This window comes from Cinclus cinclus, chromosome 3 (assembly GCF_963662255.1).
Source record: "Cinclus cinclus chromosome 3, bCinCin1.1, whole genome shotgun sequence".
NCBI lineage: Eukaryota > Metazoa > Chordata > Aves > Passeriformes > Cinclidae > Cinclus > Cinclus cinclus.
The window spans coordinates 5,964,898-6,035,848 of record NC_085048.1 but is presented as its reverse complement, the minus strand read 5'-3'; the positions used below and the strand labels follow the sequence as shown (position 1 = coordinate 6,035,848).

General features: G+C 48.1%; 1 protein-coding gene across 1 annotated transcript; it reads left to right on the top strand.

Moving 5' to 3' along the window:
• The first annotated feature begins 35,682 nt into the window (after positions 1-35,682).
• TNFRSF21 (TNF receptor superfamily member 21) lies at positions 35,683-69,518 on the top strand. The gene is made up of 7 exons (XM_062488427.1): positions 35,683-35,736; positions 41,382-42,036; positions 43,690-44,187; positions 58,662-58,927; positions 65,079-65,132; positions 67,695-67,914; positions 68,798-69,518. The coding sequence occupies exons 1-7, from the start codon at positions 35,683-35,685 to the stop codon at positions 69,025-69,027; spliced, it is 1,977 nt and encodes a 658-aa protein (XP_062344411.1). The 3' UTR covers positions 69,028-69,518.
• Positions 69,519-70,951: the final 1,433 nt, after the last annotated feature.

Genomic DNA, 70,951 nt, shown 5'->3' with positions numbered 1-70,951 from the left:
ACATTTCTCCAACTGTGATTCAAAGAACAAAGTGAGCCTGTTCCAAAGTGAACAAAAGTGTAAAAGTCCAGATGCTTGACTGCCTTTGTGAGGTGAGGGCAAAGCTTGAGCCACCTGGTATTTACCAGTTTTATTGCTGCACATTTCCCATCTTTAAAATCCTCTTTGATCATTAACTGATCTCTCACAGCTTAGCAATGCAGGTAAAGTTCTTTCTTCCTGCCTGGCAGGAAGAGACAGAGTGATACAGAGAGTTGAAGAGGCACAGAGGGAGTCCCCATCATGCCCCCATTCAGAACATGATTTAATTAATCTTTACATGATGGAAAAAAATGGCTGTATCTTCCCTTTTAGTCAATGAGTCATCCATCTCTTTCACATCTATATTGCACATCTTTGTCCTCTTGCTTTTTTTTCATCTGCTTGGTCTCTACTTTCCCAGTGAAAGTTGTGGTGCAGGGAAAAGGATCCTGTGTCTTGCTCGGGGATAATCTACGCATTTGTTGGCAGACAATCAGGTAAAAAGCAAAGCAGTGATTTGGCACAAGATGAAGTTTGAGTGTTTGTTTGGAAATTTTTTTTTTATTGTTTCTAGGGGATATTTTTTCACATCTCTTCTTAGGAGTGTTTCACTTAGGTTTCCCTTCAGTGCAGGGAGAGAATAGGAACCCATTATATGAAAGCCTGAGGTTTGATGCTACAGCTATTCACAGGAAAGTGGGACTTTCCTTTTATTGTTCACAACAAACATTTTCCTTCATGAGAAGAATAATAGAAACGCAGATCTGAAGTTAGGGGGGAAAAGTCTTTCACCCAGCTTTAATCAGATATGAATTGCTCATGAAGTTTTACAAGAAATATATTGTTTGAGCTAGAGAACATCAGCTGATACTTCCTTTTATTTTTGAATGCATCATTACTAAATAAATATGGTAAAAGTTAAAGTGCAAGTATTGTAATGTTTCACAAAAAAAGAAACAACAAACAAACAAAAATACCCAAAAAACAACACATAAACCTGTTTAAAAATAACTAATAACTTGTGGTGCTGGGTCTCTGCATATGGTCTGTCTGTCTGTCTGTTTCTGCTTGGGGGTGAACTGCTCTGTTCCTGGGTCTGTAGCACCTCTCCATGGGCTGAGCCAAGAAAAGTGATTCCTCACCTCTTCTTGCAGGATCACTGCTACCCCGGGGTCATTTCCCACCTGCTTGGCAGCTCTGCCATGAAACATCTTAGAGGTGTCCATGCTAACCCTTTAACGACCAAATTTTCATCACCTGGCAGAAATAAATCCCCGTGTTTTCAGCATAAAACATGACCCAGAACATACGTATTTTAGCATTTTCCAAGCCTGGAGTTCTGTTAATCACAGGGAAAGCTTGATGCATTCCCACCATGCAGCTTCTCCTCGAATTCACCCCAGAGAGGAAGGAGTGTTTCCTCACGATGAACCTGGGAACCTCCTGAGCCAGAAGGATCTGGAGAACCTTGGGCTCCCCATGCCCAAACTCCATTCTCCAGCTTCTTCTCCGCTCATGCTCCAAGGGGTCTCAGGAGAGTAGCTGAGCTGTGTTTTCCAGCTGCAGCCACTCTGTGTGGATCAGGATCACAAAGCTGTGTCTCTGGGATTGTCCCTCCTTTCTGGCAGAAGCGAAATCCCTACATGAAGCTCATCCAGGGTGTGCAACACTCAGAGTTTACACTATTGCTGAGCTTCAGCTTTAGGAAGAACTCTGATCTGAGCAGTCTTTGAATTCTGAACTATTCAATCACCATTTCTGTAAAACAGGTGTTTTCTAAATTACAAAAGTTGTCTGTGTTCTGTTTCTCTGCATTCCCCATGTCTTCATAAGATGTTCCTAAAGCACAGGGCATTCTTTTCAGCAGATCTTGGGCTTTATCTTCATACAAGCTGACGCTGAAAAACACTAAAGTTATGTATTATTATATTTATATATTAGATATATTATAATATATCTATATGTTATTATATCTATATTATTATTATATTCTGTCAATATGTTCTGTATTAATTCAGAGAGGGGCCATAAATGGACATGTCTCTTTCAGAATAAACTGAGTTGTCGGCATACAAAGGAAATAGCCTCCATGGGAAAGTTGCTAGAGGGGAAGAATAAAGCTGATCTAATTTAGGCAGATACAGAAGGGTAAAATCTGGAGGTGTGAAGAGCCATGCCAGACCTATGTTCCTGGAAATCCACTCTGTGTACTGGAGAAAAGTTAATGAAGAATTATACAACTAATGCATGATATGGCAAGGAAAGCACAACTAATAAAAGATAAATTGACTCTGAGACCACCGGAAAAAAACCCTAGTCATTGTTGAGATTAAAGCAGCACTTCAGCCTCCTGTGTTACAGCAGGAGCTGTTGGCAGGTGTGTGTTTGGGTTCATATCAGCAGCATGTTTAAAATCATGAGTTTATTGTACAATGCAAAAGGGGAGAAAACTATTTCAAGAAAATAATTTTTAAAAAATATTATAAACCCTTGTCCTAGTTTTTCCTCAGTGACCAAAGTGAAACTTCACAAGACTCATTCTTCATTTGGAATTTTTTACCAAATATAGGTGTCATATTTTGCAAAAAGTCTGCATAGGTTGTTCTTCAGCCATATATTGGATAGTCCTGTCATACAGAAAACACACTGGTAAAATGCTTGGTTTAGTGATCAGATGATATTAAAAAAAGCATCTATTATGCATACTGTGTACATATGCCAGTGGATCAGAAGGACTTGGGCTACACTGACAGCTGATGGTAAAGTTTGTGTCATACGTAGAAATTCACTTTTACAAGTTTGTTTTGAAATCTTCTTTCTAATATGTAAGTTCTGATATAACAGAGTCAAGTAAAACTGGAAGCCAATGAACCTCAAAAGAGCATTAAAATATTATTCTTTTTAAATTTTAAACTACTTTTCCTATTAATAATGATTTAATGAGGTCATGCCAAAGATTAAATTGCGCTAATTACATAATTTTTGAAATTAAACCTTTTTAAACTATATTCTAACAAAGTATAATTAATGCTGGCATGAGCAACTCTTAATTAACCATGGAGTTTTTACAGAACCTGATTTTTTAATGGGAAATTTCTTGTAGGAATATCAAAATTACTGTGATGTAGGAAATATGCTGTGTTAAGTAAATGCATGAATAATTTGCCTTCCAACATTGCTCTCTAGAGGGACATGTTTCTCTCTGTGCATCCTTTCCTAGGTGTAAATATTGGGAAAGCTCTCCAAACAAAACTAGAGGCAAAGAGTTAGCCTTATGCCAAAAATTCTTTCCATGTGATCACAACCCCACCTAAAAGGACATCCAGCAGAAGGGTTGGTCCACAAAGTTCAGTCTGCTCATTGTCTAAGGCAATGTCACATTACTTCAAAAAACACATCCAAAACCAGATCAAACTTAAGATCTCACAAGAAATCCTCTGAGGAAAGGAGCATTTTGCAAAAAAAACTCCATATTTTTCCTTGGTGTCTTGATACTCATTCAAAAGGGATTTTAGCTAGAGAAGCTACCAGAAAAAAAAAAAATTGAAAGATCAGAGGAGTTGTATTCACTACACTGTAGTTCCTGAGCATAGAGGAGAGGTAGTCACAAGAAGCCTTCACCCCTTCCATCCCCCCTCAGCCTGTCAATGCCATGAACCAAGCAGGAGAGCAAGCCCACAGCTGATTTCTGCTTGAGCTCTGAACACTGCTGGTCCCACAGCCGAGTGCTGAGCCCTTTTGGTCAGGTGAGCATTGTGGTCTGCCCACAAACACTCTGGCCATGTAAGATACCCTCAGAGATAAGGAGAGAGCATCTTCACCACCCCATGGTGCTCCTGCTGAAGCCACAGACAGCAGGTTCATTCCTCAACCTCTGAATTAAAGCTTGGGCTTCATGGCCCTAAAGATCTTTTCCAACCCAACCTATCTGATGATTTTGCACATATGATGTACCTGTGTGTTAACAAAACCCACCTGCCTCAAGCTGGCACTGCAAACCTGAGCTCTCCCACAATACAGAGCTGTCCAGTTTGGTTAAAGCTCACGTGCACAGATCTATGTAGGCTGTTGCCAGCTGATTTGTGCGAGGCAGTGGGTCAGGACAAAAGGAATCTGATAATGTTGATCATTGTCTTGAAGTGCTGTGGTTTAATCAAGGCAAACTGAGTGAAATTCAGTAGGAAAACTGAGATCTTCCTGTCCAGATGGATCTAAGGTGAAAGCTGAGCAGGGCTGGCTGCAAACAAATGTGTAGGAGGTTGTTTGAAGAGATGTCCTGTACTTCCCACACTGGCCAATGCTGCCTTCATGTGATCTTGGTGCTCTCCACTGCATTCTGTCAGGCACAAAGGAGAGACAGGAGACTGCAAATATCACAGCAGCCTATGGTGACCCAGCCTCCAATGCTACCTGGGAATTTCTCAGAGATGTTTTCCTGGGAGTGCCGGGAGGTCTCAGCAGGGCTGGAGGGAAGCAGGTGGCCCTGCCCAGTGTTTGTCACCTGATGTCTTTGACATGCAGCAGTTCTGGGAAAGATGTCAAGTGGAAAAGAAAAGAAGTCTGTATTCACAATTCATACCAAGCTGGTGCAAGGTCAATGAAGATGGCTGGCCCAGCTCAGAGCAGGTGGTGGAACCACCATTCCTGGAGGTATTTACAGGATGTGTAGAACATGGCACTCAGGGACATGATCCAGTAGTGGGCTTGGTGTGTCAGGTTGGATGTTTGGATGAGATCTCACTGGTCCTTTCCAACCTAAATGATTCTACAATCTGCTGTCTGATTCACTCCAATACTTTTCTGATCCTAATTTGTTGCCAGCTCCATCATCTCCTAAGCCATACAGACCTTCCCAGAAGTGAGTGAAGGACTGTTCTCACCATCCAGCAAAGAAGGGCACCTGCCCACCTGCAGCACCGTGTCCCTTTGGGTGTCTTGCACTGGCAGCAGGCTGAGGACAGCACTGTCACACTGTTGTCACATGGCACTGAGGAACATCTTGGACTTGCAAATGTTCTTTAATGTAACACCAAATAAGACAATAAAACCTTACAGGGAATGTGGTGCAAAAGACAAATGTGTCATATCAGTCAGGCAAATAAAGCACTCCAACAACAGCTGCATTAATGAAAATACTCCAGAAATACCATCTTTCAGCCCAGGCTTGCTATGGGGTCATTAAAAATCCTTAAAATCAAGCAAATAAAATGCTATAGGTAAGTAACAAATACATAAAGGGCATTTTTCACACTTTGGTCTTGAAATGCACTGATGACACACACAATGAAGGTATGTTTCAATATATAGGCAAAGTTAAGGCTCCTTTTTGGAGTATATAATGTGTTATTTCACACATGGTTGGTTTTTTTTGGAGAGAATGAGCATGTTTATTATTTATGCAATGCATAGCACCTGCCCATTCCTATCAGTATTCTGTGCAGACACAGAACTGAAATATTTGTTCAATGCATATCAGCCCCTGTCCACAGAAGTGTAGATGTGCCAGCATGAAAGCCAGGCTCAGGGAAAAGAGGCCAGAAATGTGTGCCATGGAGAGAGTCTTTGTGTCAGGAGTATCATGATTCAGTTTTACCTTTTTTGCATATTTTAATAAGCCAGCAGCAGTCTCCCACCACTCTGGGCAAGCTAAAAATAGCACAAAGACTCAGCTCTCTCACCTTCCTTTTAAAAGCTTTCATCCCCTCACCTGTTTTTCCTAAGGGAATGGCTATCATGACCTTTTTGAGCCTGGTTAATATTTTTTTTTAATCTTTATTTCCGATTTCATGTCACCTCTGCCGAAATATCACAAACTGAATTGCCAGGGGTCCTCCAAACTGCCAAAGCAAGCCCAGCTCCTGCTGGGAAAGAGGCTTTTAGATGCAGAGAGATGTAGTGGATTAGTATGACAAACAGCTGGAACAAACAGTGTGAGCCAGGGTGGGAGCAGAGAGGAGATGAGCCACCCATAGGTGCTCATCTGGGACAAGATGAGCACCAACTACAGCAGTCATGAGAGCGACAGTCACCCTAAGGTCAGTTTGGATGGGACTTTGAGCAACCTGATCTAGTGAAAAAATTCATGGCAGGGAGGTTGGAATTAAGTGACTTTTAAAGATTCCTTCCAACCCACACCATTCTATGATTCTCTCAAACTCCATCCTAATGTCCACATTTTGCTACAGAAGCATCTCTTTCTAGCCTGCTGTAAGCTCTGCTTTCTGTGAAGCATCCACCCTGCAAACCCAAAAGTCACAGCATCTCTTTATAGCTTTAAAGGAAAGGTGCATTTCTATCCTAAAGGCACAGAGCACTTTGCAAAGGAGAATCATGCTCTTTCTGAAGCCTGCTGTTTGCACACAAATAAAGAAGTGGGTATTGCTGTGGAATAAACACACAATTTGTTTTGCAGACCCAGGTCAAGCAGAAGAGGCTTGTTTCTGCTGCTATTGGAGAGCAGGCAGCGATCCGTATGATCTGATGCAAGATAAAAGTGCTGGGGCTTATGTACATTTATAGCAGATAAAAAACTGCCCCAAGAAAAGCCACGGAAAGAAACTTTGTTAGAGCAGATGTGCCCCTGCCTCAGTGGTAACTCAGTCCTGTGTCCTCAGCACAGCTCTGTTCAGCCTGTCCTTCTTGCTCCAGATGCTGCTGTGTCCTCGAGCAACTTCCAGGCCTGTGTCCACAGTATATATCATTTCACAGTGCTGTGACTCCAAGCAGAGCTCCTGTTTGAGGAGGGAAGGATCTGTCTCCTGGCTTCCAAGGATACTTCAAAAAAATCTTTCATTTCTTCCTTTCTTGTCTTGCATGACAGGTCCGTAGCTAAAGATGGGGCAATGTTGGAACATTTCTTACAGAGAAGAAAGTAGGTATCAGGCTGGCAGAGTAAAACAATTCCTGTGATAAGTTGTGTGCAGGAGCCAGACCACGCCGTCTGTACTGCCCAGGGGCTGTATTGCAAAGAAACCCTCAGCTGCATGGACAAAGTTGAAAAAACCTACAGGAGAGAAAAAAATATATATATCCCTCCTTGTGCTGCATCCCTGTGTCAGTAGATGGCTCTGCAAGCCGTGGTGCTGCTGGTTAACCACTGAGCTCAGGATGGGCAGGAGGCAGCCGGGCTGTGCTGCAGTTCCTGCTTTCTGCCTGCGGAAATTTTGAGGCGCCCCAAAATCTGCAAAAACCCACGGGGTTTGTCTAACCACTGTCCTCCCTGGCATCTTTCCCAGCCTGACCTTATTCTTTTTCAACTGGTGCCCATCCTATCCTGCTGTCTCTGGAGGTCCAGCCCAGGATGAGCACAGCCATTCCACCACTGCCCATTGCAGCTTTGCTCCCAGGTCCTTAGCTGAGCGCTGATGGCACTGGCTGGGTGGGTACCTGATGTGGCTACTGGGTGGGCATTTATGTGCCCTCCTGCAGCATCCCAGGCACCTCAGCTGTGGTCCCACATGTGACATCACATCCCTGAGAGCGCCCGAGTCCCCGCAGCTGGCCCTGGCACCCTCAGGCACTGAGCAGGTTAAACCAGCAGCTGCCATCCAGCACACTGCAGAAAATACAGCTCAGAACAAAGCCTTGTATCATCCCTTCCCATGCTTAATGCTGGAAGCTTCCAGAGGTCCAATCTGCTTGACTATTTTCCTATCTGGCAACTCAGTTTACTGGCGTAAACGGTCTCTTGTGACCGTGCAGAGTCAAAAATTGCATTTCATAGTGAACACATTTAGGTTGGGGATGCAAGCCAAAAGCACTCCTATGGAATAGCACAGGCTTAGAACAACCAGGGAGAAGTGAATCCTTCCCAGCTAGAGCAGATTGCTATGGAGATACCAGGAAGATTTGTCAAGGGTGGCAAACGCCTGGGTAGTTTAAATCACATAAACAGATTTTTACCTACACAGCAGCATCCAGGCTGGCAAAAGGGGCAGTTATCTAAAAACAGTGAGCTTGCTCTCTAAAATTAGAATCATAGAATCATTTAGGTTGGAAAACACCCTTAAGCCCAACCTTTAACCCAGCACTAAACCATGTCTCCAAGCGCCACATCTATACATCTTTTAAATTCCTCCAGGGGTAGTAATCCCATCCAGCCCCATAGACTCCTGTTTGTCTAAGTGCTGTAGCAGGTCACTGACCATTTCCCCTCACATTTGGGAAGCTTCATTCTGCTCCTCACCTCTGTTTTCCAGCTCAGGGGTCTGGCTGTCTGGAGATCGACTGGTCTTAATAGACTTAAGATTGAGGTAAAGAAGGCATAAAGTACCTCAGCCTTTGTCACTATGAGTCCTCTGCATCCAATAAGGGACAGAGATTCTCCTTAGCCCTCTTTTTGTTGTGAATATATTTATAGAAATTTTTTGTATTGTCTATTACAATAGAAGCCAGATTAATTTCTAGTTGGGCTTTGGCCAATTTTGTAACTTTCTCCCTGCATAACTTCACAACATCCTTGCAGTCCTCCTGAGTTGCCTGCCAAAGCAACTCTTTTTTTTCCCTGAGTTCCTGCCAAAGCTATCTTTTCAGCTATGCCAGTCTCCTCATCTTCTGTCACATAGGGACAGCGTGGTCCTGCACTTTTAGGATTTCCTCCCTGAAGAATGACTAACCTTCCTGAACCCCTTTGCCCTTCAGGATTCTGGTACTACACTGTAACAGTGTTTTTTGTTCTCTACTTCACCACACAGGGTATGATTAAAAAAGGTCTCTGAAGTTGCTTGGGCAGTGGATGGCACCATTTCTACACTGAAGAGGCACAGAAAAATTTTCCTCAGGGGTTTGAAGCTGACTTGAAGGAGGTTGCCTGTGAATGAGGGGCTTGGTCTTGTCATTGGATCTGGGCTGAAAAGATCCCCTTTTATCCACGATGATCCCCTTTAAAGCCCTTCCGTCCCCAAGGGAAACACATTGTTCTGCCTGTGGAGAGCTTTTCTCAGCTGGAACCTCACCGTAAACTGGTACTACAACACTGGTATCGATGTTTTATTGTTTCTTTTCAAACTCTTATGCCTTTCCTCCCACCACCTCCACTTTTCTATTTATTTCCTCTATGTCTGAGTATTTTCGTTTATGAAGATAAAAGCCATGGAGAAGTGAAAGTGAGAAACTTTCCCGCTTGAATTTCCACAAAGGCAAATCCTTGACCCTGAGCTGCCAGAGAAGATCCTTGCATGGTGGCAGCGTGCCTGGTCCCAAAGAGGGACACAAAGGCCCCATCTGTGTGAATGCAATGTACAGGCACTGGTGCCCAGCTGTCTGCACGCTCATCCTGGTGGGACAGCCCTAGACACAAATTTGGCCACAGCTCTGCCCAAGCAATTCCTGGGTTGGATTCAGAGCTTAACCCAACACAGGAGCCATCCCCAGCAGCAAACTGGATGCACATATTTCTTTATAAGGTGTAAGTGTAACAGTATGGATGCAGCCTTATCACACCATGCAACCTCAAGGTCAGGGAAAAGGCAAAGAGGAGTTTTATAAGACAAAACTGAAAGTGATGATGTTTCAAAATGGAAATAAAAATGTTCTCTCTCAGCAACGCTGAGCTTTGGCTCCCTTGAAAAATTCCCAACAAATCAAGACAAGAGCATGCTCATTTGGACAGACAGTGGCTGAAAGCCATTCCTTCAGGGAAGCTGGTACAGCCTGCCCAGCACACAGAACAAACCATGCTCAGCCTATTCCCACCTGCCCACCAGAGCCCTGTGTTCAGCAGGGTCAGCTCCTCTGGGGAATGTCCCATGGGCACTGCAAGGCACGATTTGGAAGGGAAATGTAAAGAGCTCCAGCTCACATGCACTATAAAAATAGCAACATCCATCTACAGAGTCACTGCCCTGCTTTTCAACTCAGTCCCACGTCCTCCCTGAAGCTACAGCTCCAAAACAGATCTGACTGTGCAGAGCCTGTGTCCACACTGTGGCTGGGCAGGACTGTGGCTCATCGTAGTGCAGACCAACTCATGGACCAGTTTGGAAATGTGGAGTTCTGAATTACAGCAGGAAAGGCACCAGGCGCCTTCCCTCCTGTCCCACCTGCTCTGCTTTGGCAGATATCCACAACAGGGTGGCACAAGAACAGTGCCAGGCACCAGGGCTGGATTGGGCAGCTGGTGTGTCACAGGAGCCCAGATTCCAGGATGCATCCCAGGAATTCCATCCCCTGAATGCAGCTGTCATTTGGGCAAACTACCCAAGGCAGCCATCACCAGGGGACTTCAGTGACTGCTCACATTTCTGTTCTTCCCACAAAATTTGCAAAAGCCCCCAGGATCTCTGGAATTCCAAAAGGGCTCCCCAAGCCATGAGCAATCTGTACCGCTGGGGTTGCCTGGGTGTTGCTCCCTGAGATCCTCAGCCTTTCCATGCCATTCCTTCACTACTGGGAACAGGGAAGGAGACATCCTCCTGCCATTTGATCAGGCTGTGTAGGAGGAATAAGGGCTCAGCAGCCCCATAACTCAAACCTAGTGTGAGGGCAGTGCTTCAGTGGCCTGTAGCCTTAGGAGTGAGCAGAACTGCCTCTCTTCCATCTCCATGTGCCCTCCAGCCACTCCTTTCCCCTTTTTCTGGTGCCCATCTCCTTCCCACTGAGCTAAGCTGCAAACCACTGCCCTGCCTTTGCCTTGGCAGGCTCCGAGTTGACACCATGGTCAGAACCTGTGCTGGGCCCTTCTCCCCAGGCTCAGTCTTGTCAAAAACCCAAGCAAACAGGAGCTGGCCTCCGTGCTGGGTTTTACCAGTACTCATCCAGCTTGGGCAGGATAGGGCAGGGTAAAGGTTGCACAAGGAAGATGCTTGATACCTTGTAAAGAGCCAGCCTGAAGAGCACTAAAATCCTTGGATGATCTATTGCCTAAGGATGCCTTCATGACTCACAGCAATGAAAAGGAGACTTGCTTTCTGTACTGGGCCCTGGGCTTGCATACAAAGGCATCTCAAAAGCATCCTGGGCTGGGCTGACTGGTAAATGGAGAAGTTCTTGGGTGTTTATGAGTGAAAAGTGTGCTTGATGACTAGGCTTTAACATGTTAATGCCTGCTGTGTCCCGCTGTGCAATGTATTCACTATTTTAGAATTAGCCTCCAAGATTTGTTTCAAATCAGCCCTGAAGGATAATAGCCTGTGTCTGAAAACCTTCATGTGTCAGTTTGACTCAGGACCCTCACTGTGTTATCACTCGAGGGCTGAAATCTGTAATCAAAAGCTCTGCTGAGCCTCCACTTTCCTTAAAACATTTCCCTCCTTGAATACAATCTTCACATCAGCAGCGGGGAATGCATCAGCTCCTTCACTGCTGAGCAGCACCAGCACAGCTGTGCATGGCTGGGATTTGAAGTTCGGATATGGAGAAGCTGATATGAAGCTGCTTTCTCAGCAGTACAACTCCTGTCCCTGCTTCATCAGTCACATTTAAGCCTGGCAGTAGCCCCCAGCCTCAAACCAGCATTGGGATACCCTGGGCTTGTGGAGGAGCAGAGACAGGGGCAGCCGATTTTGAGGTTGTGCTCACAGCAGCTGCTGTTGTGTTGGATGATTGGGACCTGATATGTCTCAAGACCCTCAGCAGCAAGGAGAGAGATGTGGGAGTATTTTTGTGGTGCAGGCTGGCTGTCCATGAGTGCAGGAATGAAAGGGAAAAACCACAAAATGTTTGTTCATCCATACCAGTCTCATTCCCAGCCTTGTCTGCACCTATGTATTCTGCTGGCATCGTGATGACTTCAGGTGGGCCTGGCTAATGCACTGAAGGGTATAAAAATAGTTATTCCCTTTCCTACTAGTTTTCCTTCCCCTCCCAAAACCTCCCCCACTGGCCTCTTCAAAATCTCATGCCAGATTCTGAGGATCTCTATAATAAAATAACAAACCCAGCAATCAGTAAAAACTCTCCATGTACCTGTTGTACTGAGCTTCTGCCATGGTCTCTCCTGGCAACTGCCCATCTCCTGAGCAGCCCTGAGACCCCTGGGAATTCTGTTATTTTGATCCAAAAACTGCCAGGTATCTTGGAAGACAGATTTTCTTTCCAGAAAATTCAGTGTTTCCAAAACAAAACTGCAGTATTTTGGTTTCTTTAATGTTGTTTGAGGTTCCCTTCTAATCCCAAAATAACTCTGCAAAACACAGCATAATTTCAAGGAAATGGGACTTCCCAGTCAGCTCTGGCATTGTCAGCCCTCTCTTATCTCCTCTCTGTTGTGCCTCCAGTTGCTGAGTCTTGAAGGTACCACTGTGCTGGTTTTAGGGAACACTGTGCCATTTTTCCAGAGGAGCAAGAAACAAGAGGACAAGGTCTTAAACTGAGCCAAAGTCCAGGGCTTTCCATATGTCATCACTTCCAGCAGCTTCCTCTCTTTCTTCTGTTAAGGATGGGTTCCTCTAGAGGTCTTCCTGTGGAGGGGCTGCTGTAGGACAGTTGTCCATGTGTCAGAGACTTGCAGGGTGTAGGATGATCCAGACATGCTGAAAGGAATAACCAGTTCCACACCCAGTTAGCCTGAAATGATGCAGATAACTCCAGGCAAAATTAAATTCTCTGTTTCCTTAACTGGAAACTGAAGAGACAGCTGTTAATTCCAGTACTGATCAACTCTGCCATTAGTCTGAGGGAAAAATTAAAATAATTGCTGTTAAGAGCTGGGGATTGCAGAAAGACTGGTGGGATAATCAGTAATCACTGACAGAGCAGTTTTACCATGGCCTGTCTCTCTTCCAAAAACGTAGGATGAATATTGCCCCATGCAGTGGGATGTACAGGAGAACAAGAAACCCAGGCAGTGCCTAGAGAATGGGGACTCACTGCGTCTAGAGAGGATTTGAGGGATTTAGGGGGATCATCTGTACCAGCTTTCAGTGTGATGTTGCAGCAAAATGGACTGAGACTGAAGAACAGATGGGAAATCTGTGCCTTAGTCAAACACAAGCTGTTGGACTCAACAGGAGGAACTGGTTACAACTTATAATTCTGTGTGAAACTAAAAAACAAACGAGATATTCCAATGGAGTGTAATTTTTTGATTTGCCAAGGGTCACATGTGATATTTATCATAAAAAAAGAAATTTGAAGAGTCTGTGGAGCCCTGTGGCCAACATCCATCTTCTGAATATTTCTCTCTCTTGAATGAGAAATATCAGACAATTTTCATTGCTTTTTCTTTCTCTTCCCCCTTAGATTGGAATGGGCTGGCTGGGAAAGCTGTGGTTGTGAAAGGCTGCACCCAGAACTGGTATTGGGAAAGCTGCTTTTGAGCAGAAATTCTGATTACAGCACAACCTTGTCCTGCTGCACTTTGCACTGAATCCTGCCTGGATCCTACAGCACAAACCTTCTGCAGATCCACTGCTGTGGGCACCCACTGCAATGTGGAACACCAGTCTCACTCCAAAGGTTCTCCTGGTCCCTGCTAGAATTGTTCTGGTTCTCATAGAATTTGCTCTGCCTCACTGCCCTGCAGCAGCAGTGGGTGACCAGTGAAATGGGCTCAGAGCTAGGATTTGGTTTGGAAAAACCTCCAGAAGGGGGAATGCTCCTGGCGCGCCTGCAGCGCTGGTTAACTCAATGTCAGAGCTGCTACGCCAGGGACGTGGGAAGTGACATGTGGCTCATCTGGGAAGCTTGGCAGCACTTTCCCTGCAGGCAGTTCAGCTGTGCTCCTCAGGGAGGGAGGAGGAAGTGTCCTCATTTCCCCGCCAGCACGAGGCACAGTGTACTTCCAGCATGTGTGCATGAGAGCTGTACCTTCACCTGGGGATGGGACCAAGGGACATTTCCTTCCCTCTTACAGAACCACATCACAAGGGAGATATTGTAGTAATGCACAAGAGATCAAAGATGTTTTTCTGCTAGAGGGCTGGGAAGAGAAGGGTTATAAGGTCCTTTCCCATCCGAGCCTTTGGGAACTCTGCTGGAGCTGCAGAGAGCCTCTGTGCTCGTGCTGGCCAAGAACTGAGCTGGGAAGGATGAGAGCTGTTTCAGGGACCAAAGCCATGAGCAGGGATGCTAGCAGGTTCCTTGCAGTGTGAGATGGACCCTGAAGAGCAGCAGGGAAACCACGTGAGTCAGCAAATTCACCTTGCTGTGTTCATGCTCTTGGCTCCTCCTTTCCATGCCTTCCCACCCCCAGCTCTTCAGCACAAAGCCTGAGACAATGTCAGCACAAAAGTAAGGAAAGTCCAGAGAGCTGTGGCTCATCTCCCTGTGGTGAGATCTCCATGCTGACCTGCTCCCGTAATCAAGGAAATTGCAGCCTCCTGATTTGGACCAAGGATGATATTCAGTCTAGGAGAAGAGGGAGGAGGAGTGAGTCTCATTTCCCAGAGCTGCTCCCTGTAAGAGACTTGCTGAATGCTTGGTGGTTTTGTTACAGATCCTGTAAAAGCAGATCTGCTCAATGAACAGGATAGGCAGAGGCTTTTATTCCCATTTCAAGGTGGGAAATGTGTGGTGTGTGACTGTCATTCCACCACTGGAGGTGTAAAACTGGGCAGCAGTGGGGAGGGAAGCATGAGAAGTTTGTTGGACCACCCGTTTGTCAGGAGAAGGGAGGTGTCTTCAACCCAACAAGTCTGAGGACTGGGATGAGGGGATGATGGAAGGACAATCTCCTGGTTGCTACTCCCCAGAAGTGCTGAGTATTCCATTGCTCCATGTGCCAGGACAAGGTGAGGCAAGCCAGTTGGGCCACTGGTCCCTGAAGGAAAATGTGCCACAGCCAGGCTGCAGCCATTCTCTCTGCCTGGGCACTGGGAATTCTGTGGCTCTGTCTGGGCCGGCTCCAAGACCCCTGAGCATTCTGTCCTCTGATATTTTCTTTCTCTCCCTCTATCACACACATTTTTGGCATTACTGATGCTCATTCATTTTTAACGCTGAATACGCTTTTCCTGTCTAAAGCCTTCCCTAAACATCAGCTAATGAAGCCTCTGTCCTCCCCTCAGAGACTGGCATTGGGCATGATGATCTCTGTACCAGGGATTTGCCCAGGAGCATGAAACAGGTCAGCTCCAGAGTTGGTCCTGAGCCTAGAACTGGAGAGCCCCAGGGCTGTGCTCAGGCCAGACAGGTACATGTGGAGCATCCCCCCCTTCCCCTGGGAAGGACACACACAATTGTGGTAAGGTCTTCACCCCAGGGTTAGGGGACAAAGCACTAATGGTGTCTATGGGCCAAGATTTACACCCAAACTGCCATAGCAGGTGTAAAACCATATTGGGGTACAAACTGAAAGAGGGGAAACTTAGGTTAGATATAATAAAGAATTTTTTTTACTGTGAGGGTGGTGAGACACTGGAACAGGGTTCCCAGGGGTGTTGCAGATGCCCCAACCCTGCAAGTGCTTAAGACAAGGTTGGATGGGACTTGGAGCAACCTGGTCTAGTGGGAGGTCTCCCTGCCCATGGCAGGGGGTTGGAATTAAATATTTTGTAAGGTCCTTTCCAACCCAAAACACTCTTGATTCTGTGACATACAACACAGTGGATAAGAAATGTGGTCTTGCCCGTCTGTACCAAACTTGTCAGCTACAACTGCAGAGGTGTTTTGTTCCTGGCAGATACCATCCATCACCCAAATTAAGGCTCTGAGCAGCAGTTCCTTGATAAAGGATGGGTATTATTAGCTCCAAAGCTCCTGTTTCTGAAAGGCAAAATAATTCACCAGCCTGTTTCTGTTGCTTTGGTGTGCCCAGCCCAGGGAGTGTCTCAGAACCAGGAGCTATCTACATCCCAGCACTAACTGCCTTCAACATCATCGTCGTTTTTATTACTAATATTATCATTATTGTGATGGTCTCCTCTGTGCCTGCCTGCAGTTTCCCTCCCAGAAAGGGCAGGTCAGTAAAGCATTGGAGGAACAGCACAGCTGGAGGAGGTGGGAGAGCACTTCTGTGTAAAAATGATTCCTATTTTCCAGATAGAAGCTTTGCTTCCAAGTAGCAGCTGGATCACCAAAGCAAAATCAAGGAGCTGGAGCTGCTTTGATCTGCTGCATAGAGCTGGAGCATCTCACCACTGCAAGCCAGAGGTTCCAAGGATGGCTCAGCACAGAGGGATGTCTGTGCCTGCAGGCTGCTCTGCACATTTCCAGCCAAGCCTATTGAAGGATACCTCACTCTTTATGTCAAATTTTTCCTTAATGTGTTTTCTTTCCTAGGTGGCATTTCAGGAAATACATAAATGTCACTGGTGTGTTAAATGAAAGACAGATGAAATACAGTGAAAGGCCCATAAAAATGAAATGTGTGTACGCCTCAGCCTCCCTCTTTTCCACTCACATTTTTCTTTCTTTTCATCTAGAGTGGAGCAGCTACAGTAGGAGCAAAACCAGCAGGAAGGAACTGGGCAGACAGCTGGTGAGGAACAGGGCATGTCAAGTAATTTCCCTAAGCCCAGAAAGTCCACAGGTTAAAGTGGTAAAATGTGTTAGTGCCAGCATGACCCTGGCATAAGGTGTCTTTAATCAGAGCAGCAGACCCAAGCTGTCCTCTCCCCTCCAGGGCAGGGTGTGCAGGGGCTGGCCATTACTGTAGCTCCTCACCCCAGCCCCACACACCTCCTGCTCTCCCCAGTGATCCCAAGGGACTGCATCCCCCAGCAATATGTGTTACAAGGGGTAGCAGGGATGCTGGATGTGTTTGTCAGGGTTATCCAGGAGCAGGAATGCTATAGCCATCACTCCCAGTGCTGTCCCACTGGTTTCCAGTCACTATGAGCAAACCCACAAAGGATTGTCTGCCAGGGCTTAGGCTGCTTGAAATCTCTCTGAATTGGATGCTGAAGAGCAATGTCAGCTCTAGTACTGGTGCTTTTAATTATCCCACAAGTCCTTCCAGTGCCTTGAGTCATACCATATATTTGGAGTGTCAATGAGGGGAAATGTTCACAGGCACAGGTTGCCCAAAGACACTGGTACAGACTGCCCAAAGAAATTGTGGATGCCCCACCCCTGGAAGTGTTCAAGGCCAGGCTGGATGGGGCTTGGAGCAACCTGGGCTAGTGGGAGATGACCCTGCCCATGGCAGAGAGGTTGGAACTGGATGTTCTTTAAGGTCCATTCCAACCCAAACCATTCTGAGATTATATAAACAACACACTTTGGGCTGTCCTGGGTGAGGTATGTACTGACCCTGCAGTACCAGGAGATGCTGTAATGGGGTTGTGCAGATCCATGTATTGGGTTGGCATGGCCAGGTTTTGGCTGTGGGAGAGCTACAGGAGTGGCTTCTGTGAGAAGCTGCCAGAAACATCCCCCATGCCCAGCACAGACAATCCCTGACAGCTCTAGGACTGACCTGCTTCTGGCCAAAACCAGGACAATTACAAATAGTGGTAGTGCATCTGTGGTAACAGATTTAAGGAGAAAAAAATTATTGGGCAGATGTAATTGCAGCCAGAGAAGCTCAGAGTGAGAATATCTGAGAGGAACAGCTCTGCAAACACCAAGGTCAGTGGAGAAGGAACAGCAGGAGCAGCTCCAGGTGCTGGAGCTGAGATTCATCTGCAGCCCCTGGCGAGAACCATGGTGAAGGAGCTGTGCCCCTGCAGCCCATGGGGATCCATGGGGGATGCAGAGATCCATCCACAGCCCATGGGGATCCATGGGGATGCAGAGATCCATCCACAGCCCATGGGGATCCATGGGGAGCAGAGATCCACCCACAGCCCATGGAGGAACCCCCACTGGAGCAGATGGATGCCTGGGAGGAGGCTGTGACCCCATGGAAAACCTGTGCTGGAGCAGGGTCCTGGGAGGGACCTGTGAAGACAGAAAACAATGCTGGAGCAGGTTTCCTGGTAGGACTTGTGACCCTCTGGGGTTCCAGGCTGGAGCAAGTGTTCCTGAAGGACTGCACACTGTGGAAGAGTGACCCACAGTGCAGCAGGCTGTGGAGAACTCTTGCCCATGGGATGGATCATGCTGGAGAAGTTTCTGGAGAAGTGTCTCCCAAGGGAGGCACCCCAGTGTGCAGCAGGGGAGGCCATGGGTGATGAACTGACCATGACCTCCACTCCCTGTCTCCCTGAGATCCTCGGGGAGCAGGTAGAGCTGGGAAAGAGGGAGAGGTGGGGGGGAAGGTATTGTTAAGGTCTGATTTTACTTCTCATCATCCTGCTCTGATTTTGTTGTTAGTAAATTCAGTTAATATCTCTAACTCAAGTCTGTGTTGCCCGTGATGGTATGTGGTGAGTGATCTCTCTGTCCTTATCTCCACCCATGAGCCCTTTGTTAAGTTTTCTCTCCCCTGTCCAGCTGTAGAGGGGAAAGATAAGAGAGGTTTTGATGAGTGCCTGGCATCCAGCCAGAATCAACCCACGACACCCATAACCTTAGCTGGCTGTTATTTGAAAAATAAACTCACAAACACAATACACAGCAGATATTTAGTGTTTAGGTGATGAATAATGATGCAGAGCTCTGTGTGCCTGGGGAAGCTAGAGAGGGGTCTGTAGCTTTGATTTCCTGGACCATATGTTACCCCAGATTTGCCAGGGAGTATGCAGAGATGGACACACTTAGAGGACAACGTTTATTCCCCAAGACCTCATCTCACCCTGCAGTATTATGTCTGATAATCCCAGAGTGATAACGGGAGTGATTTTTGCTTCATCACCTTCTTTGCTTCAGCCTTGCTGGCAGGGGAGTGGCTCTGTCACATCCTGACCAGAGCAAAGCAGAAACATTTCTGTTCCCAGTCACAGCCATGGAAACAGTTTTCAAGGTTTTGTGGTTTTTTTTTTTTTTTTTTTTTTTTTTAAATTTTTTTTATTTCAAGGTATTTTTATTTTCATCTCTTCAGCTTGAGGTTGTTCTTACTGCAATGAGTCACTGAGTACATATATAAGAGACAATACTTGGCTAAATGCACAGAGGAGCACAAAGAAACACTAAAATGTACCAGAAATCAATATATTTACACTAGATTTCACTTCTGGTGATTATTAGCTGTTCATCAAGCCAAAGCTGTTTTTTCCACTTTGTACACGAGCATTTATAAAATCAACGTGTACAGCCTACAAGCAACAGTACGTGAGCATATTCTTGTGTCCCCACAATTTAATGCTTTCCTGGAATTACCCCTCTGTGAGTCCAGAACAGATGTCGACTTCATACTTCTAATAAATACACCAAATGTCCAGCCCTGCATGCAGACATGGTGTAATTTGATTTTTTTTTTTTTAAGTTGGACAGAATACAGACAGAGGAAAGAATTTGTTATCAGCAACCAAAAAGGAGAGTGTTTTTTCATACACGGGTGTGTGAAAAGCCAGAAGGCAAAGTGGAGACGGGAATCTGGAGCCTTGGAAAGTCTGCAAGCAGTTTTATATGTCAGTCATATTTTACTGTCTTGTCCACTGTGTCATGAATCTCTGCCTGTATTTGAATGTAAAAATGCCCCAGCTTAATTATTAGCTATTAATTATATGCTTGATTCAAGTGAGAATTACCATAATGTGCCACAGCATCCATAAATATGAGATCCAAGAGGGGCAGAATGGCCTTTTGTTTCCCTCTGCAGAATTATATGCATGACCCAGTTTTTTCTCTAATACTGCAGTGGCAGGAGAGACATAGCATTGTTTGTTCCACACAAAATGGGGAGGGGGGAAGGGCTCTATTTTGAAATGTACAGTAAATAAACTCTTGCATTGCAGAATAAGACCAGAGAAAGGATGCTCAAGTCTCTTGCTCCAGCCAGCAACATTTGCAGAGACATCTCACAGTTAATTATAATACTTACCTGAACAGTCTGAGGCCAGTATCAGAATCCAATTTTCACTTTAAACACACCTCTGCTACATGCTGGGTCTCCTGTTTGTAATGCAGGTGGGCTTAACCTGCTGGTTTGGGTGGAGACCTGTGAGCCCCAGCCCCTGGTGTCTCTGGGGTTTGGAGGGACTTGGGGCTCCCTAGGTGGCAATGGATAAGAAGAGGGCTCAGTGCCTAGGCTTGGATGCCTGTGGGACACCAAAGCTGAGTGGTATATGATCCTTATCCCCAGACACCTTATTCTTCAAACTGTGTGGTCACTGGGATGAGCAACGAGAGAAAAGGCAGCCAATTCTAGCTGGGAATGAAGATTTTGGTGACTGAATTTTCACAGCTGAGAACCCCCCCACCCTGGGCAGAGGTCAATAATTACAGGAGACAAGGAAGGATCCAGTTTTCTTGGAGAAATTACAATACTGGTCTAAGGGTGACCCAACAAAGGGAAAAGGGCAATGCAGTGATTATCAACTTCCCCCAGGAGTCTAGGAGACAAATAAATACATCGTGAATTCTTAAGACACAGTCACCATGATGACATAATGCACAGATAATGCACAGCACAGAAACCTATTGCTGTCCTTATGGAGAAAATCTGGGAAGGGCAGAGCAAAGGAAGGCAGTCCCAGAAGGCACACAGCAAGGCCTGGGATGTGGTCATGGCAGGAGAGCTGAAGAGGAGGAGGCAGGAGAGATTTTTCCAGTTATGGACAACAGTGAAAGTGAGGAACATTGTTTTAATTACCCACAACTGGAAATCATACAGAATCCCAGTCCAGTGAATCCCTAGGATGCTGGGACAACATTTCAGCTCAGATGGACAAACATTACATTCATCAGGCTCTGACCATGAGGAGCCAGCTGGGAACTGAAGGGACAGTGACTTCGGGGAGAGCAATCACAAAGTGGCAGAATTAATCTTTCTTACAAACAGGGAGATGCAAGAGCAGGGGCAGAGGGATGCTGGACCCAAACTGGATGATTTTGGCACACATGGGGAAGCTGTGGATACCTCCTGAGGGAGAAGGAGAGCCAGCATAGCAGGGAAAAGCCCTAAAGACACTGGGTGGTTTATCCTGCCAGGAGGAAAGCAGAAAACATTAAACGCTGAGCCCAACACCAGGGGCCTTGCTGCACGTCCAGGGCAGAGGGAGGTGGGGAGGTGAGAACTGTGCGAGCTCTTTATGTATTTACATCAAAAACTGCCCCATTGTGAAACCACACAGGAAGGCCTGAATGAGTTTCAGTGAACAAGGGGGGGAAGCAAACAGGACGATCTGTAAACACATCAGGAGAAGAAAAAAAGAAAGGGAAATGAACCAAGGAATGCTGTGTTCATGAAAAAGGTTCATTGTCATCAGCTGACTGACTGTAATTACTGTTAATTAAACCAAAGGGTGGGGCAGAAAGAAACCACCCAGTGATGCTTCAGGTGGGACAGAGGAGATGGAGTCAGCCCAAGCAGAGGATGATCCTGTGGGAGATGAGCAGTGGAAGGAGTTGGGATGTTCTTCCCAGAGACCCTGGGCTAGGAAATACCCTATGGAGCAGAAACCAACAGGCATAATATCTCCCTTTAAAGAGCAGGATTTATACACCAGGAGCCTAGCTCTGAGTCTTGGAAAGCTCCCAGGACAAATTATTAAACAAACAGTTGATACAAAGCCAGAGGAGATCACAGGAATAAGAAGAGAGGATGAATTTGTCAAAAATAAATTGCCCAAACCAGAGTAATGTTTAACGTGGGTTCCCTCTTGGGCAGCTGAAATGTGCTGTGATTTAGGCCAAGCTTTTGAAATAGTCCCATCTGACATTTCACCAATTCTCTTAAACTAAGGAAATATGAGAAAGTGAATTTAGAAACAATTTAATAAAATACACCTGGAGTCCCTGCAGACAGTTTTCAGTCACGCAAAGAGGAGATTTTGAGCAGGGTCTTCCTGGATCAGGCATAAAGGTGATCCTATTCAGCATTTTCATTTACTGACACAAGCGATGGCCCAGGGAACGCTTTTCTGAAATATGTGGGTTGTGCTGGATGTCAAGCACCTGGGAGGACTGGATGAGAATTCAAAATTACCCGGAAAAATTGGAGAAAAAGCCTGCCTTGAATAAGATGAAATCCAGTAAATAACAGCACAAACTGTGGCTCTGAAAGGAGCAATGTCAAATGCAGAGGACCTGCCAGGGAGCTCTTACCCAGTGACAGTACAGCAGAAATAGAAGGCGAATGGCAATTCACAAATTTCACATGAGAAATCTGCAGTTGGGAAAACACCAGCAGAAGGTAATCTCCTTCTTGGATGCAATACTGGACTGCAGTGTGTAAGCCAGAGGAAGTAATTGCTCAGCTTGCCTCCATGCTGATAAAGTCTCAGCTGGACCAAGACTCCTATTTAGGGCACACTTTGGCAAATATGTTAATTAATTAAAAAAGATTAGGATACGAAAAAGTAGAAAGGTTGGAGGATTTAACTTGTTTTGCCAGGAAGGGGAAGCCATGATAAAAAGCTCCTGGATACAGCCAATTTTTACAAAGAGCAGATATTCAAGTGTTGCAAGAGGAAATCACATTAAATTGCATCAGGGCAGGAGTTCCATCCCTCTTAACCTTTTTTCTGCCTTTTTCTGTCCCTTGTCAGCACACGGGGCTCACAGCAGCGGGAGGCACCTGGTGCCCCATTCTCCATCTCCCTCCCCTGTGTCCCCTCCTGCCCAGGGCTCCTGGGTTCTGGCAGGGACATCTTGGCTGGACTGCCTCACCCCGCCACACGGATCTGAGCATTGCTGAGTGCAGAAGCAGGGAAAAAGCAGCCATGGCTCTGCAGCAAATGCAGCAGGACAGGAGCTGGATGGTCCAGTTTAGGCACTAGATAATGTGTGCGTGTGGCCATCCTTGGAGTGGGTCCTCCAGCCCCTGCCTCAGCCCTTTGGACTCTAATCTGGGCTCAAGCTGTTGGATACGCATCAGTTGAAAATAAACCCAGCAATAATTAAAACACTGTGCAATACTTTTCTGTTTGGGGAGTTTGGGGGGGTGGGGGGGGGGGGGTGGGAATCTGTATTTTTGGCCTCGTTTTCCTCATTTTCTGCCACAGAAAACAATTCTTCTTAATGATGACTGTTCCACATTCCCGCTCGTGTTCCTTGCTTTTGTTAATGTGAAGATTTAAATGCACCATTTAATACCAACGTGGGCCAATGAACTCATAGCTGCAGTCACACTCCCAGGCTGCCAGGAGGATGCACGATTCTATGACAGGCAATTAAAAATCCCATTATGGGACTACAGAATAAGAAGTAGATGATGTATTAAAACAAGGAACATGTTTAATTTATAAATCCAAGTTATTGCATGCTGTGAAGTGCTAGGGAGAGAAATGAATAAAGAAAGGACTTTGTAGAGCTGCTCTCTATTAAGTATTATAAACAGCAATATATGTCTGGCTGTCAGAGCCTCCTGGCAGCTCTGCATGCCAGGCAGCCCTCTGTCTCCCCTTCCCTCAGGGCAACTAATTTTTGTATTTCCAAATCCAATAAGAATTTTTGCTGCATTAGCCAAAAAATCTCATAGCTGAAACACCAGGTAGTGTGACATGAGCAACCTGGCCTGGGGGATGGTATGTAAAATGGAATTGCACAGTTTCCCTATTAAAATCCAGCTACTATAATTAAAATTTGATAATAAAAACCTGCTCAGCACCTCAAAACTGCAAGGATTAATTTCTCAGGCATGTGCCTGTCCCTCCTGTGCCCAGTGTGGTGGTCCCAGCATTGCTCTCCTGGTAGCTGGATGCCTGGCTGGGAGAGTGGGCTGTCAGGGGCCCCCATGTTTCATTTTTGGAGGGAGAGGTATATCACAGAGCTTATACAAATAATTGCACGGATGGCCCCATCCTTCCAAGAAGGATTGATGCAGCAGAGTGCAGTCCTGTTGTAAACCCACCCCAAGGATGGCTGTTGGGTCAGACTGAGGTCCTGAAGTACCTGAGCCCAATTGTCCCTTCGGATGGGAAGGCTGAGACTTCTCCATGCTCCCTACACATATGCTGCAGTCATCCTCTGAAGAGAAATGCTTCTGGCCCCAGCAGCTTTGGGGACAGAGGGATCCTAAGAGGAACAATAGCCTGGGCTGACCCAGCAGTCTGATCAGAGGAAATCCCAGAGAGAACTCAGGGAGACAGATAACAGGAGGGCAAGACATCCAGCAAGACATCTCCGATTCACAGGGAGGGCTGGGAGAGGAAACAGCCCATTAGCAGCGTCTGGGGGAATCAGAGGGCCTTTGTGCACCGGGCTCTGCATCCAGCTTTCTCAGCGTGTTTCCACCTCCTTGGGGACACTGCTGCAGCCTCTCACCTCCTTACGTCAATGCATTTCCCAGCAGATTTCCCCATCTGTTTATCATCTCTGGTGGTGAAGGTCTCATGGGGAGCTCTGCCTGCTCTGCATCTGCTCTTGTGACAGGCTCCATTCTGTCTGTGAGAGATGAATGAGCAGCCCTGGGGTGGGGAAGTCCTGGGAATAAATACTCTGGTCTGGGGAAGGGACCTTTCTATGGTGAGGGTGAGACCCTGCACTGCTGCTGTGGTAAGCTGGAGAAGAATGGGAGCCAAGGGGGTCTTTGTCTTTATCCCCAGAAAAGCAATGACATGTTCCTACATGTCTCATTTCCCATGAATGATGGAATGGTTTGGGTAAGAAAAAACTCTAAAGAACATCTCATTCCACCCCCTCTGCCATGGGCAGGGATGCCACCCACTGGATCAGGTTGCTCCAAGCCCCATCCAACCTGGCCCTGAACACTTCCAGGGATCTACAGGTTCTCTGGACAATTTGTGCCAGTATCTTACCACCCTCTGAGTAAAGAATTTCTTCTTAACATCTAGACAAAAACTCTTGTCTCTCAGTTTAAAAACATTCCCTGTTATCCTATCAGTATCTATTCATACAACAAGTTGCTCTCCCTCTTTTTTATCAATTAAACAATTCATAATTCAATAACTGGGAGATTCTCTAAGGTCTTCCCAGAGCCTTCTCTTCTCCAGGTATATCACTCCAACTCTCTCAATCTGTCTGCAAACGACAGAGGCTCCAGCCCTTTGAGCTTCTTCACGGTCTCCTCCGGACCCGCTCCAACAAGTCTATGTGTTTCTTGTTCTGAGGACCCCAGATCTGGACACAGCACTCCAGATGGGGTCTCACGAGGGCCTGTAAGGATCCTGTTCTCCCTGGGTGTTCTTCAGGGAAGAACATTATTCTGCCTTGTCTCCACTAAAGGCAATGCCCATCTCCTGACACACTTGTCGGCCAAAGAACATACACGGCAAAGGAAGGTGATTAACACATCTTGGACCAAACATACCCCACACCAAACTGGCTGAGAGTTGTCTCCAGGGGAACCTGGGCACAAGGGAAACACACAGCAAGCCAGGACAGAGAGGTCCAAATGATGCAAAGCTCAGCTGCCTGTGAGGCACAAATGCCCTGGCTCAGAATGACTGTGTAAACAGAATGTGTGTTGAGGGACAACTCATCCAGGCAGCCAAAGGGACTCCCAAAGCCAGAAAGGACACATTTCCCATTCCCTTCTGTGAGTACCATGGCCACTGGAGGACACAGAAGCCCCTAACTCCTGAGGGTTTTGCAATGACATCCTGGTGTGAAAAGCCCTGTGTCCCCCAGTGTCCAAGTCCCTGGGTGATGCAGGAGGTTTTCTGGTGAGAGCAGTTATGCTGTTCCTGGTTATATCACTGACCCATATTCCTGCCTGAGCTTCCAGCCATCAGAACATCTCAGATAAGCACATTCTCCCCACCAACGTGTGGGTATGGTCCCCTAGAAGGGAGTTTCCAAACCATTACAAAGTGAAAGTCCCTGTGACTTGGGCAAGTCCACAAGACACTTGCTGGCTCGGCTCATCACTCTCTTTGCCTTGATACTGCAAGGATATTTATGGACTTCATCCAGGGCAAATTCCAAGCCCAGTGTCTGGGAAGAAGTAACCCCCAGGCTACAAGAAAGGCTGAGGGTGACTGGAGGAGGAGCAGCTGTGCAGAAAGGGCATTGAGTCAGCAATGTATCATCACAGCAAAGAAGGCAAACAGGCCCTTGGGCTGCATTAGGCAGAGCATTGCCAGCAGGTCAAGGAAGGCAGTTCCACCCCTCTGCTCAGCCCTGCTGAGACTATGACTGGATATTGCAACAGCCTCCAGTACATGAGAGATGGGGACACATGGGAAAAAGTCCAGGGAAAGGCCATCAAGACAGTCAGAGTTCACACAGCCCTGTGGGATCACACAGCCTGGGGGGGGGGAGGCTGAGTCTGCAGGGCTGGAGAAGAGAAGCTCTGGTGTACCTGCAAGGAGGATATGGAGACGATGAAGTCAAGCTGTACACAGAGGTGCACAAGTGGAACACAACAGACACTGGACATAAGCTAAACCCAGGGAGGTTCAGACTGGATATGAGAAAAAATATTCCCACTATGAGGAGGGCAGTTCAGCACTGATATAGGATGTCCAGAACGGCTGTGCTGCCTCCAGCTTGGAGGTTTCCAAGACCCAATTCACTAAAGCCCTGAGCAACCTGGTCTGACCCCAGAGCTGGCAGGATGAAGAGGTTGGGCCAGAGACCTCCTACAGTCCCTTCCCACACGAGCTATCCTGTCATCCTACAGTGCCCAAGGCCGTCCCATGCCCAAGGCACACAGTGCATCTGTGGCTCAGCAGTGCCAAATGCTGGCTTTCCTCTCTAGGAACAGCACTGGTGACTGCATCTCCTCCCCTGCAGTGGGACCTCCACCAAACCCACAGCTACCAGATGGCCAAAAGCTGCATCTCCCACTACTAGCAGGGAGAGGGGGAGCAGGGAGCCTCCCGGCGCTCTCCCAGGCATCCCTAACCACAGCACATTGTTCTGGGCATCACACAATAACCCCAGACAGAGCAGGGCATCGTGGGGGTGTGGGATCCGCAGTCACGTCCGGGCTGCTGCACGTCACCCCCAGGAACAAAGCCCTGTGGGAGGGCAGGGGGCTGAGTGCCTGGCATGGGGTGCAGTAGGGAAGAGGAGGGCAGCTCTCCTTCCTCTGTCCCAAGCAGAATTTGGTTATCCAAACCCAGTGATCATAAAAGTCCCCCACTCATCTGGTAACAATAACAAGCCAGGGAACTGTTTGTCTTTACAGGCCAGTGATGTGCAGCCAGAGCACACCTCCCCATGCTCCTGATCCTCACCCATGCTACTGATCCTCATCCGTGCTCCTGATCCTCATCCATGCTCTCTGCAGCTCCCTGCAAAGGCTGCAGCAAGGTGTGGTCAGCCTCTTCTCCCAGGTAATTAACAACAGGCTTAGCCTCAAGCTGCACCAGGGGAGGTTCAGGTTGGACATCCAGAGGAAATTCTTCATGGAAAGGGTTAAATATTGGGATGGATTGCCCAGGGAGGAGGTGTTTAAGGAAAGATGGGACATGGTCACTGAGTGTCATTGTCTGGTTGACAAGGTGGTGATTGATCATGGGTTGGATTTGATAATCTCAGAGGTCTTTTCCAACCCAACTTATTATGTGAGTCTGAGTCACTCCTCTTCCACTCCTGCTTGAGCACAAGGTGAGTCTGGTGATGGAAACTGAAGGTCTACAAGTTCCTGGGTCAAACTCCTCTCACTCTGTGACATTTAGATCTGGGCTCAGCACAACCAGTATCAGAAATCGTGCATAAAAAATGCCTGTCCCTGGGTTTTGACTCTATTTAGTGAGTCTTATTCTGAGAGATGACAATATGGGATTCCTGCTAAGGGCATCACTGATGGGTAGTAGCTAGTGGAGAAGGAAGGAAGGAAGGAAGGAAGGAAGGAAGGAAGGAAGGAAGGAAGGAAGGAAGGAAGGAAGGAAGGAAGGAAGGAAGGAAGGAAGGAAGGAAGGAAGGAAGGAAGGAAGGAAGGAAGGAAGGAAGGAAGGAAGGAAGGAAGGAAGGAAGGAAGGAAGGAAGGAAGGAAGGAAGGAAGGAAGGAAGGATAGCTGATGCCTGGGAGAAATGCATAGTCTGCAGCTTGAGACCAATGAACTGGCACAGTGGGAGGCTGCAGGATGGAGGCAGTAGCCAGTTTTCCTAGGGGCCATGGAAAAGCAAAGAGAAAAGGAAAGACGAACATGCCTTTGTGTATTTTGGATGGGGTTGTTGTTTTTTGTTATATTATCAGTTTTCCTGTTTCCCTTGCCTGCCTTGCCTCCCTTCCCTCTCTTCCCTCCAGTGCAGCACTGTTTTGTTAAGTTTCTTTGCTCACAAATGGGGAAGGATGGCTGAGGCATGGTGTGAGGGAAGAAGGGCAGAGGCAGAGGTGGAAAGCTTGTAGGGCAGGAGAGTCCCTTGAATATCCAGGCTAGTTTGACTAAATTTTCCAACGGTTCTGGCTAGAAACTACTGACGTGTTTTTGAGGACCCTTAAAAATTAAGGGTTCCTTAATTGCTCTCTTGTGCTGCCAGAAAGGTTACATTTATTACAGAATTACCTCAGCTGCAGCATCCAGAACTTTTAGGACTGTGACCTGGCTCATTTTCAAGGACAATTTGCTCCATAGACACTTCAGGACTTGAACAGAAGGTTTCCAAAGATGAAATGGAAAAAACTGTGCTACAAGCAGGAACATGGTAGCTACGTGTCCAGCTCTCTGCTACCTCTGACCAGGCTCATCCCATAGCCAGGGCACTGGGATCCCACCATCCCACTGCCACTCAGCCAGCAAGTGCCTGCAGTGATGGGGAAGGGCTCAGCATGAAATGAGCTGCAAGCGAGAACTGGTGCAACCACAGTGCTCCCAACGCACTTCCCAGCCATCACCGTGTCACAGCAGTCATTCCCAAACTGCTATTGGGATCGTCCTAGGAACCTCTCAGCAACCTTGCCCAGCTCCCTCAGTCTCAGACCTTTAACCCGTTAATCACTGTAACCCCAAATGACATCTGTGCCTCTCCTCTGACCCCATGTGACCTTGTAATCAGCTCTGCTGCAGAATTTGTGTCTATATTGACTATCTTTCATCCACAGGCTGCCTAGAACCATCCCTCACCCCCACCCTATCACTCTTCCTTGCATCATCTTTGGTGTTGCGCAGCCTCCATACACCCAGACTACTAATCTGGCACAAAAATAACTGAGTGAAAAAAGGGAACAGGTTTCTGCTAAGTCAGGGCCAAGTTACCTAGCACGAGAGCTAAGATAAAGGGAGCATGGGCTGGTAGCCTGCAGCTGCAGGAGAAAGGACAGGAATGAGACCTCTGTGTTGGCAAGCTCTTAGGATGGTTCAAACTGATGTGTTTAAATCATGGCTGAAAATGATTTGAGCTCAGGGTGTGGGATTTATCCTTCCTCTCCCTCACATCCAGCTGGAGTATAACTGGTGGCAGAGCAGAAACAATCACAGCGAGAGTCTGAAAAGCTGCCAAGAGAACAAAAAACTGTCCAGTTTATAGGAAGGACCTGGAGGCTGGTGAGATGGGAGGGATGTGTCCTTCCCAGGAGCTGGCCTGTGACGTCTTCACTGCTTTACACATCCAGCCATGTTATTGCTGTGTTATTCTCTCCAGCAAGAGTCCCCACTAAGGATCCTCTCTTCCAAAGTCATTTAGCACCCGGGCTAATTCTCAGTTTCCTGGAGGAGGATTTGCAGGCAGTTAAAATGTGTGAAGGCAGGAGTGTGCCAGACTGCAGGGAGCTTCCTGCAGACTCCTCTTACCTCCTAAATTAGTGTGCAATGCAAGGCTGGAGCTCTCCTGCTGGAAGTCTTGCTCCCTGGGTCTTCATCTCCACTGAAAGCTTATCGTGGCATAACCAGCTCCTTATACAAACCGCTGGGTTGTTCTAACCACTGCAAAGCCTGTAAATTAGTCCTTAAGCTAAGGATGCTCATGTGATGATTAAATGGCCTGAAGTGATTTTAATCAGCCAAGCTCAGTCTTTTAAGAAGAGCTGTGCTGGACTGCAGGAGCCCGGGGGAGATGAGAACACCTCGCTACCTCCAGGTCACTTCGCCCTGCTCTCCTCGGAGCTGCGGACACCCCGGCAGTGCCCACGGTCGCTCCAGGCTGCTCCTTGCACATTTTCCACCGCTGACCGCTCCGCAGAAAAGGCTCGGCCGACGAGGCGGGGAACACCCAGAGCTGCCGGGACTGAGGTTGCACAAATCCCGGTGATTCAGAGACCCGGCATGTTCCCAGGCTCTGTCACCTACCCACGCTGAGGCTGAGTTCCCCCATGGTTTTCTCTGTGACGTCTGGGGTTTCAGCCTCGTATTCTTCCGTGCTACTTGCCTCCTAAGCTGTCTCCATCCAGGGTCTCCTCCGTCCCCCTCATCATCCTCTCGGATGCAGGGGAGGCTTTGCCTTTCCTCTCTCGCCGCTGTGCAGCCACCAGATACCCGTGGGAGCCTCTGAAAGGCTCTGGGTCTCGGTTTTGGGAGGCACTAACCCGCACAGAGGCAGCCCTTGCCCCTTTTCAAGGACACTTGAGTTTTATGTGTGCCTTTATCGCCTGGTCAGGCACTATTTTAAGCTCTTTGCTGTCACCCTTAACTATCCTGAATAACTTGTATCCAATTTACATCAAATATGATGTGCAGGGACAGTGGAGCCCCATGTGAGCTCCTTCTCACCCTGACCATCCTCCCCCCATGAACACCAACACCTGATGGTTGTGACCCCTTTGGCACAGCCCTGTGTGCCTTCAGCCTCGGGGCAACAGAGTTATGGGGTCCCCCTTACATCAGGGGAGTAGGAAAAGACCTTAAACTGTGACAAAGATTATCTGTGACCACTCAGCAACGAGACCTGCCCTGCTGGGTGCAGCTGTCAATTGGGAAGGGACATTCTCCCAGGGCTGCATGGCTGATCTGGAGCTCCAGCTCAAGCAAAGCAAGCAGTGTGCTGTGCTGAGTGCAATGAAGCCTGTTGAGTTAGAGGTGGTGAGAGTTATTTGCTGGTTCCCCTCTGTACCTGTACCAGGAGGATGGATTAGGCTGTGGCTGCCTGTGCCACTCCAACGGTCCTGCAGGTGACACAGGGCACAAAGCTGGCAGGATCACGTGTGCTGGGTAGTCTGACACAGAAGGGAACTTGCACCCACAGCTGACGTGAATAACAGACTTGCAGCAGAGGTTGTTTGGTATGTGTATTTGATGTTGAACCTGCAAGAGAGCACAGTCCTTCCTGGAAAGCAATTTGCTTTGGGAAACTCATACTGAGCTTTGCTGTCTGAAAGTTCTGCAAACCATCCTGTCACCTTGTCACCTCCCTGTCCCACTTAGGCCATGCTGGCCACAAGACAACCTGTGATCCTCTGTTTAGCATGAAGCTCTGAGCTCTGCTGCCAATGCTCTGTTCGTGGCTATACCACTTAATCCTCCACTTCACTTCCTCCAGTGTAAACCCAGAGACATTGCAAGGCTTTCAGATTAATCCATAAAAATGCTCATCATTTTTCATTTCCAGCTTCATAATTTTTAATTTCACTTTAATGACCATCAAGATACCCCAGCTGAGAGCAAGGCTTGGCTTTGTTAGGCACTGTTCAGCCCCAAAGCACTTGCACCAAGGAGAAGGAAAGGGATGAGGGAAGGGAGGAGGGAGGTGAATGAGGGCACTGGGTGAGGTGCCCAGAGTCCCAGTGCTTTTGCTACGGTTAAGATTCAGGCTTCTGTATCCAGACCTCACTGTGCAGCTGAGCCAAAGGGACTCCTGCAAAACAAGACTCCAAAGGGATAAAACCCCTAAACAACAAGCTTTAAATGCATCCGTTATTTCAGCTTTGAGAGGTGCAGGTGTGACTGCTGGGCTTGTTCCACACACACCAAACCAGGCGTGCACAGGCAAGCTGTGGCTTTCAGTCAGATAAAAATTGTCTTGCTTGACAGCACTTGCATGTCTCAGGGGGCAAGAAGGAAACTTCTTCACAGTGTGGGTCACTGACCTGGGAAGGGTATGAGATGCCAGCCTCAGGAGCCTCACTCCCTCACTCACCAGGAGAGAAGATGCAGGGCCACCTGCACTTCACCTGCAGCCTTACCTCCCCATCCCACCGGCTGGTTATCTCATGGCCCTGCCACCAGGGTTAAGATGGTGTTCATACACTTAGCCTGGTCATGAGATGCTCCTTCTCCTTTCTTAAAGTCCTCTGGGAAAACAGGCTCTCCAGCTGTGCATCCACCATTTCCAGAAGAGAGATCAGCTCAAGTGTGATGGCAACCAAACCTCAAACAGTGCCAACACTTCCCATCTGCCACCTCAGGCTCCTGGCCCTGTAACCCCATGGGGTTCTTGAGGTGGGAAATCCATCAGTGATAACACACCTGGCTTGAAATGACTGTTTATGTATATGTCTATGTGTGTATATATCTATATATTCCTGCTGGGAACATCTGCTCTTGGTAGACATTTCCCTTCCCAGTTTCCTGGAGATCATAGGGAGGGTCAGAAGGGTGAAAACACCCACCCAAACTCTCCTTTCCCTCACCCAGGGAACTCTATGGGTTTTGTTGATTTAACTTCCCAATTCATGTTAATGCAAGTTATAATTGTGGTTTCTATATGAACTGCAGTCACAAATTTTCCCATGCAGCAGCAACTTTCCCATAACAACAACACCAACACAGAAATGTTCTGTTTCTGTGGGAGATGTGGAAGCAATGGTCCATGTACAGAGAATGAGAGAGTCTTAAAGGAAATGATGTCTGCCCCATTAGCCTGGTGTCTTTTAGTGCTAGACAAGGATGAGCAATCACTCCCTGGAATGTTTCTGGCTTCTACAGGGTGAAGCAAGTGATGGTGCCCCATCCCTGGAAGTGTTCCAAGCCTGGCTGGACAGAGTCCTGAGCAATCTGGTCTAGTGAAAGCTGTTCCTGCCCATGGCAGGGGGTTGGAATGAGATGACCTTTAAGGTCCCTTTCAACTCAAACCATTCTGTGATTCCATGGTCCTGTGTCGTATTATTCAAAATTTCCCAAATAGCTTCTTTTGTGAAACAAATCCTCCAATTTCATGAATAGGCTTGAATAAGCCTCAGGTGACTAAGCAGGAGCACTGGCTTTCCTCACAAGACAAGAGATCTTGCTGTTGGAGAGATGATAATTTCTGGGGGCAAATGAGGTCGGTGGATGCCTATTCCTACCATCAGCTTAGTGAAGACCCAGCAGTCTTTGGTCCCATGAGCAGTGAGTTTCACCTACTCTGATTAAAAAAAACCCTCCTTGTTTTTCAAAGTTCCCAGTTCACTGGCCTGGGTGTATTTGCATGACTCACAGGGTGGCACAAAGGGGAAAAAGGAACCGAATGCAGGGAGGCGAGGAGGAACTTCTTGAGCTGCTGCTGCTTCCAACAAAAACACTTAGCATGAAACTCGGACCTCAGTCACCTGTTCCCTATTTCCCTTTCGAAGAGTGACAAAAGTGGAGAAGCAGCAAGCTGGTCACTAATAAGCAATTTATGTCTCAGCCAGTATGAACCAGTCCAGGCAGCGTGACTGGGGCTTGTCATTGCAAGGGCTGTGAGGGGAGGAGGGACGGGGGATTAACAGATCAGCCCGTGCATTTTTGGATAATCTGTGGACTGCCTTTAGGTTCTGTATAAATAATAATAATTAAAAGTGGATGTAACTCATTGGAATCCATTCCAAAGCAGTAACATGATCCATCTTATTGCCAATCCCGAATCATTCCATCCTCCAGATGATTATTTTTCTGCTTTCCCCTAATACAATCTGAATGCTGCCCTCCACAGTGCTGATGGTGCTGCTGATGACCCAGCATGGGCTGGTGCTGTCGGGGCATTTCAAACCCTCTTCTAGCCCAGACACAACCAGGCCACTCAGTTCTGCACTCAGATCTGCCCTGCATTTCATCAGAGAGCTACACATTTTTGAACTTAAAATTCACTCCAACATCCACAAGCCTGGTGTTAACCCAGTTGTGTTATTGCCTATTATTTGCCCAATTTATTTTGAATTAAAAGCAGCAATGGGAATCCCATTTCTTTTGAACAACCTTAGTGTGACTAGGTTTGTATTTTGATCTCTCTTTGGGATGAGGCTCCCCTTTGCTGACCTCCTGGGAAGAGCATGCTGTTCCCAGGTTTGGGGGCCTCGAGGGAAGCAGAACAGGGCTCTGCAGCACTTGCACAGCAGCACAGCCAGCTGTGGAGGAGCAGGAACATCTCCCTGCACATGTGACACGTTCAGTCTTATTCCTCCCTGGGAACAGCAGTCCTGCCACTGCCACCCCAGCTCTGGGAGGGAAGCTCTCCAGACTCATTCCCAGGCTCCCAAGGGTCATTACTTCTTTCCAGCTCCCTTCCAGATTAGAGATGGAGATAGTGTGGGGACAAAAACTCCACTTGGTCTGGGAGAGGAACCTTCTAGCTGGATTCAAACCTCCCTGGAATCAGAATGAGGCTTCTTATGAGCTTCAGAAGGGCTTGGATGAAATCCACTCTTCTTCAGAGCAATAGCACTACATTTTCCCCCAGCCCTTCCCTTTTTTAGATGGGATTTTATAAGTCTGTGCTGTTTCTTTGGGCGTGGCACTGAAACCCTCCTTTGGTTGATCTGCCTTCCGGACATCTCCAGAAGGTGACTGTTGGTCACCAGGATTTCTGCAGGCTCTGGAATCAGGTGTTTGAGTGTTTTTCTCAATAGACAATGTAGAAAGTCATAAATAGCCTTGATTTGCTGCACTCATAAACCTTGAAGGCCCTGATAAGCCATACCTAGGGGTTCCTGGTCTCCTGGTCAGACTTTGGAACAATGCTGAAGTGTCACCTTAGTTCTCATTTCCTGTTCTCAAGCTTGGACTCACTTTGCATCCTTTCCAGTCCTGTGTCTGGCCCCATCTCCCGTTTCCCCTGACTCCCTGGACAAACCTGGACCTGTTTCCATCACTTGCCACAGCTATCGACGGACACTGTGACCACCACCCTGCTCTGCCCACCCTGCTCAGATGCTGCAAGATGGGAAGTGAGGGCACTGTCTATGCTGTGGCCATCCTCAGCATCCAGGTAATCCATCCCTCCATGGACAGATGTGTCTGAGAGACAGACAGAGAGTCTGGGTTGGAATGGACATTTAAAGGCTGTCTAGTTCCAACCCCCATTCCAATGGCAGGGATGCCATCCACTAGACCAGGCTGCTCAGCCACCTGTCCAAGCTGGCCTTGGGATGACGGATGAGGCAAGGATGAGGGACAGAGAGATGGCTTCTCTGGACAACCTATGCCAGCATCTCACCACCCCTTTTCTGAAAAAAAATATTCCCTGTACGTCTGACATTGGAGAACACGAAAAATAAACAAGAATCGGCCCCCGGGAAGATTTCACGGTGCCGGAAACCCACCCTGCTTCGATGGGACCCCTGAGCCCTGAGCCCTGAGCCCCACCCAACCCAGCCCCGCCCAACCCAACAGAGCAGGGGGTCGGGAGTGGTGCTCGATGTGCCACCCGAGTCCCTCTTGTCCCCTCCTAGCCCTTCTCCCCTCGCTGTCCCCTCCTATCTCCTCTCCTCTCCTCTCCTCTCCTCTCCTCCCCTCCCCTCTCCTGTCCCGCCGCAGGGGGGCGCTCTGGCGCGCGGGCGGGTGACGCCACCGCCGGGCCCCGCCCCGGCCCCGCGCGCCGCCCCCACGTGCGCGCCGCCCCCGCGGCAGAGCGCGCGCGGCGGCCCCGCAGCAGGGCAGGGCAGGGCAGGTGGGAGCGCGGCTGGGCCCCCGCCCCGCCCGGCCCGGCCCGGCCCCGGCCCCGGCCCGGCCCGGCCCCCGCCATGGGCGCCCGGCCGCCGCCGGCCCCGCGCCCCGCCGCCTGAGGCAGCGCGGCCGCAGGGGCAGCGCCTCGTCCGCAAGCCCCGGCCCCGCCGCTATGGGGGCCGCCTCGGCGAGCCGGAGCTCCGCCGGGTTCGCCGGCATCCTCGCGGTGAGTGCGCGCGTGTGTGCGGGGCGAGGGGATCGGTCCGCGCCGGCGCCGCCCGCGCAGCATCCGCGTGTCCGCGGCGTGGGTGGGGATGTGCTGCAGTGCGGGGCTGCCCCGCCTGGGGCGGCTCGGCGGGCCGGGAGGGTGTTGGGGTGTCCTGCCGGTCCCGCTCCGCGTCTCGGGGGCTCCTCTGCGCCCTCCCCGGGGGTGCTCCCAGCCCCGGGCCCCGGCGGGGAGCGCTGGCTGGGTGCGGTATTCCCTGCCGTATCCATGCTCCCCATCCCTATGTTAGCGCAGGCGGCGGCATTCCCCCAGCCAGGGCTGTGCCGGGCAGCCAGAGCTGAGCGGATCCTTGCTCTGGTCTCTGCGCTGCTCGGGGAGCTCGGCTCTGGACAGGGATCCATCCATCCGTCCGTCCGTCCGTCCATCCATCCATCCATCCATCCACCCCGCAGCTCCTTTTTCTGCCACCCTTTGGACAAGCAGTAAAACTCCCCGCTGCGAATGGCAGGCAACTGCTCTGACTTATCGCGGAAATGTTTTCCGGCAGCGTTATCTCCCCGTTTACGCTCCCAGGTAGAGCACTTCCCCATCAGCGCTTTAGGGCTACATCCCGTCTCTTTGGGGAGAGACAGTCATTCGGTGTGTCAGGCAGACGCCGCAGCTGCTGCGGCTGGGTTGTGTAACCGAGGAGAGCACTTGCTCTTGAACTCAAGGTGGATCTGAGCAAGCTGGCGCTGGCTCGACAGGAATCCGAGTAAACAACAAATAATCTAAAGCTGGAAGGGCATTAGCCAGGAAACAGCCTCGTTGCTCGGGAGGCGAAGGGGAACTTGGCACCGTGGCGGAGCAGACGGGTCCGTGCTCGGTGCTGGCTGGGCGCTCCCGAGTGCTGGATTCCCGCTGGGAGAAGTGAGACGGGAGAAGCCGGTGCTGCTGCACGTCTGGAAGATGAGATGCTGATGGGGAGTTTGAGATATGCAGCTCCAGCTGGGATCCTGGAGGTCGGTTGGGAATGGTGGGTATAGAAGGAAGAGGTGGGGATATAAAGGTGTGGGGAAATGCAGTGGTAATTTTGGGGCATGAAGCAAGACTGAGCAAATACACATGTATGTTACTTGTGCATGTGTGTTCTCACACCTCTGTGTGTGTGATCATTCAAGCAAGGCAAAGTTCCCATTTGCCTGTGAGCTGGCAGGATCCTCCATGGGTTTTCATCCAGTACCTTCAATATTTCAGGCATCTCCCTTTGGTCACACAAGGAGTTCACGTTATTCCTGTCCGAGGGAAGTATGCTCAGATAGATAGCTGGTGGGTCCTTTGCTAGTACAGGAAACCCAAATCTGCTTGGCTGCTGCGTTTTGGAGCAGTAGCAGCTTGGTAGCGGTTCTGTGGGGCTGGTGTTGCCTGCGATTTCATTTGCTTGGATTTTTTGGGACCCCACTGACTGCTGCAAGGTAGTTTCCACCATCTTCCCCACTGCCCTTGACTGGAATCAGCATGACATCACCTTGTTTCAGCTTGGGGCTTTTTTTGGAAGGCTGGGGGATTTCATCTGTTTGGAGGAAAGCCTTGGTTGGCGGGGATGCTTCCAAGCTCTGGTCCTTGCTGGCTGCAGGCTTGCCTGCTGGGTTTTCCTTCATGGGGACCAGATGTTGTGGTGCTGCTGTTCTGGCTCGCTCCACTCCTTGTGTGTTGCTCTTGAGATGGAGCGAAGGAACTGCTGAGCAGTGAGTCCCGGACTCTCATTTCACAAACCCCAAACCAGCTGAAATAGCTGGTCATGTTGCAAGAAGCAGAAACTTGCCTTGCTCTTCAGTGCTCTCATCACAGGCAACTTTTTTTCGGACTGAGTAATTTGATTCTTTTTTACAGTGATAGGGCAGGACGTTGGCTCTTCCTGTCTGCCAAGTTACCGTAAAACTTCCAGGCCAGTTTATTTGTCTTTCTGGTGTTTTTATGTGTTTATTTCTTTTACTTTTATGTTGCAAGCACTTTCCCAGTAGTGTCGGCAAAGGGCACAGCTGGCCTCTGGGAAGGGCGGCAGGCAGTGCAGCTCATCCCCAACCTGTGCCAAGGCATTGCCACAGAGCCAGCTGCCATCTCCACCAAATTCTGCTGGTTTTGCTTGGAAACCATTCCCAGAGTATCAGTTTAGCACTGTTGGTCCCTGCTCAGCAGGTCTCTGCTCCTGCTCTCCTCTACTGGGATAAGTGCCCTGTGTTTATATGCTGTTTGTATTTTGGGGTTCTTATTTTAATTTTTAAAAGCTTTTGCTTTAGTTTTAGGTTTATTTCTATGTCCCCACAAGTCTGGAGGCAGGGCAGCACTGTACACAACCTGAGATTATGACAATCTCGGTATCGCAGCACTTCAGAACACAAATTTCAGGACAGAAAGTTGATTCACTAACTTTCTGCTGATGTTTTTCCTCACTGTGCAGGTTTGGGTCCCTGAATGAGACGCTGTATTCATTGAATGATAGAGTGGCTTTGGGTTGGGAGGGACCTTAAAGTTTACCTAGTTCCAACACCCCTGCCATAGGCAGGTGTGCCAACCACTGGACCAGGTTTCTCAGGTGTTTGCAGCCACATCCTCTGTGCACATGCCAAGGCAGCTTGTGGCCCCCCAAGAGCTGTTTCCTGTGCAGATTGCCCGTCAGGTCTCCCTGCAGCACAGTTACTGAAAAAGGGTGATGGGAGCAGAGCACAGAGGCACCCTCTGAGGTGGAGTCATCAGGCTGGGTGGTGCTGAGACGGGTCGTGCCCATACCAGCTGTGGGGTGCTGCTGCCTAGGTTTGTTTGCAGCTGAATGTGAAGGTCCTCTCGTCTGAATGTTTATTGGTGTGGGGTCAGAATGATGGTGTCCCCTAGCCTGATCTGATTTTCTCGCATCATAAAGCTTTTAGGTGCTGAAATAGGTAAAGGTGACTGGGAGGTGCCTTTGCCCCTGTGGTGCAGGGTGTTGGTGCTGAGCTGGGGATTCTCTTTGGGCTTACAGCCACCCTGTCCTGCTTGACCCTTTTTGGAAGGAGACCCCATCCCATTAAAAACCCTTCTTTGTTCCTGCACTGGGCACGGAGAGCATTGCTGAAACTGCTGAAACCAAGTCTGCTCTTCAATGTTGTCTTGCATCCATTCTGGTTTTTTCTGTGTTTTTTTGTTACCCGGTACACTTCCTTTGGTACCAGGGTGATGAAATGAAGTGCAGTGGATCAGCAGAGCTCAATTCATTACTTGGTTGCTTTTTCCACTGGAACTGGGAGTGTCAGCCAGAAAGGTCCAGGTCTGTGTGCTGCTGGGCAGCCCTGAGGGTGAGAGACCAAACTAGCAGACACTCCTTTTTACTGAAGGATGTCCTCCTGCTCCTGGCCTTCACTTTCAGAGATCTGCGTGCTGCAAAACCTGAGCAGTTGGATTATTTTAGGGAGCAGAAATGAATAGCAGATGCTCAATGCTGCTTAGCCATCCCCCACTGGAACTTGCTGTTCTCCCTTCGAAGTGCATGTACAGCTGAAGATCTTGAGATGTTCAAAAATACCAGCACCACTTTTCTTGAGATAGGGTTTAAAAAAAAACAAACTCAAAAGAACCAACTCAAACCTAGTGCTATTACAGGCTTTGGTTACCCGGGTGAGGGATGGGAAGATGCTGGAATGGGAGGGAAAAGGAGAACAGGAGGGAGCCCATGGCACATGCTTGTAGCAGGGCTGTCCATGTGTTTCCCAAGGTCTAGTTTGATGCAAGGCGAGAAATCAGGATCTGAGACAGCAGCACACAGCTCACTCCTGGTGAAGCAGGAGAGCCACTGCCTGTCCTGCCTCTCCTGTCACCCTGTCCTGCTTGGCGCTGGCACGGGAGCAGGGTGAGTAACACAGGTGACCCCTGCTGCCACCTGAAGAGACCAGTTTGCTAATTCAGGGATGTGTCACGGAGATTACAGGGGAGGGTGGCAGGTTTCTTTAGAGCCAGCTAAGCGCTTTGTTAAATCATGTCTTAGGGGAGGGGAAAAGTAAAATGTATCCTGTAAGCCTTTGCTGCTTGCCAGGGCAGCCCCGCTTTTTAATTTGACGTGCTGTAATTAGTCCAGCCGCTGTAGGATCCTTGTCAGCTCCTGCGGGCTTGCTTGCTTCTGCCTGCTCTGTAATTGCTGCTTTAGGGGGAGAAAACTAACTAAACAAAAAAATAAAATCGTGAAGTGTTTTGTACAAATCCCAAGCTGTAAATGATTTAGCAGGTGAAACAGAAATGTGCTGTGTATTTCCAGGAAGCAAGAGACTGCACCAAAAAGGATGCGGCGCAGCTTGCGGCTCAGCCACGATGTGCCTTCTGCAGAGTCATGTTGTTGGGAGCCTTTTTTTTTTTTCCCCCCCTTCTGAATATATTCTTGTTGGCTAATATCCCAGAATAGGTAGCAGAGCAAGAGGCGAGGGATTATATAACACAGCCAAGTGATTTATGTGCTTATCTCTGCAGCTGAGCAGTGTTAGGATCTCTGGTCCTTTTTACCTTCAGTGTAGAAAATGTTTGAAAATTCGAGGTAACACTGACTTGTTCCCTCTCTCTGAACTTAGCCTGTGGCTGTTTGAAAATGTGTTTCCTATTGCTTTGCATGCTGAGCAAGGGTGTGTCTGCCTTTCTTTTGATATGCCTTTTGTTCTTGGTGACTTATCTCCACTGCCATAACTGACATTAAATCCATGGACCAGATGTCTTCTGGAGGAAGCAGAGATGCTTTTTGATAAATGGAGCTTCTCTTGGGGGTGGAGAAGCATCGTTGCAAAGGAATTAAGGGAATAAAGCTTTGGGATTGGAGGTCGGTAGAGATAGATGGTTTTATAGCAAAGCCCAGTTGTTTGTAGTTCAGTGTCTAAAAACTGGTGTCCTTTTACCTTGTCTGATGCAATGAGGAGCTGAGTTACAGCAGAGTTCCTTGAAGAGTGTAAAAATAGCACCAGGTTTTTTCTCCTGTTGCTAATGCAGCTGGTTTAGAGTGGGTTCAGATGTGGTTGGAGGCTCAAAGCAGAATATCCCTTGTGGTCTCGCCAAACCCAACATTTGCACCGGGTCATAAAAAATCGTGGAAAGGCAGAGGAGCTGAGAAATAGCTCAGAAACAGCCGCTAGCCTGGATTTCATCCTGGTTTGTGTTACTCAGAAAGGTAACTATTTGAACAAGTGCAGATTAACAAATAGAGAAGTAAAGTTTTACAGGTCAGAGCTGCCATCTGCCTGTGTTTTTTGTCTTGTCAGTGAGCGCCTGCCTCATGCCGGAGCCTCTCAGCCTTGAAATGCAAAGCTGGTCTGAATTCTCCTGGGGTGGCCAGGTAGCACATACTGCTGAAACACAATTAGCAGTATTTACCACCCTGGCAGGGTTGCAGTGTAAATGATGCTTACTTTCACCGAGAAGTGTGGTGTCAAATTTAAGCAATTATAATCATAGCTGGGGATGTGTCTGGAGAGCGTGCTGCTACCTGCACCGGTTCCATTCCACTCCTGCCTTGCTGAGGTCCTTCCTGTGGGCACAATAAGTTGTCCATGGTCACACAGCTCTGGGACATCCCTTGTGATCCTACAGGGGTTTGTTGACTGGGAGGACTCCTTTTGCCTGCTGTTGTTGGCTGATACCTCCTGTTTGTTTTCCAGCTGCTCATGCTCCTTGGCACTGTTGATGGTCAGTCGAAGCTGACCTCTGAGCAGAATGCCATCAGCCTCTCCCCTGGCAAGTACCACCACCTCGACCATGCCACCAACGAAGAGCTGACCTGTGACAAATGTCCTGCAGGAACCTACGTGTCTAAGCACTGTACGAAGAGTACCTTAAGAGAGTGCAGCCCTTGTCCAGACGGGACCTTTACCAAGCATGAGAACGGCATAGAGCGGTGCCACTCTTGTAGGAAACCCTGTGAACTGCCAATGATTGAGAAAACTCATTGTACTGCCTTGACTGACCGTGAGTGCACTTGCCTGTCTGGTACGTTTCAGACAAACGATACCTGCGTCCCTTACACGGTGTGCCCGGTCGGCTGGGGCGTCCGCAAGAAAGGAACCGAGACAGAAGACGTCAGGTGCAAGCCGTGCCCTCGTGGTACTTTTTCTGATGTGCCTTCTAGTGTGATGAAGTGCAAACCCTACACTGACTGCTTTGGGAAAAACATGGTGGTCATCAAGCCAGGGACGAAGGAGAGCGACAATGTGTGTGGTTCTCCGGCGTCCCTTCCGAACACGGCTTTGACTTCATCGAGCACTGAAGCGGGTGAGCAGCCCTATGAAGTTCCACCAACCACTGATCTTCCCAAAGGTAATGTCCACCCCTGAAACACAGGTGTGGTTGTGACTGAGGCATTGTGTTCCTGTCTTGGTCAGCACTGGTGTTAGGTTGTTAAAAAACAACCTGGTGTAAAGCCTGGGTGGTGCTTCTGCTTCATGGCATCGGATTGCCCTCAGCTGTATTAAATCACATTTAATAACATTTTCACTGAGACTGCAGTCCTGGTTGGACTTCTGGCTGTCCTGCTGTTGGGGCTGAAAGGACATGACTTTCCCCAGCCTCTTTTCCTGTCTCTGTGATGTGCTGGCACAAGTCTTTGTGCAGTTGTGGTGAACCTGGGTTGGGATGCAGGTGGAAAACCCCTGCAGTCTCCCTGCAGCAGGGAGATTCCTCCTCTGATGGATTCATTGCTTTTGTGCCTGTGCTTTCCTTTCTGCATTTCACTCTGTACTGTGTCACAGTACTGGTTGAATGGGAACCCTTGCTGAAACAGCCCTGCAGGAGCCTGGGCTGTCCCGTAACTTTTTTTCCTACAATCTCTTAAGATTACTGTGTGGAATTCCTCTTTCATCCTCACAGCCTTTATGGTGTCCCTGGTTTCAGGACTGCTGTAGGACTCCACTTAAGGTGGTATTCTGCACTCCCTGGAAAGCAGCTTCCCTGCAGTGTCTCACTTGAGGCATTTTAATTAAAAAATGCAACTTTTGATGACCTCAACAGCTGAGTTAGTAAATATAATAGCAGGAAAGTGTTGACAGTAGTAGGCTTCCACCTTTGTTAGGTCTCAAAACTTGCCCTGGTGTTGGTGTATCACTGGGAGAGTACAGGAGGGTGTTTCCTGAACTTTGAAATCAACTGTTGGCAATTGCGTAAAAGTTGAAGCATTTTCCCTGTTTGTGTCCTGATTAGAGTGTTTTGGGTAACCAAACTGGGGGCAAAACCAGGTAGGGATGAATACACCCACTCGTCTCAGCTGGGATGAGACACAATCTGCAACAGATGATGTTCGAAAATAATCTGTAGTTTTTATCACAACAGCCCTTCTTCCTCTTTTCGCCAGGCTTTGGCTCACATTTCACATCTGGCTGGGACCTGAGAGGTTTTGGTTGATAACGAGACTTAATAAAGATGGAAGGTAGCTCTTAGGGGGAAGTTCGGTTGCTTCAGAGACCTATTTTGTAGTTGATTCATCTGCAGCTGCTGGCAGGGCTGATAAAAAAAAAGATTTTACTTCCTTAACAAACCCAGTGGAGAGACACTAAGCCTACAAATTGTCATATATTTTTGTATTTCTAGTCCAAATGTGAAATTCCACAAATGAGCTAAAATTAATGTTCCTAAACCTAAAAAGAAAAACCAACTCACTTGAAGTTGTTGGTTTTCTGAGAAATGCTAAACGTGGGACAAACACAGACTGACAACATGCCTTCAATAACTCATTTTTTGTGATAAGCTGCCTCTAGCCTTAACCAGGAAGGGTCAGTTTTACCTTGAGGCTCCCTCTGTAACTGTACCCATCTGTTCCCAGAGGCAAACCTCAACTTCACCTCTACTCTTTCTCGCTGCCTGGCGTTGGGTTTCTGTCTGCTGGCCAAGCTGATGCTCAGGCAGGTCTTAGCCGGTGATGTGATGCCATATCGCATCTCCGTGGCCGTGACACTCAACTCTCCTCTCCTCCCGCAGGTCTGAACTCTTCAGTTCCCGATTTTGTTCCCTCTCCAGCGCCGCGCGCGTCCAGCAGCATGGTGGAGCGGGCACGGTACTACAACGAAACCTCAGCCAACGAGACGGACGGCGTCGGCAGGACCCTCGTGGGCTCTGGCACCACCAGCCAGGCCCAGAGCTACCGGCACAAGCAGACCAGCCAAGCGCTGGAGAAGCAGCCATCCCTGGAGATGATGGGGGGCGAGAAGCCCAGCGTTCCTTACAGGCCTCCCCGACGAGGCTCGCAGAACGTCCACCAGCACTTCGACATTAACGAGCATTTGCCGTGGATGATCGTCCTGTTCCTGCTGCTGGTCCTGGTGGTGATCGTGGTCTGCAGTGTCAGAAAGAGCTCACGGACTCTGAAGAAGGGACCCCGGCAAGATCCCAGTGCCATCATGGAAAAAGCTATTATGAAAAAGTCCACCACCCCCACACAGAACAGGGAGAAGTGGATCTATTACTGCAACGGGCACGGTGAGCAGTAGTGACCGTGTGATGTCCTCCACACCCCAACCCAGGGCTGTGGAGGGGCCACCCCCACAGCCAGTGACCTATGACTTTCTTCGTTCGGTGGGTCTTGTAGTGAGAGCAAAGCCCATTTTGGTTCCTCAGATGTTTCTTCATCCTTGGCTTCTCCTTCCAGTTCCCATGGTGTGTCCCTGCTCCTGAAGGAAGGGTTAATGGAGGGAGTGTCACCTACTCGCTCCAGCTTCTCTTCTTCTTCTCACACAGCTTCTCTGGCTTCTTCCCTTCTTCCATTGGTAGAATGATTTTCAATGAAGGTACCTTTTTTTTAACCCCATTTCCTTCCCACTTTTCTTCTGTTTCACATGGACCCTATTTTCTCAGTGACTCAGGCATGGATCTGGTTGTCTCTCGTGTTGTCCTCTATCCCCTCATCCCCATCTGTTTCTGGAAGGCTGAGTCATCCCCCACCTCTTGGCACTGCCTCAATTTCAGTTCTTAGCCCTAAATCCCAAGTGCTGGCTTGTGTCCAAGCCCTTTGCTCGCACTGGAGCTAGAAGGGTTATCCTTAAAGGCTGACTTATGGATGTGTACAGCTCCACAAGTGTCATCGGGTCTGCCTGGACTCTCTTTTTGGTAGTGTTTTCATTTAGTGGATGATTTGCTGTCAGCTTTCTGATGAAACTTCAAATCACATGTTGTGATCTTCAAGTTGAAATTTGTAAAAATAAGTGATAAACTAGTGGTAGCATGACTGTGAGCACCGAGCAGCCATGATCTCCCTAGTGGGATGCACAGTTCTTCCTCTGCAAAGCTCCCATGGCAATTTTGACCTTCCCTGATCCTGTGCAGACTGACAAGTCCTTACTTGCTTTGGGTTGACGTTGCTCAACCTTAAACATCCGTTCACAGTCAACCTTTAGAAAAGCACATTTAACAAGGGGGGGGTGGCAAACAAAGAAAGGATTGAACAAAGATTGGAAGATTTAAGAGAGATCAGTCCTTGATGAAAGTCATCCTTGAGTGCTTAAGTACAAAGCAAAGAAAGTTCTGAATAGGGCGTCTTCTGTCATGTACTCTCTTCACCTTCCTGCTGATTTATAGACCTACACTTTGTTTGCCTTCATTAATTCATTTATACAACCAGTAAGATCTTGTTGGAATTGGTTTTCTGCCTTCTCTTGTGTTTGTGTTGCTTATCAGTTTCCTTTTAACTCTTGTGTTCTTGGGTTACAGTTTCTTAAACTTTTTTCTGGTTTTGATAACTTTTTCCCTGCACTTCATTATCCCTAAAATCTGTGGCACCCAAAGCATGGTCTGTGAGACTGTGATGAGTCTTCTGCAGTGGAGTTGCAGAACCTTATTAGACATCCTTGTTCGTGGGCACTGCCTTGTTTGTGGAATACATGGGTTTGGCCATGATTCATAGGTCAAAAACTAGTGGTTGTTGCTAACTTGCAGTAACCCTTTCCCCCAAGACCTTAGTTACTAGTTGGTTGAATTTTCAATGCTTTCCTGTTTCTTGAAGCACCTCAGAGGAGGGCAGTTTGTACTGGACAGGGAATGGTCAAGTGCAGGGACCAGACCATGCTGCTTTGAGTGGGTGCAGCTCTGGATTCTATCCTGGTATTTCAGACCATGCTGAAATGCCCACGTTGCAGCTGATCTTTCTGGAAGCCATCTTAGAGCTGCCTGTGTGGGCACTGCTTTGTGTTGGGTCACTAATCATGTTTCAGGTTAAGGAAACAATGCAGGTAAGAGAAGGATCACCTGGAGAGCAATGACCTGTTTTAACCTATTTAGATAAAACCTCACCTCTCAGATCTTGTCATCCTTTGGGGGTGGCATCATTCAAGGTCAGCCTGTGCTTCCCAGGGTGAGTTGTTCCAGCCTTCTCTGTCACGTTAACAGCTGCATAAATTTCGCAAGACCCTTGGTAAGTTTTCCCTTTGTCTTGGGAAATAAGCTGGGTGTAACAGCAAAACCACACTTAGGTGATAAACCAGCTTGATGTGATTGAACCTCTCTGGTCTGGAGGTAAATGGCTCCGTTACTCTCAGTCATTCCTGCAACAGTCACGAAGATTCCCTCCTGGCATGGGTGGCTTCTGACTTCTGCCACCAAATGTTCTCAGATGAACTTTGTGTAATCAACGCAGGCAAACAGGCACAAACCAATTAATGCTTTGTCTTGCTTTTAGTGCAAACAAAATCATGTTGTGTTAGCTGGAAGGGCCTTGCTCATTAGTTCTTACTTGGTGGTGCTTCTCTGTTGTGTCAGATATGGAAATTATTTCCCTCTGCAGTGGTGCATAAATCCCTCTCTGCCTTTCCTGTTGAAATGTCTGGCTCTTAAGACTGTTTACTTGAAAGGAGAGGTGTAGTGCCATAAAGGAATTGACCTTTTATTCAATAACTGGCTGTACAGCTGGGATGTTCTGCAGAGCTGCCGTGTCATGGCTTAGCTTTCTGCTGCTCCAGTGTTTGTTCCCAAATCATGCTTCATCCTGAAGCAGCATTTCAGACAGGGGTGAGTTTAGCAAGGAGCAAACTTCAGGCTGTTGCAGAGGGGAAATCTTTCCCCTCCTGTGCTGCTGTGTGGATCCCTTCATGGTAGGCAACCAGAGCAAAACTCCTGAGATGCAAGGACCACAGCTGCTCCCCGGGTTCACTTGCCAGCCTGGTCTGTGGTTGCACAAGGGGTGTAGAGAGCAATCAGAGTGTAAACCATCTTTGTGGCTGGGGGTGCAGCCCCTGGGCTGGGTGATGGCAGTGCACCCACATCTGGATGACCTCCATCCAGAGGTTGGCTGGCACACCAGCAAGGGGCTGGGGTGTGTTTATTGCCTGTTTACATAGCTCTTGCAAACAGTCTGCCCCCGTTTGTTCCTCCTCCCTCGTAATCCTTTCAGTAAACATTGAAAGGAAAGTCCGGATCTGACATAAGCACTGGAGCCTCTCCTCAGAGGAGCTGTCCTTGGGCTCCTGCCCTCACACTGGCAACCCCCTGAGCCTCTCATGGCACCAGGTGGGCCTCCAAGGCTTTGCCTGTTTGGGGGATTTTATTACTGATTTCTCCAAGGATGTGCTGGGTGAAGTGTGGTCAGGGTGGCACTAGCCCTGCTCAGTACTGGAGCAAAGACATGGCTCTGTGGTTGGGTTCCTTACCAAAAGAGGACGGGTTGGGTGGGGAAGCAGGGGCTCAAACTCTTACCCAGTTCCTGAAAGGACTGAATTCCTGAATTGTTTAAATAATTGAGATGGGTGTGTGATCCTGATCAGCAGTTGTCAGGAGGAGTTTCACTTGTTCTCATCTCCCCATGAGCTGGTATCTGTGCCCTGTCCTCTCTCTGGTCATAATACATGCCTTAAATAACAGCCCAAACATAAAAATAGAAGTAGCTTTGGAGGCTGGTGTTAGAACTAGACCCGTGTCCTCGGCATGGATGTGTTCCAACCAAGGTGGCAAATGCCAGTGCTTCTCACTGGATTAAATGGTTCAGAGGTCTGGGAAGAGCTTGCAATGACTAATGGCCTGAGTCATGAGCCAGCCTACTTCCACATCTGTCCTTGTGTCCACCCTCACAGCAGGGGCTGTCCAGAGAGATGGAGAAGGTCCAGCAGTGTAGCTGTGGTTGGAGAAGCTGGACCTCTTGCTGCCTCAGCTGGCTCTGGCTTTGCAGTCCTGCAGATAGGATTCCAACAGTTGACAGTTTGTCAAAGTTTTCCTGAGAAATTATCCACGTGGTGCCTGAATGACATGAGTACAGGGCTCATAGGGCTCTGTGGTCTTTCTTTTAGAAGATAAAGAGCAGCTTACACGCTGGGTTCATGTCTTTATTTTAGCAAATACCTATTTCCTTTCTTCAGATGTTTCCACAGGTGAGAAAATGGCCTTGCAGAAGCCTTTCAGTAAAAACTGAGAATTGGAGCTTGTCTCTCAAATGCCTTGGAAATGCCAGATTTGCCATCATGCCAAATATGAAGATGGGCTTGAATTCTTTTTGCAGAAATTGCTGATACTGTTGCTTTTGGCTTTCATCCATTTAGTAGCAGAGGATGAAAGACAAAGACTACAAAATGTTAGAGTAAAACCTGTGTGGAGAAGCAGCTGTCTGAAATGATATGCCAGGAGGCATGAAAAGAATTTGGTGATTTTTGTTTTTTTGGAGTTGAAAGACTGAAGAACAGATCTTGGCAACACTGGCCTGGCATGACATGCCACTTCCCTTTTATTTTTCTTCAAGTCTTGTAATTGCACATTATTGCAGTGGGTGGTGAGAGCAAAGCCAGGAAGCCTCTGGTTAAATAATCAGAGAAATTAACTGTTCTGCAGAAGCTGTTTACAGCTGGGGTGGAGCTGAGACTTGACTGCATGTAGAAGAACATGTGCTTAAAATGGCTCAAAACCAAAGTGGGGAGTTGAGATGTGATGCTGGAGAGATGGGGGGGTGTTGGGATTTGGGGGTCTTGGTTTGTCAGTTCTCAGCACACTGGGCGTCAGGATCTTCTTGGTTGGGGATGTGTAAGGAGTAGTCCTTGGTTTGCATGCTGGTTGCTGAGGGACTAGGGCTAGGCTTGAGCTTGGTCTGCTCCCAGGGAAGTCATCGGGGGTGTTGAAGGGGGACCACGTCTTGTACCTTGGAGAGCCTGATGCTGTGCTGCAGCTCCAAAGCACATTCCCATGTGAATATAACCAGTGAGTGTGTGGGGATGGCAGGGTCATTGTAAGCTGGTTTCAAATAGAATCAGGTACTCATTTATGGTTAGTTGGAAGACACTTATCGAACTAAAATTACATGATTCTTCATGTGCAAGAGACAGCATGTTAGGGTTATGTGTGGGCTTTTTAAGTCAGTCTTTTCTAGAGATCCATCACCCAATGAAGGGAAGCAAGTGCATGGAAACAGTCCATCTGAGGATGTTATTCCTCAGGCCTATATAATTACTACTCTGAATAAGGAAACTGCTGCAGGCTTGGCACTCACAGGTCTATGGGGTGACACTGAATGCTACTTTAGGACCCCTCCTTAGTGCTTATGTTGGCAAGGTGAAGGCCACTTGGTGTAGAGGTTTGTTTGGCAGAGGTAGTTTTCTCTGTGATCAGCAGCTCCTGAACAGGTCCCAGCTGGTGGCAAAAGGATGGTGCTGGGAGGCAGGGTAAGGATGGAAGAGCTGCTGTAGAAACAGCTGGGCAAATAAGCAATCCTTTCAAGCACTGAAGCTTCACCAGCCTCAAGCTGTGGTGGCCTCGAGGTTTTGTACTCAGGCCACAGGTGGGGCAGAGATGCCCAAAGTATCTCAGGAGGGCAGGTGTGCCCATTGCTGCTGACATAATTCGGTAATTGTGGCTACGCCTGGAGAGGAGCAGCCCTGGGCTTGCGTGCAAAGCCTAATTCAGCTCTGGCAGGCAGAGCATGAGATGAGGGATTGATGTCTCTCCACCTGCCAAAACGGAGAGGCAGAAGGTATTGTGTGTTTTTTTTGTTTTCCAAAGCAGTCTCTCCTCTGGCAGCTGCAGCTTGGTGATGTGCAGATGACTGCTGGTCCTCTGATTACAGCATGTCCACCTCTGCAGCGAGAGACCAAGGCAGAAGGAGAGCTGCTTAAATTAGAAGAGGCAGGAATGTGCTGGGCACCACAAGGAGTATGGATGCTCCCTCACTTGAACTTGTTCTGCTGCATTTCGTGCTGTGTTTGCTCCTACACGGGCACAGTGGTTTGCTTTGGATGGCATGGAGCAACTCTTCATCTGCAGCACAAACCTCTGCCACGGGAGTGTTGGGGTGGCACCTGACAAGTTCAGAACACCGTCGTCTTCAAACCACCCAACGTAAAACATTGCTCAGGTTTGCCCAAAAATAATTTTGTCCTTTTGGGAAGCTATGTGATTTCCAAAGGGCATATGCAGGAGCTGACCAGGGCTTCATGATGAAAGGGACCCTTGGAAAGTGCAAATGTGGGAGACTGCTGTTGTGCTTAGAGAGGAAGAAACCTAATCATGTGCAGGCTTTATCATCTCATGTTCCTCAGCCTTACTGCATTAGCACCAAAGATTGGTGCTTGATCACTTTTAATGTGTGTTGCTACGTGAGCCATCTATCTGCAGCATGTACAGGGCTGTGAGGAGCTCCCCTTAGAAGCTGGAACAGTTGCTGCTCCCAAATCTGCTTCAGAAAAGAAAACCCAAATTATGCCACAGTCAACATTCCTGGGTGGCCCCTGTGTTAATTTAATGAGGGACTGGGATTTGTGCCTGCCCATTAAGGTGTAGGGCCGAGTGTGGGAGGCAGGGCAGCTCTGCAGGAGAGGAGCATTGTCCTTGTAGAAAACCACTCTGAGACCAGGGTGTTTTTGCCAAAAACTCGACACCAGTTTCAGCACCAGGAGGGCTGTGATTTCTCACATCAGTTAGGGTCTCACATATCACTCCTCGAATAACAAGGTTGGAGGTTTTTTTTTGGTTTTTTTCCTCACTCTCCAAGACTGGGAGGAAAAAAAAAAAGTAGGAGGTGAATTTAATCCTCGAGTTGGCATCTGTGGGTGTCTGGATATTTATATGGCTCTGGCTGTGGCAGTCTGTGTGCTCAGGGTTACCAGCTGTCCCAGAGGGTTATAATGAAGGTTAACTCTGCAAAAGTCGTTTAAAATTTAATAATTACATAAAATACTTATGCTGATCATTCTCATGCAAACTAAAGCAAAAGCTAGTCCACTCAGCAGGTCCCTGGTGTAACATCCTGTGATGGTGGGCAGGAGTTCAGATGGATCCCAGGAGGTTTGGACCAAGGGGCTGCTACAGAGGTGACTTTGACATAGTGCATTGGGAAAAGAGGTCTTATGATGATTTTCAAGTTCCCAAGTTATAAACATGCTCATAACTGCATGTGGCTGGTAATAGATCTCTCTCCACTGTCTGGTTTGGTTATTTTCCTGAAAACTTGTGGGAAGTGATTGTTAGAAGTCCTCTTCTGCCTTGCAAGATTTTCAGTTTTGTCTTTTAAAAAGCCCAACAAACTCCAAATGTATCATTTTGTGGTTTGTTGCCCAAACAGTTCTTGCTAAGGATGTGAGTCACTGGGTCCTGGGGAGGTCTGATAGCAACACTGTCCTCCATGGTTGAGAAAACTATTCTGTTACTAACAGGTCTTCATGAGTGTGTCCTTTCCAACTGTCTGACAAAAAACCCTAGAGATCATCTAGTTTCTATGCCCCTGCTCTGGGCAGGGATACCACCCACTAGACCAGATTGCTCAGACCCTGTCCAACCTGGCCTTGAACATTTCCAGGGATGGAGAAGCCGCAGCCTCTCGGAGCTGCCTTTTTCCAAGGCTTCACCACCCTCACAGGGAGGAATTTCTTCATTATGTCTAATCTAACCCTGCCCTTTTTTTAGTTTAAGGCCATTCCTTCTTTCCCCTGTGTCTGTCACTACATGCCCGTGTTCAAGGTCCCTCTCCAGATCTCTTGTAGCCCCTTCAGGTATTGGCAGGCTGAAGTAAGGTCACCCTGGAGCCTTTTCTTCTCTAGGCTGACCAGTCTTCTTACAAGAGGTGCTTCAGCCCCTTGACCATTTTTCTGTCCTTCTCTGGACCTGATTTAACAGGTCCACATCCTTTTTATGTTGGGGACCCCAGAGCTGGACACAGCACACCAGCACCTCCAAGTCCTTGGCAGAGCTGCTGTCAGTCTCTTCATCCTCCAGCCTGTGCCAATACTGGTGATTGTCCTGACCCAACTGGGCAATCTTCCCAAACTTCCTTATTTAGGACCTGAAGTATATTTTTAGTGGTAGGGGGAGGAATTGAGTTTCCAATAACTTTCCCTTTTTGGCAGCAATTGGTGAAACCTTTGCATTTTGGAAAAGTATTTGTGTTGCACACTTGGAATTTCTAAGTGCTGGTTTGTTGGGCTGTGGTATCTTGTCAGCTGGAGTGTGGATATGGCATGTCCTGGCTCTCTTGTACAGGCTCTCAGTGTGTGCTGAGACATAAAAATAGGCTGCTGTGGCTGTGTTTCACATGAGTCAGGAGGATATTTGGAGGAGGGAGGTGGGCTGAGCTCAGGAGTAGAGCTGGCTTTGCAGTGATTTGGAGCTTTTATCTGGGTGTAGGGGAGGGTTGGGCTGCATCACTGTTTTTTCTGTCTGACTAGTGTGTGCCCTTGGGCTGTGCTCTCTTATCTGTGATGCTTCATCCAGCCTGCCTGTCACAGTCAGGATTTGTCACAGCATGTGCTGCACAGATTAGGATTCCCATCTCTGGAATACCTCTGTATGTAAGTGGTGGGAGCTCAGATTGGTACTGGGATGGTGGAGGTCAGTTTCCCCAAGTGTCATGGGTGAGCTGGTGGGACCTCATCCCTGGTGATGAAAGGCTGGAGCATGGAGTTTCCTGAAATCCAGCCTTTCGTGAGGCTGTCTCTGGAACCCTGGGCTGCTGAGTTGCTCACTCTGTGGGACTGTATATGCCATAGGTCCTGGGAGATCTCCTAAAATTTCCTTCCCAGCTGTATAAGGCACCTATAAAACTTGAACTGATGTTGTGTTAATCCTTTTCTGTGCACTGTGTCCCTTCATTTCTGGTGGGGTGAAAGGACGCATGGCTTGGAGGGGCTCTGAGCACGAGGTTTCCCCTTAAAGGTGCATTTTCTTGAGGAGCACTCTTGTGAAAAATGTTGCTTGACTTGAGCTCTGAGAATGAAAACAAATGACAGTGTGAAAGGGTGGGGAGAGAAAGGAGCCTCAGCACCTCTGTGGCTGTGGTTTGACTTCCCTGCATCTGCTGCTGGATGTAGGGCAGCTCCTCCTCTTGCGCTTGAGTTTGCTTGAAGATGTGGAAAAATAATGGCAGAGAATAGAAATGGTGCCTTGCAGGTGCTGTATGTGAGCATGCCAGCCCCACACTGCACTGGCTCCTTGCCCTGCTTGAGGCCAAATGATGCTGAAGAACTGGGTCTGTGTCCAACCTGCAAATAGCACGGCCTGGGAGACCAGTGAGGCTTGTCCAGAACAAGCATTAAAGCTCAGCCGAGTCCCAAGTGCGTGTTTGATGACCAGCTTGGTGACGTGGAAGGACTGATGTCTCTGTCTACTTCAAACCACACCGCAGTGGGGTGGGGCACATCTGAAGGAATAGGAAGTGGGTGGGAAAAATCTTGAACCAGATTCAAAACAAGCAAGTGGAAGTCACTGAATAAACTGAAATCGTGTTTATGGGGAGGTTGAGACAGAGGTGAGCAGTGTCCAGAGAAGGGCAATGAAGCAGGTGTGAAGGGGCTGGAGCACAAGTCTGAGGAGGAGTGGCTGAGGGAGATGGGGATGTTTAGCCTGGAGAAGAGGCTCAGGGGGAACCTTATCAGTCTCTACAAATACCTGACAGGGGGCTGTAGAGAAGTGGAGGCCCTGCTTCTCCAGGAAGGTCTTCCTTCCTGGAGCTGAATGGGAGGACCTTTCTGGAGAGGCAGGACTTGTGTTTGCTTGTACCACTCTGGAGGCATTTATCCATTTCCAGACTTGTCTCCATTTGTTCCAGTTTGCCCTAGCTGTAGATGTGCCTGGTTGTGCCTGTGTTCCCATGTGTGTGTGCTTCCTTGGGCTTCTCACTGGCCTGTGCACAGCATCTTGGCCTTGTCCTGGCTTGAAGGTGGGGTTATCCCCACCTTAAAATTTAATGGGGTAGTGGTGTGATAAGTGGTGTGGCCCAGCATAGCATTTAGAGACTTGCAGTGTTAAGATAACCAACTGAAATGCCACCTGCTCAGGATGTCCTGGATCCTTCCAAGATTTGTCCTTGCCTGTTCTGGGCTGACCATGGAAAACACAACTGAAAACACAGCTCAGCCAGATGCAGCCGTGGTGTTCCTCTTTAATTCCATTGTTGGAGGCATGAGCAAAGCTGGGTGGTTAGTGGTGATGGTTCCTGACATGATGATGAAGAGGGGTGGAGCTGTCTCCCACTTCAGCAGCAGGATGGCGACAGCTCTCCCAGGCTGTTCCTGTGGCCTGTGATAAAAAAGGAGGATGATTCAGGCTTTGCCAAGCTTGCAGCAGCTTTTTAGCATAACAGCAACATGGCTGTGACCAGCCTCACATGGGAAGCATGAAATGTATGGGTTAAAGCACCATCTCTGCTGAGCTTGGCCATTTTACTTGGGATTGCTGTGGTCTGGAGGTCTTTGAACACCATCTCCATCCCTGGTGTGCAGATGGGCACATGGTGGGAGAAAGTCCAAATGGGAGAAGATCCAGGACCTATGGTGGAGCTTTGATTTTTATTGCTGGGATTTTTGTAGGCACCTTTCCATCCTAACAGGATGTTCCAGAACTTGTTAGTGCTCTGCTGAGTAACTTGTAGGACTTCTGGAAATATTGAAGTAGTAGGATGATAAGCTTATTGTAAGCATTACCGTTTTGTTTTAGTGTGAGCAGTAATACTTGGCAGTGTGCAGCCACAGCTTGTCATGTAGTGGTTTTAATCTTATTTTTTAAGAACAGAGGGAGCAATGTTTTTGTTACTGACTGGAGCCAAATCTGCACTCTTGTCTACATCTCTTCATATCTCTCTGGGTTTTGTTTGCACAATATTGTAGTGGATGTAGCGAACATATGGGCCTTAAATTCATTTAATAGTTGCAAGAAAATGAGTTTAAGGTTCTTACAGTATTAAGGTAGACATTTCCAAATTCATTTTTAATGGAACATTTGTTCTCTAAAGATTATTACGCACTATTAAGTCCTGTGCTGCCTGGTGTGTTCTCGTGCCCAGGGACCTTATTGCCAAGGAATATAAACATGTTTATGGGCCCAATTTATTGAACAGTGAGATTAAATATACTAAGCTTGAAAATGTCAGTAGAAGCTTGAACGCTTTGTCATAAATCCTGAGTGAGAACATTTGGACATAAATGTCGTGCTGCCACATAAAACCGGTGCAAATCAAGTTGGGAGCAGCTGAAAACTTCTCTCACCAGTACAGCAGTTGTAAACCCTGGGATTTGTCAGCATTAAATGCATACATGGGAGCAGGTAGTATATGGGTTTTTTCTTTTCTGGGCTGACTAGATGTGCCACATGGGGGTCATAAACTGGCAGATTATGTTTTAATGCTTCTGTGTGTTTGATGTGCATGGGAGTGGGTGTGGGCAAAACTCCCACACAGCCATAATTCATTGTGTCACTGCAGGGCAGCACTGGCAGGGAGACTCAATGCTGCTCACTTGATGTGTATGTGTGTACATTAAAAAATGGGTAGCATTATCTCTCTCCCTCTCTGTGTGTGTGTGTGTGTGTATATATATATATATATAAACCTATAAACCTAGCAAAAAATAATTGCTGAATATGAGAGTAAGGAAGCTCTTAAAGATTTATACAGTGAGATAATGACTTAAATACTCTATATATATATCTCAGTGCATAAGTCGTTATCCATACATATCTATATATAGATATATAATAGGCAGCACCACACATGCTCATCCCTCTTCGCATTGCTGTCATTACCTTGGTGCACAAGCCTTGCAGAGCTTTTTATGCCCTTGTACTCACAGATTCTTATTTCTTTCATCCCCTGGATTGAGTGATAAAATTGAGCAGTGCTGCATAAATCAGGCACTTTACTGCTTTTATGCAAAAAACAGTTGGGTTTTCTGCTTTAAAGGACCTGACTTCAAACCTGAGATGTCATTTGGGCTTCTCCCCAACCTGGGTATGTGGTATCAGAATGCACAAGGGCTTGGCTGCCAGCATGGTCTGGGCTGCATGTGCTTCTGCACAGCCAGCCTGGATGCGAAGTCGTGGAGGGGGGGAATTTGGGATTTGCCTGGAAGCACACAGCTCAGTCCCTTGAACTGAGGGCCACTGGGTCTTCATCTGAGTAATGGGAAGCATTAATGACACCAGGCTTAATTCCTGCTGCTCTGTTGTGGTGCAATGTGCACCAGTATCTGATGAGCTGAGTCACATCAGTAACCCCAGAATAAATCCCAATAGCAGGTTCACAGCCTTTTCTCCATAGTTAGAACCAAGCCCTGTGGTTGGCTTTTCTGGTAAAAGAAAAATCTCTCCCCAGCTCTCACAACTCCATGTGAGATGGTACAAACACGTGTCTGTAAACAGCTGGGGGGGGAGGTGCAGTAGTTGTGGTGGGAGGAGGGCAGGGAAATACCAAATGTGGTTTGCACTTTGGTGTTCCTGATTTAGAGCAGGTTTAGCACTGTCTGTGAATGCTCCAAGAACTGTGGGCTCATGGCTGCGTTATCTAGTTTTGGAAGCAAAAACCAAAGTCTATATTTAGCAGATTTGATAAGCTTTCCTTAAGTGAGAAGAGGTTTGGTCAAAAATATCTTTGTGAGGCTTTATAGTCTTTTATATACTTCTTTTTATATAAGCATATGTACCTATATATGTAAAGTATGTATAATATGGACACAGATATACACAAATACATATAAAAGTATATCAGGCTGAATGGATACTTTCAGCCTGATACAGAGATGTGTGTGTAAATTATATTGGGTTTGTATGGTCAGGTTTTGGTAGCAGGGACCTACAGGGATGGTCCTGCAAGAAGCTGCCAGAAGTTTCACCCATGTTCAAGGGAGCCAGTGCCAGCCAGCTCTAGGATGGACCCACCACTGTCCAAGGTTGAGCCCATCAGGAATGGTGGGGAGTGCCTCTGGGACAACAGATTTAAAAGGAGGGGCAAAAAAAAAAAGCTGATAACTTCAGCCAGTAGAGAGAGGAGTGAGAACATGTGAGAGCAACAGGTCTTCAGACACCAGAGCCAGTGAAGAAGGAGGGGGAGAGAGGAGGCCACGCTGGAGCAAGTTTGCTGGCAGGACCTGTGGAAGGGACCCATGCTGGAGCAAGGGGAGGAGTGTGAGGATTCATCCCCCTCAGGAGAAGGGAGCAGCAGTGACAACGTGTGATGGACTGACCACAGATCCCATTCTCTGTCCCCCTGCACTGCTGAGGGGAGGAGAAAGAGAACTCAGGAGTGAAGTTAAACCTGGGAAAAGAGAGGTGGGTGGGAAGTGATTTAGTTTTTATTTCCCCATTACCTTATTCTGCTTTGATTAGCAAAAAGTCAAACTAATTTCCCCAAGCTGAGTCTGGTTTGCCAGTGACAGTCACTGGTGAGGGATCTTTCCCTGCCTATATCTCAACCCATGAGCCTTTTGTTATATATTGTTATATTTTCTGTCCCCTGTCCAGCTGAGGAGGGCGGGTATGGAACAGCTTTGGTGGGCACCTGTTGTCTAGGCCATATACATATATGTACACACAGCTTTATAATAGATACAAAACTGTGTGCCATGTTTCTGTGTGTATATATACATGCACATGTATAAAAAAGGATACTTGTATTAGTCTGTATAGTTGCTATTGATTTTTTTAAAAATGTATATATTTGGCTGTACGAGAGCTGTGGACTGAAGGTGCAACTGAAAGTTGGGAGATTTGATCTAAACTGCTTTAGAAAGTGTTAAATTTAGACCTGCTGGAAAAACCCCAGCTGTGATATTATTCTGTAAGCAGCTATTTTTGCTATTGTGCCTGCAGAGGGAAAGAAAAGTGCTCCCTGTAGTCAGGGGGGCACACTGGCTTGGGAGGAAACCCAAGGTGTGGTTATCTCTCTGGAAAAAGTAAGTCTCTCTTTGCAACTCAAAGTTGCTGACCCTTCATGTTGCTATTTGAAACAAGGTGTTGCTCAGCTTGATAAAACAGGGTTAATTAGTTATTTTGGAGGAGATATGGCTTTATTTGAATCTTTAACTCCTGACCTGTAGTAGACTCAAGGATAAGTGTGGTGTTTGCATTGCTCCCTGCCCTACACAGCAAAAACCCTCACTGTCTTGAGCCAGAATGTCTCCAGTGCTTTTCTGGAGGAAGCTGCCTTTTTGCTCTCTAGTTTCCTACCAGATCTTCCATTCACCCAGTGCTCACCTGGCTCAGTGTCTCCCACCCCATGACTGAGTCATCCCATCTGTCTGCACTAGAAATGGCTCTGAATGCAATCCTAGCTGCTCTATGTGCTTCTTATGGAAATACTAATCTTTATAGAGGTGCTTTGGTGACTCACCTCTTAATCCATCTCTCAAGGCAGTGGCTGCAGTGCAGGCATATAGGTGAGCACGTGCTGTTCTGCCCTGTTCCTGCAGCCATGTGGTGGCTGAGTACCCAGGGCCTTCCTGTGCCAAAGAGTTCAGGAGATTTTACAGTTAAATTATTGGTTTTAGAATGTGTCGCATTAACTGATGAGTCTATCACCCTTTACATAGCAGCTTTTGAGCATGTTATGGGTGCTGCTTCCCTGCAGCCCGAACTCATAAAAGGTGTTAAAGCAATAATAATAGTTACAACAAAATCTCAAAGACCTACCCAAGAAAGGCAAAGCGTGGCAGTTTAGGGATGAGAGCAGCTTTGCTAGACCTGATGTCCACAGACCCTCCTGCCTCACCTGCGGCTTCTCTGCCCCTCAGGCATCGACATCCTCAAGCTGGTGGCGGCGCAGGTGGGGAGCCAGTGGAAGGACATCTACCAGTTCCTGTGCAACGCCAGCGAGCGGGAGGTGGCGGCTTTCTCCAACGGCTACGCGGCCGACCACGAGCGCGCCTACGCCGCCCTGCAGCACTGGACCATCCGCGGGCCCGAGGCCAGCCTGGCCCAGCTCATCAGCGCGCTCCGCCAGCACCGCCGCAACGACGTGGTGGAGAAGATCCGCGGCCTCATGGAGGACACCGCGCCGGTAACGCTGGGCTGGGCTTCGCTGCCCGTCCTGGGATGTGGTGGAGCCGGGACACGGCTGTAGCCATTAGCTTAGATCCTGGTCAAGTAGCTCTCTCTCTTCATGGAGCTCCTTGGGGGTTGTGTTGAAGCTGTGCATTGCTTTTGAGCAAGACTTTGCCAGCATTTGCTGTAATCGCAATCAGAGTTTTGATGGGCTCTGGAGTCCCATGTGTTTTGCATACGTCTTTGAAGATCACCAGGAGGATCTGGCACCTGAGCCCTCATACCAGGGACATGGAGAAAAAAGCATCCCCCTTTAAATTTGCTCTCAAATGCCACAGAATTGTGAGAAGGGTCAAGGACCCTTGAACACTAAGTGTTGCTTCCTCCAAGACAGTGAGTGGTGCCATGGGGGAGCCATGCAGTCCTCCAGAGTCGTTGCTCTTTTTGGCAGCTCTGGTCTTAAACTGTCCCATATTTTGGGGGAATAAATAAATTGCTGCAGAAAATCCTGCAGTAGGTTCTCAGCTGGGTGTAAGTCATCAGGAGATGCTTCAGTCACCTTTGCAGTTTTGTTTTGGCCACCGCTGCCTTATTTCATTCATTCATTTTTTTGGCTCTGATAATTTGGTGATCTGCTAGAAGTGTTTGTAAAGGTGGTTGTAAAGTGGAGCTTTTGCTGTACATAGAAGCCAGTGGGACAACATGTAAATGGAGATGGGGGGGTGGTTGAGACATGGCTTTTTCCCCTAAACTGGTTGGTGAAACATTTCCCATTGCCTTTGCACTGAAACAAACCCAAAGGGAAGGAGGTGGGTGCTTGCAGACCTCTCTGTGCCCTTGGTGGGGACCTGGCAAGGTGGACCTTCACTCATGGTGGAGCTTCTGAAGTAGAGCATTTGTCAGGGCAGGGGATTCCCAAATCCTGCTTTGACTATCACAACTTGGAAAAAATAAAATTAAAAAACCCAAGACAAAGCTATGTTTAGGAAGAGAGGCAGAGAAAATTGCAGTTTTGCACATATGAATTAAAGTTTCTGGCATGTGCAGCATCCCAGAAGGACATGTTGTCCTCTTGCTGTCCTGGAGCAGGTAGTAACCTGTGTCCTTGTAGTTACTGCTTTTACTTTGAATACTGTGACAAAGCTCTGGGCAAGGACATTGGATAAAACAAACATGGGGCTCGTTCCTCAGCACCACATGTAATTAACAGACTTGGGCTGGGCAGTGCTGATTGCCCCTGGCTCTTCTGGCCAAGACCATCAGGTTGTGCTTATCAAATAGTACAGAATGCAAGTGGTGGCTCCAGGAGCAGGGTATATGGGGTGACTGGTCAGGGTGGAGGATTGACAATGGTGGAGTAACCGCAAGCTGTGTCCACAATTCTGAAAATACAGCAAACAGATGTTTCAGAGAATGTGCAAACCCAAATCACAAGGATAACTGTATGCAAGTCTCCTGGACTTCCCAAACAGCTTTCCTGTGTCTCTTTGTTCTTTAAAACAGTGTTGTCTTTTCCAGTGTCCAGCACACCTGGACCCTGGGGTGGTTCCCCATCAGTTTCACTTGTTTTTCTAGAAATGAGTATAATTGGGTTGTTGATCTTTTGAGCAGGTGGCTTGAGTCCCCATGAAAAATTTGGCTTGTTTCAGCAAAGTAGTTGTTTTTTAACAAATTCACCGAAGCTGTCCCATCATCTTTCCCCATTCATCTGATTGGGCTTTTTCAGATGAGCATCCCTCATGATCAACCTTAGGAGCTGTCCATTGCCCTGTCCTGGAGATCCTGGAGCTGTGTGGGATGTTACAGCCTGGCAGCACCCTGGGATACAGATCCAGCACAGCAGCACACTGTGTTTCTGTGAGGTGCTACCTGCTGGAACCTGTCTGCCTCCTCTCCCTCTGCTGGCTCCTGTGCTGTCAATGTGGGTGGTGATAAAACAGCCCTGGAGGGAATGGAGAAGCAGTTTGTGCATGGGAGACCAAATCCCTGGAGAATTGTGCTGGTGGCTTATCATCATCACAGCAGTCCAGGAAGCTAAGAGTTTGGTGCCAGGAGCAGGCATGGAGATTGATCTTTGTTTTTTTTTTTTTTTTTTTTTTTTTAATGTACTGGTTGGAAGGCCTTTAATTAGAGCTAATTGAGGTTTGACTCTGAATCAGAGAATAATTTGTCTATCCAAACACAAATAAATCAGGGCAGTTTCTGCACCAGAGTGGTTTGATCCTGAGGGATGGGTCACCCTGTTGGTGGCAAAAGTGGGTGCTGTGCTGTCCAGCCCTGCAGAAGGAGTCTTGCAAAAAAATAAAAACAAGAAACCCAAAGCAGGGGAAAAAAAAGGGTTTTGGTGCTGCAGGGGGAGTGAGGAACTCTCATAAGCAATGCAAATGCACGCATCCTCCTTGAGGCTGTTGCCCAGAGAGGTTGTAGATGTCCCATCCCTGTAAATGTTAAAGCCAGGTTGGACAGGGCTTGGAACAATCTGACCTAGAGGAAGGTGTCCCTACTCCTGGCAGGGTGTTGGAACAAGATGGGCTTTAAGATCCTTTCCAACCCAAACCATTTTGTGAGTCCAAGTGTCAGCACAAAGCCTTTAGGGTGACCTGAGCCAGCAGTGAGTCTCCAGTGCGTGCTGGTGTGTCCTACATGAGCCCAGGATGGATGGATGCATGGGTGGCTGTGCTGTCTGGGATGCTTTTGGCTCTGCCCAGCATCCCTGGATGCAAAATGGAGTTTCCCCATCTCTCTGCATGATCCCTGTGTCGTAAGCACTGACACCCCCAAGTCATGGGTAAAAATTGTTATTGAAAGCTGTAGTTCTCAGATGGCAAATCAGTACCCTAAACGCATTTCATTGCACCTACTACTGCATCCTTTTCTTAAATCCTTTATCTGGTGTCTGCCTTCAACTTGTAAAACCTGTGGAGGCAAAGCTGCTCTCTCTTGTAGCTCCCTGTTCCCTCTGCAGCTCTGAAATCCAAATATTTACAACCCCTGATCAGAATAGGGGAATTAATGGGAGTCTCTGGTGTGTTACAGCATGAGGCAGGAATATTTTTCCTTCAGGCAAGGAACAGCTCCACTGCAGACTTGCCTGCTTTTTCAGCTGTGGGAGATTATGCTGGTTTTGCATGGCACTGGATGAATTTAGGTTAAACCGAGATTAGCCCTCTGAATCATTTTACTTGGGTTTTTTTGCAGCTGAGCCAGAAAATACAATGAATGCAGAAGCTGTGGGTAGGTTTTTAGGGGTGCATTTAACTCACAGGGCTCCTGCTAAAGCCTGGCCCTTGCCACGAATGTTTGTTGGACTCAAGGTTTGCACAATCTATGGCTTTGCAGGCTGGTTTGCCTGACAGTGGCAAGCCTGAGCACTGCTTAGCAAGCACAGGCACATCCCAAATAAGTGGTGCTGACAACAAAAATAGGGGAAAGAGTGGAGGGGAAGAAAGTAGAGGTTTCTCCCTGCCAGCCCAGCAAACTGCAATTCTCCATTTTTGGGATTAAAATCAGAAAAAACGATTTTTACCCATATCCACTGGGTAATGAGGTTTTTTTTTTTTTTTTTTTTTTTTTTTTTTTTTTTTTTTTTGGTGTGGTGCATAACAGCATCTTGCAGCTACCAAGGGGCTCTGCGCTCACCTGGGCTGGCCTGGGGTGGAGCTGGCACAGCCAAGCCGTATTGGCTCCCCTGAGTGTCCTGCTGTGAGCAGTGCTTTAAGCTCTTATCGTTTTATTTATGGCTCTGCTGGCCGCGGCTGAAATATTTCAGGGGCTGGATAGAAGGGAAGCAAACAGCCTCACTCAGGGCATTCAGCAGCGCAGCCTCAGCAAAGCTAAAAACAAACCCAAACCATGAATAAGGGAGATGTTGAAAGTGGAGAGGGGAAGGCTACAGCCTCAAGCCCAGTAAGGTTTAGTTTTGTGGCTATTTTCATGCTGTGTGTAATCCCATGAGTCAGCAGATGTGTCAAGGCTGGGGCTGGTGTGAGGTTAAGCTGTGGGGTTTTGGGGTATTTCAGAGGAGAAGAGGATGTGAAAGCAACCCCACGTGGTTGTGGCAGTGCTTGGCGGGTCCCTTGCTTGCTCTTTCACAAGTCAAAACCCTGAGGGGGGTAGTCAAGAGCCTGGAGCAGCAGTTCCTCAAACTCAGCCCCTGTCAGCTCCCACCCATCCCCTTCACTTCCTTTTCTTCAATGCAGGACTGGGCTGGGCCCAGTAATTAGGAATTAATTTTGTGCTGTGTTCACCTGCCAGCAGTGGAGTGAGAGTAAAGCTGTTGGATGGATTTCCCAGCTAGAGGGTCTGTGCTCTGAGGGCTGGGAAGTGCCCAGGCAGCCAGGGATTGCCTTCTGGACTTGTATCAGGTTTTATTTGAGGCACAAAGCTGTGAGGTGAAGTGGCCAGACCCCTGGGGAAGGCGTAGGGCTGGCTGGGTTTTGCTGGTATGGGCATGACTCCAAGTTTGCTCTAAGCCATGACTTGATTTTCAGCAAACTGAGGTTGGGTTTGAACTATGCTGGAGAATGTGCAATAAACAAAATGTTCTAATTCATAAAGTAATGCAAAGAGAAATAACATAAATGAAAATATAAACTTCATATATGCAGTGGTATTGAGGTTTCCCTGCTGTGGTGGTCACATCTCCTGAGTCTCTGCAGTGTAATGGGTTTGGGAGCATAAGAGGAAACTAGAAGATGGTTTCTTCTGCTAGCCAAACTCAGTATTGACTAACTCAGCCTGTAATTTGGTTTGAAACCTCTTCATCGGGGTTTCATCACCCCTTCGTTATGGTTTGATTTGAAAAAGCAAGTGGGCAAATCCACAGAAAGGAGAAGCCACCAGAGGCTCTCCTGGAGACAACATCTACTTGACAAGCACTCGGCCCACAGATAGCCAGGGCAGGGCTGATGGGGAAGAGCTGTTTCCTCCGTGGGTGGCTGCAGTTTTGGTTGTGGCATCTAAACCCTCCCCAGACCCAGCATTGCCCATCCTGAGTTGTGTGAGGCTTGATTTGACCAGCTCTTCCCCAGGGCTGCCTTATGTTGAGGGAAGAGGCACCACAGAGATGGGTCAAGCATTTTCCTGAAACCACACGTGTGAGGTGAAGGGCACAGAGAGGAAATTTGGGCTTTCCCACCCCAGCACTCTCATGGTCTTCCCATGCTGGCAGGGGACATGCCTCCTGCTCTGCAGCACCGCACACCATCACTGCCCTTCTCTGACACCTCTGAGACCTCGCGGCCTTGCCAGTGGATCCCAAACACCCTGTGTGTGCACCATGAAGCTGCTGATCCACAGGGATCCTCCCTATCCCTGTGGGGTCCACAGCAAGAGCATTCCACAGGAGCACCACTCTGCCTGCAGCATCTCCTGTGCCAGGCTGCTGCCCAGCCCACCCTGCTCCACGTGCCAGGGCTTTTCCTGCCGCATTCCCTACGGAGGCATAAGAGACCTGAGAATAAGGGCTGGTGTCAGTCGGGTGTTATCTCCTGGCAGGGAATCTGGGAAGAGGCTGCCTCGATGTTAAATTTATTCCCCCCACATCCCGGAGGGTGCTCAGCCAGCCCAACACCCACTTTTGTGCCCGCCTGCTTGAGGCAGGAGGAATTGCTGGGAAGCATGGCCTGAGGGAAGGATGGTTTTTTAGTGCCCGCTGCTGCTCCTTCCTAATATTAGCACAGCAGCTGCAGTTTCTGTTTGTCTGAGCTAAGCTTTTATTGCAGTACTGTAAAACAGAGGCAGCAAATGGGACCAGCCCATTCAAACAGAGCTAGTGAGAGCAGCTGTGAAAGAAAACAAAGCCAAGCCTATGCCTTCTACTGCTCCTACCCCCTTCTGTCCCCTTTTCTTCCGTTTAGAAAGGGCCTTCAAACACCCTGAGCTGCTTAGAGCACCCTCCCAGATGCATTGGGATCCAAGAGGATGCTGGTGCTTGAACTGCAGTCTAAAGGGGCTGCAAGTACACAGGAGCTTTTAGGGTTTTTTTTAGAAATATTTTTTGACATTGAAAAGTCCTTGGTGCAGTGCTCAAAAAGACTAAAAAAGTGCCTGGCAGCGCACCTCTGATGGGTTGTAGGAAGCTGCTGATGTGACAAAGCAACTGCAGTGCCTTTGGTTTCCATGCTGGACTGTGCATCTAACAGTGTTCCACGTGTCTCTTTTTGCAGGTGCAGATGCAGCCCCAGTGGCAGCCGCAGGAGCCCAGCAACGAGGATGTAAAGGTGAGAAATCCCACGACTCTGGAAAGGCAAAAGGGTTGCAAGAGGGTTTTGTGTGTTTGGTTTTTTTTTTTTTTTTTTCCCCCAGCCAGCCTTGGTTTCTCTCAATTACTGCCGTTCATAAAAATAGGAATGGGCAAGATGGTTTCAAGGCAGTGAGTCACAGGCTATGAATAGTGTGTTTTTACACCTATTCCACAAGTTTCACCTCGCAGCAACCTTTTGCATTCCCTGGTCTTTCAAAGCCCTCATTCCCAGTTGCTTTCTTCCTGTGGTTTAAACATTAACACACATCCAAGCATCCTGTTTGCTTTGCCTCAAGCTTGTTCGGTTATTTGGAAAGCTTTGGGCTCCCAGGACAGCTACAGTCAAATAACCTTGGGTGATTTTGTCTTTCCTAGCATGTTTTAGCAGTTGTTTAATTAAACTCAAAATGGGTATGAATTGGTTCTGGGAAGACAGAGCTGGGCCACTTGTCTGCTCCCTGCCCTCCCTTGGTCGATTGTTGCTTAGTCATCAGGCTCCTTCTTGGGAGTTGGTAGGTGGGTTTGTGGTTGGATATTAGGTAGATGAGCTGCACAAAGGAAAACTAAACCCTAAGGCCTGTGTTATTTTTTAAGGGGGTATCAGAGCATATTACAGTTTGGAAAGTAGCCAGCTGCTGTCCTGGTCGTTCCCTTTGTATTCCCCCTTAGTGGCCATAGCTGATTCTCCATGACGAGCTGTACTGGAAAGGGAGTTTCAGAGGAGAAGGCAGATTCTTTTAATTAAAAATTAAAGCGGACTTTTATTTTTAACATGCTTATTGTGTAATGCACTGAGCTAGAACAAATCCTCCCCTGTTTATTTTCAATGAGGGGAGAAAAAAAACCCCTTTTATTCTACCAGGAACAGGCTTCAATGTTAATTTAATGTGAACTAATGGGCGTCCCAGCAGACATGTGATTTGTGGGTGGCGAATTCCTCGACACGGATGAGGAATGTTCAGGCACATCCATGCTGGCGCGGAGGTGGCTCAGCAGCACCCTTGCCCACAGCCTTTAATCCAAATTTTGCATTTTATCCCTGGGTTGTAGGCAAAAGCCTGTTAGCAGGAATAGCCTGATCTTCCCTCTGTAGGAGAAAACAGGGTTGTGAAATACTGTTGGGAGAGGGAATTGCATGGGCGTAGGACTTGCAATTCTTTTGCCTGGCAGGTCAAGCAGGGATGCAAGGTTGAGGGAAAAGGTTAAATATTGGATAACCCTTAAAATAACCTGTTTAGAGGGATCTGGTGACCTGCAGAAGTGCCCAAGCTGCCAGCCAGGGATGTGAGGATGCTGGCCCAGGCGTCTCATTCATGCAGGGATAGGAACTAGAAATGCTCTGCTTGAGATTTGTACCCTGAGAGGATGTTGAGAGGCGGAGGAGGGTAGATAATGTTGGCTGCTGTCTTGGAGGTAGGAAGGAGTTTCAAGAAGAAACATGCAGAGTACAGTCAAATTAGGAAGCAGGTTCATACCAGCACCCAAATTCATAGAATCATGGAATTGTTGGAAATAACATTTAAGATTATCAAGTCCAGTCCTTAACCCAACAGTGCCAAATCCACCACTAAACCATGTTCCCAACTGCCACATCCACACGTTTTTTTTTAATCCCTCCAGGGGTGGTGATTTCACCACTTCCCTGGACAGCCTATTATAATTCCTGACCACACTTCTGGTGAATATTTTTTTCCTAATACTCAGTCTCCCCTGGCACAACTTGAGGCCATTTCATCTGTCACTTGTCACCTGTCACTTGTCAAACGGTGCTGCTTTCCGGTGCAGTGCTTCCCAGCAGTGCTTGCTGCTCCTGATGTCTTCGGAACTGTGAAGCTGAGCATTTGCCCTTGGCTCACATCAGGACAGGAGAAAGCAAAGGCACTTGGGTGACACTGTGGTCAGTGCCAGCTCCTGCCTGTCCTTCCTTGCTCTGAACTTGGAGTCTGATGGGATGGACTTTTCTATCAGGCTTTAAGGGGATGTTCATGGGAGCAAGGGTGAGATGGGGCAAATAATTCATTAATTTGATGTGGAGGTGGTCCATAGAGCTGGTCAGAGCCATGTGCTGCACTGGGGATCACTGAAGGGTCTCACAGCCCTCGCCCTGCTGCCTTGGCGCAGGTTGGAACTGTGGAGCCAGGCTGTGCTTTGCTTTTAGCAACCAAGTGTGGAGCAGGTTTTGGGCATCATCACCTCTTGTCCCCAAAAGCTGTGCTTTAGGTTTTAATCAACTGAGTGAGAAGGAAAACCCAGCTAAAATGCTCTGCTGAGATTGCACGTGCCATCCTGGTGCAGTGGTTGCTCCTACCAGGTGTCCGAAGGGCATGGGTTGTGTTATTGCTCCTGTCTGATGTGCCAAAAGCCAGTGCTGATGTTCACCCCAGGTCATCTCCTGTGCCTGCTGTGGGCCAGCAGAACAGGTCACCTCTTACTGAAAGTGGGCTGGAATGTTTTGGAAGCCAGGGTGCTGGTGGGTTCAGGTTGCTACCCGTTGCGTAGCATGCCCCCAGTTAATTTTCCCTCTTTCCTTCCTCCAAAGCTGGAAGGTGACAAGCTGGCGCTGCCGGTGAGCCCCAGCCCAGTGAGCCCCGTGCCCACGCCCAGCCCCAAGCCCCCAGAGGCAGCCGTGCTCACCGTGGAGCCCTCTCCTTCAGAGAAGAAATGTTTCTTTGTCGACGAAGCCGAGCCTCTCCTGCGCTGCGACTCCACCTCCAGCGGCTCCTCTGCGCTCAGCCGGACAGGCTCTTTTATAACCAAAGGTACCAAAATCAGCCCAGGGCAGAGGGGGAGGACAGAAGGGACACCATGGTATGTCTCATGTGGTCAGCACACGTGGTAGAGCTGCCCAACACACGGTATCAGTAAAGTAAATAACTGGGAAAACTGCCTCTCCAGGATACGCTTATCACATCCTCATTCCTGACCAGAATATCCTGTTAGCAAAGATGATAAAGATTTGAGACAAAAAAACATTTTTAAAGGCTTTCAACTCTTTGAAGTCCTACCAGGGAAGTTGTAGCATCCCTGTGTGTTTGGGGGAGTGTTTCTCTTGACTTTTAGCTCTTGCATTGGCCTGTGCATTTTTGCATGAGATGAAACCAGAGAACATGATTTCCAGACTGATTTTTGCTTTGGGTTTTTTAATTTTTTTTTTCATTCTTGGTCCTCTTTGCTGCAGATGTAAAGTACCATTAGTCACCCCCCCCCCCCCTTGTTTTAGGGTTTTTGATTTACTGCATTTAACTTGCTGCATTTAATCATCTTTTAACTTCTGATGCAGGTGAAACACTGAGCTCAGTCAATGTACCAAATTTATACTTGAGTGTGAAAATAAAGCTGACCCAACAAAAACAATCTAAAAGAGCAGAATTCAGCTTTTTTGGCTCACCACCTGCCCTCACTTTTCCAAACTGGCCATTCAGCATTTACAAATGCTGTGTTTGCTCTTGCAGAATCGTGGCTGGTGCCTTGGCAGCCCTGCCTTCTCAGTGTTCTCCCCATCACTTGTCACCCTCTACCTTTTCCCTCAGTTCTTGTGGCATGTCCCTCTCCAGAGGTGGCACCAGGGGATGGACTGACAACAAGCCCTGCTTAGCAGAGATTTCTTGAGGAGTTTCTTGACAATCCTCTTTTCTCCTACAGAAAAGAAGGACACCGTCCTGCGCCAGGTGCGCTTGGACCCGTGCGACCTGCAGCCCATCTTTGATGACATGCTGCACATCCTCAACCCTGAGGAGCTCCATGTGATCGAGGAGATCCCGCAGGCCGAAGACAAGCTGGACAGGCTATTTGAGATTGCTGGAGTCAAGAGCCAGGAAGCCAGCCAGACCCTCCTGGACTCTGTCTATAGCCACCTTCCCGATTTACTGTAGGCACTGGGTCACCGCACGCTCTCTGAATATCTGCTAGAGCTAGCTTGGCACTTGTTAAGATGACCAACAATACGCAGGCGGGATTTGTTGTAGAGTATACGGCCAGTATTTTCATTGAGGTGTCCTTGGTTTTTGGAGGGGGTGCAGTTTGCCAACGTTGCACCCCTCCACTGTAACTCTATCGCTCAGTCCAAGTCTTTGCACCCTCTGCCCCCTCCCCGAGCCTCTCTTCTCTCTGTTCTCATTCCAATCAGATCAGCCAGTGCACTTTAAAAAAACAGAGAAAACAAAAAAATTCAAAACCGCAGTTAATGAACTAAAAGACCACAAATCTGGTGTAATCTAACACATCAAATTGGGGATTGCTCTGTAACCCCCTTCTGCTGTCAAAGCTGTTGCTCGGAGTGACCATCTCCCACCAGCTCCCTTTGCCTCGGGGCGGTAAATGGCAAAATCGCGCAAAAATCCCACCCCAATTGTTGCTGGTTGCTGTCTCTTAACGCAGCTAAGCTTCCCACCTGAGCTGACTTATTTTTTTAATGTACTCTTGTTTGGCTCATATCCATTGCTGAGATTTTACTAGCACGGTTATTTATTGTATGGTTTTCACCTGGACAACGCATCGCGCTCCTATTACGCTACAGCAGAAGCGCTTAAACCACAAGGAGAAGGGTCAAGCCCCACCAACCTTCGAGGCAGTGGAAAGGTCCTTTGCCTCCTTTGTCGAATGTAAGGAGTTATCCTGCCTTGCCACGTGTGGGAATGGTAGGGCCCTGAAGGGAGCCAGTGCTGGACGTGGGGAGGTGAAGGCCACCGGTGGTCCCGCTCTCCTCGTGCTGTAAGACTTAAACCAAGCTATGCTTTTACACTCGTGTCTCTTGTTTTTTTTATACAGACGTGGCCGATAAGTTCTCCAAAGACCTTATGTGGTCTCAATAGTCTATTCAAATCACACTTCACTTTTTATTAAAAGAGGTCGGGGGTGGGGGGTGTGGGGGACAAAAAGCTGCATCGTAAGAAGTCTGTCTGATTATATTTGCGATTATTATGCTCCCATAACGAACAGTCTGTACTACGCTCAATTTGAAAAAATAATGGTATGAGGGTGGCAAGAGCTGCCCCCGGGGGAAGGGATTGGGGAGGGGGGGGGAAGAGGGGAATGAATTGAAAAATTGCCTTCCAGTGTACTAATTTATTAATAAACTAGGTGTTTGTTACTTGACATGATTCCGTGTTAACCTCCTTAACAGCTGCCTCTGCTCGGGGGACACCTGGGTTGGGGCAGGGGCATGCTTGGGGTGCCTGTGGTGACGAGGGGGAATTTGGAGTTTGGGGGTTGTGAGGAGGTAGCTTTGAGGCCAAAACGTGATTGCTTTCTGTTGGTAGCACTGCCTTGGGTCCCCAGGGTCGCTGCTGGAGCTTTCTGCAGGTGCCCACCCTGTGCTGGTCCCCATAGCAGTGACAGATCAGATGGCTGATGGGGCTTCCAGGATTGGTTTTTGCAAGCTCTCAAAGGCTTTGTGGGCATTTTGGGAAGGCTGAAGTATTAATTTTCCAGGAAGCAGCTGCTGTGCTGAGTCACTCTTGAGCAAAGGTCTTACAGTCACAGCGTTTCTGTCCCTGTTGCATTACCCATGTTCTTACAGTCTACACTTCCAAATAACTCATCCCTTGTTACTCTGTCTACGAATTGAATCCTTAACAGGACAAATGCTTCTGGTTTATAAGACTGTCATTTTGTTTACTTGGCTCCAGAGTGATTTCTGTTACCGAGGGTGCTGTGTTTTCGTTCTGGCTGGCACTGGAAATTGCTGGTGCAGAACTATACATAGGTACACGATTGAAACTTCTCAACGCACGCACAGATGAAATACAGTGAGAAATAGCAAGAGCCTTTATTTGGAACTCTGGGGTGGAGTTTTCC

What these genes read in the sequence shown, in the direction of transcription:
- TNFRSF21 (XM_062488427.1), top strand. Translation starts at nt 35,683, where the DNA reads ATGGGGGCCGCCTCGGCGAGCCGGAGCTCCGCCGGGTTCGCCGGCATC. An exon ending in CTATTACTGCAACGGGCACG is followed by an intron (nt 44,188 to 58,661) that starts GTGAGCAGTAGT and finishes TCTGCCCCTCAG; the next exon opens with GCATCGACATCCTCAAGCTG. An exon ending in AGGCTCTTTTATAACCAAAG is followed by an intron (nt 67,915 to 68,797) that starts GTACCAAAATCA and finishes TTTCTCCTACAG; the next exon opens with AAAAGAAGGACACCGTCCTG.